The 72,089-nt window shown below is 40.4% G+C and overlaps 1 long non-coding RNA gene and 2 pseudogenes across 1 annotated transcript; all 3 read left to right on the forward strand.

Annotated features, from left to right (window-relative positions):
- Positions 1-15,387: 15,387 nt before the first annotated feature.
- LOC125352091 lies at positions 15,388-16,501 on the forward strand (annotated as a pseudogene).
- A 12,073-nt stretch (positions 16,502-28,574) lies between these two features.
- Positions 28,575-54,733, forward strand: LOC125340175. Its single transcript, XR_007208694.1, has 3 exons — positions 28,575-30,754; positions 53,201-53,344; positions 54,613-54,733. It is a non-coding gene; the product is annotated as an uncharacterized LOC125340175 (long non-coding RNA).
- LOC125340166 lies at positions 46,167-46,879 on the forward strand (annotated as a pseudogene).
- Positions 54,734-72,089: the final 17,356 nt, after the last annotated feature.

A 72,089-nucleotide genomic window follows, 5' to 3' on the forward strand; every position in this document is an offset into this window, starting at 1 on the left:
GCACTCAGGAAAACCACTGTCTACAACTTATCTTTAGCTGACCTTTTGTGCTTCCTGAGGAAGTTAAGCTAATATTCTGCTTGTGTGACTATAATACTGTGTGACAAATAAAGATCATGGCCACCTGGGTCATCAGCCTACTTGGTCCTTCCAAGCCCATCTTTTGTCTTTCTTTTCCTTCATTCCCCACCAGTCTCTTTCAGGTTCTGAAGTGGCATCTGGCATTTTTCTTCAGAATAGGGAGAGATCTTCTAAGAACATGGAGTGCTACCTCTCTCTTCTCACTGCTTTCCTAGTGTGGTGTTTCTAGTCATAGGAAAGCATCTTTAGCTTTGACGGGGCGAATGAGCAAGGCCCGGCAAATCTAAGTCAAGTTAACCCTGGACAAAAATGTTTCTCAAATGTTTGGCACATGAACATGCAAAGCTAATTAGGAGCTGATTAAAAGTTTAAGGTAACCCAGAGGCTGGACAGACATGATATGAACATAGAGATGACAAGTGTTTTCATTTATTCTACTGGGCATCAAGAGGCCAGAAAGGCAGTCTACTCCCTGCAAAGTAACCTGGGCAAGTATTACCATAACCCACATAGGAGAAATGTTATCTAGATTTGTTCTTGCTAACAGTTCCTCCCTGTATTCTGCCCACCTCATCCTTTTTTCCATTAATTTTTATTGTCAAGGTGATATACAGAGGGGTTATAGTTACATACATAAGGTAGTGAGTACATTTCTTGTCAAACTTGTTACCTCCTCCCTCATTTTTCTCCCACTCTCTGTCTTCCCCATTCCCCCACCCCCGAGTTGTACAATCAGTTTATTATTGTCTTGTTTGTAAGTATTGCTGTTGTACTGGTTTGCCTTTTACCCTTTGTCTCACCATTTTAATGTACCCCTTCTCCTCCCTACTTCAGACAAACATATATACAATACCCAGAGTACCAGAATAAAATAAAGTGACAACAAGGGCTAAACCATAGGGAAGATAAAAGAAACAATTTCACATAGTACATTAAAATAACAACAATGATAAACCACTTATTTCTATAAGTTGGATTTGTTTCATTTAGCATTATCTTATGTGATCATATTGTGAGCAATTGTGATCATCTGCTAGAACTATCCTAGACATATACTAATTATTACCAATGAGAGAAACCATAGAGTTTATATTTCTTTGGGTCTGGCTCATTTCGCTTAGAATGATTTTTTTCCTAAGTCTTTCCATTTTCATACAAATGGGGCAATGCCATTCTTTCTGATAGAAGCATAGAATTCCATTGTGTACATGTAGCACAATTTCTTTGTTTTTCCCCTTTGTTGTCAAAGTGAAGTACAGAGGGGTTACAGTTTCATATGTAAGGCAGTGAGTACTTTTCTTGTTCAACTTGTTACCTCCTCCCTCATTTTTCCCCTGCCTCCTCACTCCCCATTTCCCTCTTCTCCTCATTAGTTGTACAGTTGGTTTACACCAAATGGTTTTGTAAGTGTTGCTTTTGGAATCATTTGTCTTTTTATCCTTTGTCTCTCGATTTTGATATTCTCTTTTCCTTCCCTAGATCTAATACATGTATATATAGTATACAGGGTTCTAGGATGAGATACAGTGAGAGTAGGGGTAAAACCACAGGAAGGGAATATGAGAGAAAAAAAAGGGTACGGTTTCACATGGCATGTTGAAAATAATTACAACAATGATACAACACTTGTTTCCATAAGGTGGAATTCATTTCACTTAGCATCATCTTATGTGTTCATAAGGGCATAGCTATTGGGCTATTGTGATCTTTTGCTATGACTAGCCTAAACATGTACTAATTATTCCCTATGAGGGAAACCATAGAGTCTATGTTTCTTTGGGTCTGGATCACTTCAACTAGTATAATTTTTTCCAAATTCTTCTATTTCCTTATGAATGGGGCAATGTCATTCTTTCTCATAGAGGCATAGAATTCCATTGTGTATATGTATCACAATTTTCCTGATCCACTTGTCTACTGAGGGGCATCTGGATTGGTTCCATATTTTGGCAATGACAAATTGTGCTGTGATGAACATTGTTGTGCTGGTGGCTTTAGTGCGTAATTTTTTGGGTAGATGCCTCAAAGTGGGGCTATACCACAATTCTTGATCCATTCATCTACTGGGGGCATCTGGGTTGGTTCCATATTTTAGCTATGGTAAATAGTGCTGCAATGAACATGGTGTAGCTTTAGTATGGTCTTGTTTGTGGTCCTTTGGGTAAATGCCCAAAAGTAGGGTTGCTAGGTTGTAGGGGAGCTCTATGTTTAGCCTTTTGAGGAACCCACATACTGCTTTCCAGAGTGGTTGAACAAGTTTACACTCCCACCAACAGTGCAGTAGCATTTCCTTTTGGCCACATCCCTGCCAGCATCTGTTGTTATTAGTTTTCTTGATAATGGCCATTCTTACTGGGATGACCACCTCATGCTTTTGAACATGATTTCTTTCCTGGCAGCAGTATCTCCCTAACAGCCTGCTGTGACCACCTCAATGCACTCTACAGACTTTTACAGTAGTATCTTGAAATGTGCTCCAGATCATTGCATGCCGGCTTCAAACCCCTTCCTTACACTTCCCCACTGCATTCAGAATGGTATGCAGCACCTCACACTGGGATTTCAATTATCTCTTGCTCTATCACAAACAAGTTATATTACAATCAAGTGGATTAGAACAACTACCACCATTCCTTTGTACATCATTAACTAGAGTAAAGCTCAGAGCAGACAGTATGTCAGGTGAAGTAGATTGACCAAGAATTAGATGCTCAAGCTGGCTTTCTCCACAGATCTGCTCCTTAGTTGGTGTGTTCAAAATAGCTTTCTGAAGGGTGATTCTTTCTCTAAAGCAGGATAGGTAAATTTCTTCACATAGAGGCTCAGAGATGAAGTGAGGAGAGTTGAGTAGGTATGTACACACACACACACACACACACACACACACACACACACACACACCTACCTCAACACCAATGTTCAAAAAGGAGAAAATAAAAAACAGATAAAAACCACAAAGCAAAAGAAAATAAAAGCACCCAACACATGATGTTCAGAAAATCTATTTACTCAGTATGAGTTAGGTAATGAGGAAGAGTTAGGAGTGAGCTGGGTACCAGTGGCTCATACCTAAAACCCCGAAAGTGGCACTGTGGCTCAAGTACTAGAGAACTAGCCTTGAGCACAAAGAAGCTCAGGGACAGTGCCAAGGCCCTGAATTCAAGCCCCAAAACAGAAACAAAAAGAGTTAAGAGTGGTGAGCAAGGGGAGGAGAGGGTATGAATATCCACTTGCGGATATAAGGAGGGCATAAATGGGGAGGAATTTTGGGGAGGAAATGAGGCTGTGATTTTAAAGAGAATACTAAAAGACAAATGATGGGTTTCAGAAGTGAAATACAGGACTAGATGGGAGGGGTTAACAGATATATGTTAGAATGTAGACATTATAAGGTAAATTGCCTGTATCTGATTTACAGAAAAGATATAGCATTTTAGTTAAATAACCCAAAACAAGAAGACAAACATAACAATATAACAATATAACAAATATACATTTCTGATTGTTCTTGGTTTTTAGGGGATCACAGCTCTTTCTAGGATGGGACTTACCTCTGCTCTCTGGTTCAGCAGGAATACTCAATGCTGTCTCCTGGTACAGCCTGGTTGCAGCCAGGCTTCAAGTATCTTAAGTTTTCATGATCCTGAGCTCTCAAACAAATCCCACCAGCCTCACAGGAGCTAAACCTATGCTGTACCACTGAGCTATCCTGTAGGCAGATGTTAACTTTGTATAAGTGAGATCACGATGTATCTTCTTTATGGTAGGCTTCTTTCACTAAGGATAATGTTTGTCTATGTTTCTGCAAACACAGAATTTCCTGCTTGGTTATGGCCAAATAGTATTCCACTCTTTAAACACATCACTTTTTTCCTTATCTATTTGGTGGATACTTGTTGGTAAGAGTCTTGCAGACTGGGCTGGTTTCAAACAGCAATCCTCAGATCTCAGGCTTCCTGAATAGCTAGGATTAGAAGTGTGAGTCACTGGCATCTAGCTTATTTTCTAACTTCTTGAGACTGATGTTAAATAACTGATTTTCAGCATTTCTTCTTTTTGTCATATATACATTTAGGTTTACAATGCTCCTCTAAGAATACTTTTGAGTTATATCACATACATATTTTGGATTTCAAAAAGAAAAATAATGAATCTTAACCTCCTTTGCCATAAACAAAAGCTAGACTGTATGAAAGATCTAAACATGTAAGATAAAACAACAAACATTTGATAAGCTAACATAAGGAAACATGTTTTAACTCGTACTATTTGCTTTATTATTATTATATAGGTGATATACAGAGGCATTACAATTACATGAGCCAGGTAATGAGTACACTTCCTGTGGGAACCTGTAAGTGCAGAGCCATTAGGTCTGCCAAAGAGAATTGGAATGCCATTCTCTGACTCTCAGAAGGCTGAGAGTGGCCTGAGAAAGATCTATTGCTCTTAGCAGTACAGTGCTCAGGCCCTGAGTCCAAGCCCTAGGAGGGCCCTGGCAAAAAAAAAGTTGCAATGTACATAACAAGAGAATTCATATCAGAATATGTAAAAATGTCCTACTGCAAAGAAAAAAGAGCAACACAGTAGCAAAATAGGCATGTCACGTGTATAGTACACTTCATACAAGAAGATATCTAAGGAATCAATAAATATATGAAAATTGCTTTCCTTAGTAGCAAGTTGGAAAATCTAATACAGTGAAGTATCATTACTCTAGTAAGAAGGTCTAAAATTTAAAACAACAAAACAGTTCTTACATAAAAATGGAAATCCTTACACTCTGCTGATAGGACTAAACTGGTGCAATCACTTGGAAATATGCTTGGTGTTATTTACAAAGGCTCATTATACTTACACTGTAAACCCAGTGTCTTTACACACACACACACACACACACACACACACACACACACGAGAAATTTGAAATGAATATATATATATATATATATATATATATATGGCAGGTAGAGATATTCTATTTTCCCAAAGTTCCTTTATCACATGACTCCTGGTTAAGACATGAAACCTACTGATGTGTAGTACTGCTTTGGGGGGGGGTTGCACTAGCTTCCCAATATTATATATGGATAACAGTGATATTAGTGATTCATATTAGATGTAGTCCCAGGACTAGTTAGAGAGCAAATATATGCCTACTTGACCAATCAAGCAGAAAAAATCATGCTTGAGCCTTCATTTTGTGGTATATAGTTCTAAAGAATCATTTTTGATTCAAGAGAAAGAATATGTCCAGTATGGTCCTTTCAGAGTAAGGACAACTGGAAGCTGGTCTGGTTCCCCTGGATCTGTTGTACTTTTCTGGAATATATATTCTTCTGGGATATGCATTCTTATTTGATGCTTTGGCTGCACTGAGTGCTTCTCCTGCAGTGCACTGTAGACTCAAAGGGTGTACATTCTGGGCTCTTTGAGTTTTCTCTAGCAAACGAGTTTTGGTTAGCTGTACCAAATGCTTACTCACAGCAGAAAAAGATAAGCAAATCAGGTTGTAGTCATACTGTTGAATGCCACTTAGGGATGAAAACAAATAACTACTGCTACATGAAAAACATGATGACTCTGACAAACACAATGTTGAAAGAAGCCACATGCAAAAAGAACCCAGACTGTATGGCTACTTTTGTATAAAATAGTAAACAAAAGAAACAGGCAGAACTAGTCTGGTAAATACCTGTCATCTTTGGGGGAAGAGGCATGGAATAACAGGAGATGGTAAAAGAAGGGCCTCTGACAATGTTCTGTCTCATGACCTAGGTCATGATTCATTCATTGGTTGTACTTTAGGCTGTAATTTTCTGCAGGATATTATACCTTCTAAAAAGTTTATTAGAAAATAAACTGTTTCTGAAAAATCTGGATCCTTCCACAATGGTGGAAGGGGCCATAAGGCCTAAGAAAGAAGCAGACAGACCAGGGTAGCACAAAATGTAATTCATTAGGGACTAATGCATAATCATGTCTTGACTAGCAAGACAGAAGGATCTTGGCTCCCAAGGGAGGAAGAAGGGATGTATATGCTAAGCTAAACAAAGGAGGGCTTCAGACAAGTAGGATGTACTAGGCCAATCTAAAAAATGAATGGCACATCTAACATTAGGTAAGGATAGTATATTTTTCAAGAAGTGTTCATACAGTGTCCCTCCCATACAGTCTGGGATGTGTGCCAGTGGTCACCTGGTGGGCAATATGATAATTATAACTAAGATGGTTATAGTCATATCCAACAGGTCCCTACACAAAATGAACATTTATGAGTTCACTTAAAAAGAGACAGAAAAAATTTCTGTGGTCACAGTTGGAAGTAAGCAGAGTATCAACTCCGTAATTGGAAAACTGACAACTCATGGGGGAAATTAAATCAATGAATTTCACTAAAGACAGTGTTTCAGAACATTTAAATATCCCTGATCATGACAGAAAACTTTTTTATTGGTATTGGAGCTCGAATTCAAAGCTTTGCACATGCCAAGCTGGCACTGTACTGCAGGAGCCACATTTACAGCCCTTTCACTTTGGTTGTTTATGAGAGACTGTCTTGGTTTTTGTTTGGGCTGACTCTAAAGCACAATACTCCTAGCCATGGCCTTCACGTAGCTAGAAATACAGACTAAACTATTGGAACCCAGGTTGGAAAAGCTTTTCTTTATATCTGATTTCCAACAAGTACATGTGGAATTAATGACAGATTTCAAAAGTTACCAGATTAAAAAAAAACCTGGAAAAGACTGGTAGTGATTATCTAGTGCTGTGTAAAGGTCATCCCAAAATATAGCAGGTTAATAACCAACATCTGTTATCTGACAGCAGCTTTCCTATTAACCTGGTACCCCAGCTTAAGATCTCCATGCTCCAATCAAGAACCATCTAAGGCTTTTCTCATCTGGCGCTTGGCTGGGGACAGATTCACTTCCTGTCGGGAACCCTTTCACCCTTGCTCGTGTTCCGCCCTGTCCTGCCGGGCGGAAAGCTGGAGTGAGGCCCAATGTGCAAACCTTGGCGGTGTGTAGATGCGAGAACGCCCCCCCTCCTGCCCCTGAAATGAAGGACACAGGACACGCAGGCGTCTTGGGGTAAGCTTCTTGGGGTAAGCTTCTTGAACTTCTGTCCTTTTTTTCAGGGGAGGGGTTTATATGACAGTAATGGCAGCAGGAAGGGGAGGGACTAACTGGATACTAGTGATAGGCTGATGAGCTGCCCATCACAGTGATGTCAGGAAACCCTGTGCCCGGCGCCATTTTGAGACATGTGTTCTGAGAGGAGAGGCGGGGCTGGTTTGGGCCTCCTAGGGTTCCGACCTGGAAGGGGGTAGGAGTGGATAATAGCCACGCAGCCCCAGGGAGGGAGAAAGGGACAGTCTCTCAGGACCTGCAAAGCCCATGCCCCAACAATTTCCAGGGTCACTCATGGGGCTGTTGGAAGATCTCCCGTAGTTGATAACTATTGACCAGAGACAGCAATTAACTTGTTCCAAGGACCTTTCCCAGGGCACTTTCCAGGATAACAGCTCCTATGAGCTAGTAAGCAAGCAAGAGAATAAGAGGAATAGTCCTAGATGGAATCCAGTATTTTGTAACTAAATCTTGAAGTGGCATCCCCATTACCTCTGCTGTGTTCTAAGAAGGAATGTGTAAATCTAGCCTTTCGCTAGATATAGGTCAGTGGTGGAATATTTGCCTAGCAGATATGAGACCCTGGGTTCAGCCCCCAATGTAAAAAGAGATCCATCCTATATTCAAAGGAAAGTGAATTCCCCAAAGATAAAAACAGCAGAAGGAATTGTTCACTAGAGTCTACCTTAATTATCAGTGGATGGACGCCTTTAGATGAAAAGTTGGTGGGATAACAGAGGCATTAGCTGTTTCCAATTGAATGTCTGAAAAATCACTAGAAGTGGGACAACTAGATCTCATCTGCCTTCTGTTGTGAAACATTCAGCCAGCACAAGCTTCCTTTTGCTCATAAGTTTACATTCTGTTAGTACATCTCATCACACCCTGTGCCCTGTGTCTACATACTGTCCAATTAGTAGTGTCTCAAAATAGACATTTAGCAAAGGATGGCCGCAGATGGTATGCACATGAACCCAGTGTCAAAGCTATGTGTAGGGCTACATAAGTTAGCACATGCATCCATGACCCAAGGTTACAGAGATATATGCTAAACCAGCTGAGTCAAATTCTTTGGGAAGTACAGACCAAGGCACTCATATACTACACTGGGAAAAGCTTGACTTACTCCATTTCCCTTTCAATGTCATAAGTAATAACTGTAGTCTATAGACCTTCCTGGAATCCTGACTGAAACCAACCTACTCATAAAGGACAGGTCTGAGGCAATAAGGAGAGTTCAGAAACAAAGATGATGCCAAGGAACTACTGTCAATTTTTGTTGATAAGCAAATGGTTTGTGATTGTGGAAGGAAGTATCCATATTTTTCTGAGAAGTACAATAAAGTATGTAAGGATTATATTATTAGACATGAGGTCCAAAATTTATTATAAAGTATGTCAGCAAATATAGGAAACAACCAAAGAAATTGATGGAGCCACTGGGGTAAAGTCTTTATAACTGTTGAATTTAGATAATGTAGGTTCATTGCACAAAGCTACTTACTTCTATGAATGGTAAACATTTTTATAATAATAATAGCAAGAAATCTCAAGACTAATAGTTTTACAACTGAATTCTAGCTACAATTTTTTTCCTTCCTCCCTTCCTCCCTTCCTTCTTCCCTCCCTCCCTCCCCCCTCTTTCCTTCCTTCCCTCCCTCCCTCCCTCCCTCCCTCCCTCCCTCCCTTCCTTCCTTCCTTGCATCCTTTCTTCCCTCCTTCCCTCCCTCTCCCCTCCCCCCCCCCCCCCCCCCCGCCTCTCTCTCTGCCGGTCTTGGGACTTGCAAGGCCTGGGTGCTACCTGAGCTTTTTTGGTCAAGGCTAGATCTCTACCAGTTGAGTCATACTTCCACTACCATCTTGTTTTGGGCAGTTAACTGGAGATAAGAGTTTTGTGGACTTGCTTTGGCTGGGCTGGCTTCAAAACACAATCCTCAGATCTCAGCCTCTTGAGAAACTAGGAATATAAGCATAGGCCACTGGTGCCCAGCTTCTAGCTATAATTTATATTGTACATATTTCTAATATTATTTAAATAACCCAGAACATTCTGAACATGCCAGAAACTTCTTCTGGCTCATTTCTAGACAAGGTCTTCTGCTGAATATATTCACTGTACTGAACCAACATAACTTCCAATGCCAAAATCTGTTTTTGAAGAATAGTGCATATAAAACAAAACAAAAAAAATAGTCCAAAAATGGAAGTGAAAAATAAAGCCCAGAAATATATTTTAACATTTACACAATCAACAATATGTAATAAGGGCTGGGAATGTGGCTTAGCAGTAGAAACCTTAGTGGTAGAGTGCTTGCCTTGAGCATGCATGAAGCCCTGAGTTTGATTCCTTAGTACCACATAAACAGAAAAAGCTGGAAGTAGTGCTGTGGCTCAAGTAGTAGAGTTCTAGCCTTGAGCAAAAAGAAGCCAGGAACAGTGCCCAGGCCCTGAGTTCAAGCCCCAGGACTGGCAATACACACACACACACACACACACACACACACACACACACACACACACAATCTGTTCAACATTACTTCTGGGTTATTGCTAAAGCACATACTTTTCTAGAAGTATTCTATTTTACTAAGGGGTTATGGATAGTACATACCTTTTGCCTCCTTTTGTCTTTTAATAGTCCAGGCTAGCTTTGAACCTATGACTCTTCTGCTTAAACCTCCCAAATGCTAGATTACAGCAGTGTACCACACTGCCTGGCTCTTATATATTTTAAAACATATTTTACCCTTATCTTTAAAAGCAGTTTAGCTGGTTATGGAATTCCAGATGGATATTTAGTTTCCCTCTGCATGATAAGTACATGACACCATAACTTTCTGACATCAATTGTTAATGAAAGTTCTATTAGAAATTTGTAATTTCTTTATAACTCATTTCTTTTTGGGAGATTACAGTTTTCTTTAAATCTCAGTGTTCTGAAGTTTTGATACTGTGTAACTATGTAGATTTTATTTATTTATTTACTCATTCATTTTTTTCTGCCACTACTGAGGCTTAGAACTCAGCATGGGCACTGTTCTTTAGCTTTTTTGTTCAAGGCTGGTGCTCTACCACTTGAGTCATGGTTCCACTTTTGTTTTACTTTATTTGGTGGTTATTAGAGGTAAGTATGTCACAGACTTTTCTTCCCAGGCCAGTTTCCAATCATGACCTTCAGATCTCTGCCTCCTGAGTAGCTAGGATTACAGGTGTGTGAGCCACTGGCTAAGGTAGATTTATTTTTAATGCTAATTTTTCAGTGAGATTTTTCACTTCAGGATTTCTTTGTACCAGAAAAACAATCAGTCATGTTATTTTTAACTTATTTATTTATTATTTGCAATGGTGAGCATTGAACCCTAAGTTTCTTGCATACTAGGCAGTCATTTATTACTGAGCCAAATATCTGGTCTTAAACTGTTATACAACATATAGCTTCAGGTCTAATATTTCATTGAATGCCAGCTCTTTTTCAGTCTATTTTCTGTGATTTACATGGGTATGTTTCTGAACTTATTATTATACCCTGATCACTCACAAATTTCACAAAGGTTTCTTCAGAATTATCATGCTATGATAAAAGCTTTTCAAAATGCTGTTTTCAAAATCATCAAACATTTCTCTTCAAATATTGGCATGACACTAGAATAACTTATGTTTATTGCTTTATATATTTATATGTAAAGTACTCCTACTCAGACTTGAACTCACTTATCTTCTTTGCTCACAATTCTACCACTTGAGCCACATCTCCATTCCCAATTATTACCTTAATAATTTTATTTTTCACAGACCAGATTTCTAATTTGTTCTCTTCCAAATCTTGTCCTTGTTTCATGATACAACTTCCTTCCTTATGCTATTAATACGTTGGCATATTAAAATTCTCAGGTTGCTCGCTATACTTCAGGGGCTAATAAGTTGTACTTGTTGAACTTGTCAGTATTTTTTATGATGATAGACTTCCTTATACACTTAAATTGGGAAGTAGGTGCTGGGAATTGAACCTAAGACCACATACAGACCAAGGAAAGTATTTTAAAATTATTCCTGCTTGGGAGTTCTTTTTATGTCCTTTTTCTTTTTTCTTGTTCAATATGTGCTTCAGACCTGATTCAAACAGGTTTCACAGGTCTAAACCTAAGCCAGGCTTAGATCAACTCAGAGCTTTTTACTACATATTAATGTTTTAATTTGAGGCTTTCCAGAAGTATTATATAAATTCAGTGTAGATGTTATAGTGGATGCTTCTTTTGTTTAAATTCAATGCTCTCAAAAGCAAAACTTTCACATCCAATTTTAATAAACCATGCATCCCTCCAAAGACTGTAAGTTCCTTCTTCTTGATGATCAAAAGTAAGGATAATTCAACAAAGTGTCTTAAAGGAGAGGAGGGGAAGGAGGAGACATGTCCGTGTTCACTACATATCTCTTCTCGGTATCATGCTTTACATCAATGTATGAAGGTCTAGGAATCCGCTTCAACTTCACAAGACCCTTAAAATATCTCCATTCCAGGTCCTGCAGATCCAAGAATTGTTTTTCTGAAAAAAATCATATTTTCAAAGAATCACATGTTGATTTAACCTTTGGTTACTCAGAGCTGCTTCAAAAACATTATAAACCTTTAATGAACTAGAGCCTCTGTCCTGATGGAAGAAAGAAGTACCAAAAGATTTATAAACAAAGGGAGAACCCATAGTCTTCATCCCATTTAACATCTGTCCCTAAGAAAGAAAGAGGATGATTCTGGGTGACTGGGCTTGATTTAACTTACAGGGCCAGAGAAGGTAAAGGGAGTATATCTTTTGATGTCTGGATACCAGCAGAATGTGAAAATGGAGAGCCAAGCTGGGCACTGAGAACCACAGGGATGAGAACAATCATCCTAATGAGATGTAGAAATGAAGAGGAAGATTGATCAGATGTACATTCATTATTAGTGTAACTTTTTCTAAGATATCAAAAGGCAGAGGCTACATTAGAATTTATCTGTTTCTATAATGTTTCAGAACCTACTAGCTTGGAGAGTCTTCAGTCACTGCAATTTTTTCAAAGAGCCAATGAGCTAAGAAAAAACAAGTCAAGACATGCTTATCCCTCGACTCAGCAGTCATTTCTCCTTTCCTTTCCTTCCCTGAAATTCCTCTCCTGACTAAATGTGTTGAAAATCTCAAATGAAAAACAAACAACTGCAGCAAGAAGACTACAAGTCTATAGGTAAGAGTGTGGAAACATGGATGGAGAGACAAACAGTAAAAGGGGATACTAATGGAGAAAAGCAGGAGGACAGGTATACTAATCATGGATGAGTCTATTATCCTATCCATGTGATGATCTTTGAGCAGGCCACCTCCATAGGCCTTAAGGATTTTGAAGACATGGCCCCTACCTCATAAGTCCTCCAACCCTATACTGAGAAGGGCCAGGGTTTCTCAGATATGCCTAGAAAAATCTCTTCATGATTATTTTATACATAGAGAAAAACAAATGTTAGAGATTCTTCCTGAGTTCATACCTTTTGCACCGGGACAGATTTTAGAGTTGCTTTGTTATTCAACAATCTGTCCTCAAGGTCAAGTTTCAAGGAGTTGACAAGATCTTCATAGACTAGCATAGCAAGAAGTTTTAGAAGGAAAAAAATGGCAAGAGAAGGACCAAGTGGTGATGATTTTGTTCAAAAACCTTTATTTCATGATCTGTGCTAAACACACTAGATTGACTTCTTCCATATCCATTACAACCAGCTTCTGCCTCTCTCTTCTATAGAGGGTGGAAGCTAAGGACTATATTCATCAGCTTTCCTTGCAGGGAGATGCAACTACTAGATGTAGAAAAATGCCCTCTAAGGAAAGATATTGTGAGAAAACTTTGCTTTCTTATGAAAGGATACAGAAAGGGTTGTGAGTGTGACTCAGTGGTAGAACACTTGCTTAGCATGTGGCTCTGGGTTTGAGTCAACACTACATAACAAAGAAATAAAGAAGATACTTCCTTACCTAGAATGTGGTCATAGAGCCTGTAGTTAATAGAGCTATCATTTGGCCATAATGACAAAAGTCACCTATGGCAATGGCTGAACCTGAGTCCCATGAGACATCCAAAGGCATTGTTTGTCTGTTTTACAAAAAAAATAAAATAAAATACAGTCCCTATTTGTTTCCTTGTATTTTGGGCCAAATACATTCCATACCTAGGATTCTACAAGATTTAGCCTGCAGAAGAGGGGCTCACATGATAGAAGAAAACGAATAATACTCCCTTCTCCTCCTCAAGAGCTTAGTACTAGTAGGTCTCCATATCCACATAGTATTGTTTGACAAACCAAGAGACATGAAGTTCTTCTCAACCAAGCAGAAGAATAAATAGAAAGCTGCTGCAATAACATTTCAATCTAAAGAATTATGGGAGATCCATCAGAGGCATGCATATGGGGCTCTATGCATATTCCTCCTATTGACAGTACATGTCCCAGCAGTGTATCTGGGTCGTGAAGGCAAAGAATAAAACACATTAGAGAATGATTCCAGAAGTTAGGCACACAGAAGGCAAGAAACTACTAAGAATAAAGAACAACTATGATGAATAAAGAACACTATGGATGAGAAAGTCATAAAGGCTCAAGTCCCTTTCAGACATCAAAAGCTCTTCTTTAACCATTATCTCTGACTAGTTCTTCATAATGGCTCTTAATGCCTTCCAAACTTCCTCCTTTCTGCTTACCAATTTTACAAACTGCATACTTTTTTGATTATCTAGCTATTCCTACAATTGCCTATGCTCTAGTATGACTATCAAATTTGAGACATGCTTTGGGCTCTGTCAATATTTAGATGTAAGGAATAACAACACAGATTTTTTCAGGGCCCTGGAACAAACATGTTCACTTATCAATCTATTCTATTAAGTAGAATCAATTCTATTAAATGTAATTCTTCAATTCCAGCCACTCCTTTTAATATAATAATGGTTGTGACATAATACTGTAGTGCAAATGGTCTTATTGTAAAAGTACTTATGTTGCTAAGATCCACTTCTGAGCAGGACTTTGAGTACCATACTTCCATCCTAACATTCAAGAGGCTAAGGTAGGAGGGTCACACATTTTGACACCATCTTAGGCAACACAGTGAGACTAACCTGACCTATATTGGAAGATCCTATTTCAAAAACATCTAAAAGGGAAAAAGAAAAGACCCTACTTCAGAGTGGCTGAAATATTGATTTAATCTACTTTTAATAGCCACACAGATCAAATATTACCTTTTATATATATTCTTTTTCTATTGCAATGCTGGAAATCAAACCAAAGGCCTTTCCAAGCTAGGCCAGAGTTTTAACCATAAACTATGCTCCTAGCCCACCCACCTGTGAACAATATTAGGAAAATGGAAAACTAGGGAAATCCTTCTTATTAAAACATACCATCAGAAGTGGGGTTGTGGCTCAAAGTTGTAGAGAGCTAGCTAGCCTTGGGGGAAAAAGAGCTCAGGGATAGTGACCAGGCCTGGAGTTCAAGCTCTATGACTGACAAAAAAAGAAAAAAATTGGGTGGGTGCTGGTAGCTCACTTGTATTCCTAGATACTCAGGAGGCTGAGATCTAAGGATCACAGTTTGAAGCCAGCCCAGGCGAAAGTCCATAAGACTCTTATCTCCAACCACCAGAAAACTGGAAGTGGCATTGTGGCTCAAGTGGTAGAGCACTAGCTCTGAGCAAAAAAGTTCAGGGACAGAGCCCAGGCCCTAGGTTCAAGTCCCACAACTACCACCACCACCAAAAAACCTAGCATCCTATATTTTGTGTTCCTAACATTCACTTTGTGGCTTTAGGTCTTTTATGAGTACCTCTCTATTAAAGTATCAGAAATAAAGAGCTTCCTTCTGCTGTTTGTGCCCTGTGCTGAAAGCCCTGGTAAGAGACATAGCAATAAGGCTTATGAAAAAAATCCCTATATATAAATAAATAAATACATATCTCTCTAAATCTCAGTAAAGCCAAGATAAATAGAAAATAATATATCCTACTAACCTCAAGGAAAAAGAAGTAAATATCTGGCTGAACTTTTCAGAATGTTCGGAGAGAGGTTAGAAAAGTGGCAGCTGCCCTAACTGTGTACATTACATGTTCCTTCTTGTTCCCACATTGGCTCTGGCCCACTCACTGGCCAGAAAATGGTGAAAGTAACCATTCACCATGATATTTTGGGAGTCAAACTCACTGCCACCCAGGAAAAACTGAAAAAGGCTTACAGGAAATTAGCCTCAAAGTACCACCCTGATAGGAATCGAAATGGAGAAAAGTTTAAACAGCTTATAAGGATGCCAAGAAAAGGGAATTATATGACAAAGGAGGAGCACAGGCAATTGAGGAGGATGGAGCAGGTTGTGATTTTGGCTCCCCCCTGGACATCTTTGATATGTGTTTTTGGAGGAAGAGAAAGGATGCAGAGAGAAAGGTGAGGTTAAAAATGTTGTGCACCAGTTCTCAGTAACCATTGAAGATTTACACAATAGTGTAACAAGAAAATTGACTCTTCAAATGAGTGTGATCTGTAACAAATGTGAAGGCCATAATGGTTAAAAAGAAGGGAGGGTGGGAGGCAGTGGAGTGCTGTCCTAACCACTGAGGTACTGGTATGCAAATATGTTCTTCAGATGGGACCTGTAATGGTACAGCAAATTCAGGCTGTGTACATGGAGTGCCAGGGCCATAGAAGAAGGATCAGTCCTAAAGATAGATGTAAAAGCTGCAATGCAAGGAAGGTAGTTTGGGAGAAGATGATTCTATAAGTTCCAATTGAAAAAGGCATGAAAGATGGCCAGAAGATAGCATTCCATGGTAAAGGAGATGAAAAACCTTGATTGGAACCCAGAAATACCATCATTATATTAGCCCATACTGTTTTCACAGAATGAGAAGACCTTTTCATGTGTATGGACATACAACTGGTTGAAGCATTGTGTGGCTCCCAAAGCCAATCTCCACTCTTGACAACCAACCCATAACCATCACTTCTCATTAGGTCAGATTGTCAAGCATGGAGACATCATCTGTGTGCTAAATGAAGGCATGTCAATTTATTGGCAACCATATAAAAAGGGATGCCTAATTATTGAGTTTAAGGTACACTTTCCTGAAAATGGTTCCCTATCTCCTGATAAACTCTCTTTTCTGGAAAAACTCCTTCCTGCGAGGAAGGAAGCAGAAGAGGCTGATGAAATGAATCAGGTAGAGCTGGTGAATTTTGATCCAAATCAGGAAGGACGGTGCTATTATAATGGATGAACTTCACCCTAGAGTTGGTGATCAGTGTCAAACCTGTAATGGGACCAGTGAATAGCACCCACTACTGGCAATTTTATGCAGCAGTGAAGGAATGAAGGATTGTAATCATAATTAGTTCACTACTTATTGTTTTTTTGTCATAATATTCAACTATAGTAGTGTTTTAAAAGTTAAATGATGAATAAACACAAATATTAAAGCTCTGACTTTGCTGTGTATGTATGGTGACTACAGTTGTACAAGATGAAGTTTTTATAGCTATAAAAACTACTTTTGAAAAAGTTCCTCTAGCATCTGTTAAATCACATCTTGTAATTGATTCAGCTATGTACACTGACAAGCTTAAACTGAAATTATGTTCACTATGGTGTATGACTTTTAATCATTAATCTGTGGATCTAAAACTTTGTATTTGGCTAGTAATCTGAAAAAGAGAAGATAATTTATGAGAAGTGTTGTTTTGTCTAGTTATTTGTATTAAATGCACTCGTTGTGATGCCTCTGCATTTTATTGCAACTATTACTTGAAGAGTAGCATAATACGGAATTTAGCCTATGCTAACAGTGAGACAGAAATGATACCTTTTTAATGAAGAGGTTTATCATATACTACTTCTAAGGGCTTGCACTTCTATAATTGCATCCCCTCTGTGTCATCTTTTTAAATATATGTGCTCACATATAAATATGCATATATATATATATATATATATATATATATATATATATATATATATATATATATATATATAATGTTGACCCTCATGGTTACATTGTTTTTCCCTTTGGACCATGATAGAGTCCTTGAGCAGTGAATTTTTCAGAGTTGGGTAGCAAAAACAATTGAAGAGACTTATATATTGAGAAGTAATTTTGTATGAATAGCATAGGAAGATGTTCCTTAGATATGTTCCAGGCTTAGTTTAAACCATTTGCTCCAAGGTAACTGTAATTCAATGTTGGTAGTATACCAAAATATAATGAACAGCTTTAACTGTATGTTTAAAGTCGCATGCTTATAAGCTTAAATCTGGATATCAGAATTTAAGCAATTATTGAAATGCATGAATGTCTCCTAATTATATTGATTACAAAGTAAAAGAAAAAACATAAATAAGTACCTATGAGAAGCTATAGAGTCTGGATGTAATTTGGTATTTTATAAAGAAGAACTTAAGTGATTTATCAAAATTATACACTTTTCCAGGAATGAATCTAGGACTTGATTTATAATAAAGAAATTCTCTGTTCTACATTTCATTGCCACTGTAGGCAGAAAGCCGTGAACCTCAGAACAAGTATTATTTCCTCTGGGCAATAGTTGATCATTTCTGAACTAAAAAGGTACTTCAATTTGTAAAATGAATTCTATCCACTTTCTCCCATGTAGCATCACTCGTTTAAATTACCTGGGTCCACTAAGTAGTATTTGGAAATTGTATCTTCAGAGAGTAGCAGTGGGGAGTGGATGGGCAGGCCCAGCTTGTAGAATAGTTCCATTTTCTTGCTCTTTTCCCCAATGGAAACCCAAGCCTCAACACTAGGGTCCTCAATGATAACGTCAAAAGGAAAAGTGTGTACAGGAGGACTTATTCCACTTTGGGTCAGTCTCTTCCAGGACCTGGAGAGCTGTTCCACTGGAGTGATGGAGTCCACCATCAGGCTGTGTTGGAGGATTTCAACCAGAGACATTGGTGTCTCTTCTTTTATAGGCTCTTCTTTACCGATCACAGTACATTTGAAAACAGGCTGTGAATCTTCTTTTCTTGCCTCAGTTCTACTGATGGATGACATGGCATTTAAGTTTTTATTAAGTAGTTTTTGTGCTTCCTTAAGTGAAATGCCCTGATTTTTTAGGTGATTTGATTTCTTTCTTTCCTTACTAAAATTCTCAACTGATACATATAATTCAGGTAGCTGTGAGGTCAAAAAAAGGAGAGAAAGTCATGAAACCCAAGAAAATATAATAATTTGTCAGATCCCAAACCCCAAAACAAGATAAGACAACAAATAACAATAGAAATAGAAGCATCTGTCTTTGGAAGATATCGTTGCCTAAGTAAACCAAGACAATGATGGTATGTGGGTTAGAGAACATAAAGTTGAATCTCAAGACTATGTTTTTTATACACTCTGCTATAAATAAGCCAGATAATATTGGACTCCAAGGTCTCTTTGGCAATTCAGAGTAACCATCATGTAATGATGTATATATATACACACACACGTGACATATACATGTATACATATATACATATATGTGATCTTCCATATATATATGGAAGAAAGAAAGCCCGATCATTTTTATTTCAAACCATCATCTGGGTGTCTGAAGAGCTCCAAGTGTTTGGAAATGCAGTGCAAAGGAGGCTGCAATGGTTGTGATTCACTGGAAAATATTACCAAAGCCAGTGGTTGCATTTGTGCAGTGTATGGAGATAGTTGGCAGAAGAAAAATGATGAGTGATTCTTCAGTGTGCTTCCTCATATAATATGTTAACAGATAAAGAATAAAATCCTATTTTTGTAAGGTATCCTATCTATAAATTTTTCATTCCTAAAGGCTTCTTGGGGACTCAGCCTAAAAGACTGCAGTGTCAGGTTAGAACCCAAATTCAGGCCATTTGGTTGGAGATACAACTCAGTGGTAGAACACTCAGGTAACATACTCAAGGATCCTGGGTATGATTCCCAGGATCAACATTCTTTGGTACAATTTCCTTTCATTCCTATTGAGTCCTGATGCAAGAAAATAAAACAGAAAGTGAACTAATGTTAGCAACTGAGTATTTAATACTGATTATCATCACTAAGAAAACAAATTAGTAATACAAGCTACCTATCCTAGAAAGAGCCAGATTTTGCTGGGACAAAAAGATGTTAAGTCACCAAAATGAAATTTTATTTTATTTTTCTTCTTTTAAAAAAAATTGTTACTATAAAGATGATGTACAGAGGGGTTACAGTTACATAAACCAGGTAATGAGTACATTTCTTTCTAAACAATGTCATCCTTCCCTTGCTTTCTCCCAATCTTCCCCATCCCCACCCACTTATTTTCTTCATAAGCAGTTGTACAAATTTTTTAAGTCAATATATCAGCTTATGAGTATAGTGCATCTTGACCAATATCATCCCTTCCATTGTTCTCCCCCATTTTCCCAACCTCACCCACCTCTTCAAGTTATTAAGTTCCCCAGTATGTCAATGCATGTTCAATAGTTAAGAGTTTTTATCACAGTTGACTGTAAAGTTTCTGGTGTATACTATCATAGGATTTTAAATACATACCGAACATCTCTGATACACTGGTTCTTCACTATCTGTAGTTGGACTGGAACATCTTGAGAGAAACATTGTGCTGGGGCTTTATTCTGTATCTCCTAAAAATATATCAGTATAAGGATAGGCAAAAATTTAAAATAAAAGCCAGATAACACAAAGGGAAGTGAGTAACTCACAAAAATCTCCTGAAACTTGTGAAAGGGACACTTTATACTTTATGCCATATTAATTTTGGTTTTTTATAGGCTAGGTTTTAAAAATTAATCATGTTTTGCCAAGCACCTGTGGCTCATGTTTATAATCCTAGCTACTCAGGATCTGAGGATCATGGTTTGAAATCAGCTCAGGCAAGAAAGTCTGTGAGACTCTTATCTCCAATTAATCACCAAAAAAGTCAGAAGTAGAGCTTTGGCTCAAGTGGTAGAGTGCTAGCTCTGAGACTAGGACTGGGAGCAGAAAGAAAAAAATAATCATGTTTCATAATTAGATAAATGTAGAACATGAATCTTAACTAATGAACTACTTAGAAGAGCAGGGGGAAGAAGAAAGGGAAAAAGAAAGGATAAGTGAATAATTTTGGAATATATGAAAAATATATATACAAAACAGCATAAAACCTTCAATGAAAGCTGTTGATCAATATGGAGTTGGAATTTTGAAGGAAAAGAAACAGACTGTTGGGAAGGTAGGTAGTATTTGAAGGGAGTTAGGTTAACAGGAAGGTTAAAGGAGAATAAATATGGTGAAAGTAGGATGGTTTACATGTATGAAAATGGAACAATGGAAGTCATTTTAGGAACAGGAAAGAGAGAAAGGAAGAAGTGATAGAAGGTGTAAGATTGAAATACACTGTATACATGAGAGAAAGTGTAATAAAATTATTAATGTGAATCTATATGAAAATCAATTTTAAGTGTTCTCACCACAAAAGTAGGGAAATTTAAGTATCTGTACAAATAGTTAAGGATAATAAATATGTAGTTAAGAAAAAAAGAATCCTCACAATTTATCTCATCAATGAGTGGCAGTCATATCCACCCCCACATTTGACTCTGGCTGGCCCTATTCTTGGCTTTGACCACTAGCAAGTGGCACTGTGTGAATGAGGCTGTGTAAGAGCAGTCTATACCTTCAGAAGTGTCATGTCTTTCCTTCACATTCTTAGAAACCTAAGCCACCTGGAAAGAGGTCTGGCTACTCTTCTGGGGAAACTAGGGGAAGCCAGTAGCCAGCATCAACCTCTGGACATGTAACAACACCGAGTCAGTTCCTGAAGCCCACAGGCACCTGCAGATGACTACAGCTTCGTGGCTGACCCCAGCTGAGCCTCAACAGAGAACCATCACCTCCATTTAGACATGGCTAAGCTGGCCAACTTTACATGATGACGGCTATAATTGCTATTTCAAGCCATGAGGACTTGATTATCATATAGTCATATGTAATATATTATATAGTCATTAATTATAGTCATATGTGATTATTGTATAGTCATAAATATAGACATGCCATAAAATATTCCACATTCTTGATTTATTTCATTACAGTGCTGAAGAACTGGCAAAAATATTAAAAAAATTGAAATCCCAAACCCAAAATACAACCCCCAAATTTCTATATTATCATATTTTATGAAAAAATAAAATATGATTCATTTAAATTTGTTAACAGTAGTTCATCTAGGGTAGACTTGATTATGGATAATCTGTATTTTCTTCTTTATCATTCTTTGTGCTATTATGTATTTTACAATGATAATTTATTACTTTGCAATTACAAAACACAGTTTAAAATAGGAAGGAAGAAGGAAAGAAAGGAAAAAGAAGAAAATGACTATAGACAGCATCTTCAATAACTGCACATAGTGACAGATGGCTTACAATGTTATACTAAAGGCTTAAAAAAGGTAAATCCAAATTAGATTTCTGGCTAGACTGGGAAGGAATGGGTCAAACTTCAGCAAGCCATAGTACTTTCCTGGATCTGGAGTGAGAAGGATTTGGGGGGAGTGAAGAAAAGCTATAAAATTAGATGGTAGTATTAGCTGAGCTATATAATTACCAAAAATCACTGAATAGAACACTATAAAGAACATATTTTAAGCTGAGAATAGAGATAATGTGGCTATAATCCAGTTACTCAGGAGGCAGAGGTAGGAGGCTCAAGATCCGAGGGTAACCTAGGCAAAAGCACAAGATCCTATTTGAAAAGTGTCTAAAATTAAAAATGAAAACTCTTTAGAAGACCCTCCTGCTTGTTTTCATGAGACAAGTTCTCACTATGCAGCTCAGGCTGGGACGGAACTCATAAAACCCTTATTTCTGCCTCCTGAGTGCTGGCTTACACTCTGGGCCATCTCACTCAGCTATGACATTCTCATGTTGAAGGGATGACACAGATCAAGATGTACTATATACATAAACTGCTTTATTAAATGACAAAAACTTAAATTTAATACAGATCTTTAAACATTAAGTGAGGAAAGGACTGGGCTGGGAGGGGTGGGTGAGAATGTTGAAAAGGGTGACATTGATCAAAATGCACTGTATTCATAAACTGTTTTGTTGAATGGCAACTCCTTTGTACAACTACTTCAAGAGGATATAAATATTAAACAAAACAACCTGACTCAATGTGGTAGAGTGCTAGCCTTGAGCAAAAGGGTGCAGGGACAGAGCATAAGCTCTGAGTTCAAGCCCGATGGCTCAACCTTAGGAAGATTTCCAAATCATTTTTAATATTCTAGAACAGTTACAAATGTTTATAAAATCATTGCTTTGATCCAGGCACTGTGAGTTCCTTATGCAAAACAAAGATTTCTGGTCTTATAGTGGTTATATACTAATTAGGTAGTGGCATACAGAGAATCAGACAGTCTGAAAGTCCTAAGTGATAAAATAGATCAGAGCCAAGCAGTTTGCTAGGAGGGAAGAGTTACAACCTAAATAGGGTGACTGAGGCCACCCTCACTGAGGAGTGGCATGTGAGCTGAAGCTTAGAGGAGATTAGAATGAGCCTTGAGGAAAACCAGAAGAAGATCTGGTCAGATAAATAAGCCAGGACAAAGCCCTGTGCCTGGCTATCTGGAGGAAGAACAGGTTGCCAGAAACTGGAGCAGGAAAGGAGGGTTCAAGGGACAAAGGGAGAAGGTCTTGTCTCCTTATGGCCCAGGGGGATAGGTCAGGATCATGGTTGTCCTCAGAGAAACCTGGGGAGGCAGCAGACTCAAAGATAAGTTTCACTCCCATCCTCAAGGAGTGCTTTGGCTGCCATATGGAGAAATTTTCTGAGAAGATATACTGAATACATATTAGAGTCTACACATAAATACATACAGCCTTGCATTTTATTTAGGAGAAAATGCATATAGCCATGATGTAAAATGTGTTTAGTTGGGAATTCATAGCAAATCATCTGGAAGGACATGTATGAATGTACTAGTAGAGAGCAGGAAAGCATCAAAGAAGTAACAAAGGTCTGTGGGATCTCATTGCCCTGGCCTTTGTCCTTTCTGTCTTGCATTCTGATTCTTCACCTGGGAAATGGTGCTGTGCCTCAAGTGGTAGAGCACTGGCCTTGAGCTGAAGAGCTCAGGGATAGGCCCGGAGTTCAAGCCCCATGCTGACCAAAACAACAACAACAACAACAAAAAAAAACAAAACAAAAACAACAGGTCTGATTCTTCACCTGTACCCTTTATAAACCAGGATGCTCAAATGTGGGCAAAATGATTTGCCTGCTGGTGTTTTCTGAGCTGTCCCAGGACAATATTTCAGAGAAATACCCAATTCAAGGATAGAAGGATTGTGGGTGCCTTAAATGGTAGTAAGTAGTTCTAAAATACAAGTCAAAATCTGGGAACTGCCATTTCCTGTGTGAAGCAGGGTGGGAGACAATTTCATGGGACTGAGCCCTTAGCCTGGGGCATCTGTCAGCACTACCCTAAGAGGAGTTCCAAGGCACTCAGCTGCTGTCCTCTGAAGAATGCTAAAGTATTTGAAGCCATGCCCTCATCTGGTTGCAGAAGCATGTTATATGGAGTGTGAAAGTAGAAGGGAGGGACAAATGTGTTTTGTTTATTTTGTTTTATGGCAGTACTGGGGTTTGAACTCAGGGTCTTGTGTTTGCTGGACAGCCACTCTACCACTTGAGTCAGCCCTTCAGGCTTTTTGTGCACTGGTTATTTTTCTGATAGGGTATCATTTCCTGCCAGGCTGACTCCTAGAGAACATCCCCACATTTTAGTCTTCTTTTCATGCCTGGGATGACAGACACATGCTGCCATGTGTCTTGGGCTGGCCTCAAACTAGGATCCTCTTGTTCTCAGTTGCCCAAATGGCTAGAACTACAGGCATAAGCCATTAATGTCTGGCAACAAAGGATCTCTCTACTCTTTTACAAAACAACAACAACAATAACAAAACTCATTAGATTTTCCTGCTTCATTAAGAGTGACTAGTAGGTATCACCTCAGCCACTCTGAGGACGTGTTCCACATAACCAGATTCTATATTTCCTGTCTAGCTCATCAGGATTCCCTTTACCATGCTTGTAACTATACTTCTCCAGGCTCTGGCAGTCCAGCAGGGTCTAACAACTACCTTTAGCAAGTCACATCACCTGAATTAGCATTCAGAATCCAAGTCCATGTTCTTGCTGGCTCCCAGTACTGTGCTGCCCCTTCATCTTCATGATGCACAGTAATACAGAGCGGTCTTCACACCCCTGGCAGTTTTATTGCACCTCCCATCACCAATCAATTAGGATTTTAACACCTGTGAGAAGCAGGCCACATCTCTTACAATGGGCATCCCACAACCAATGTGGACTGTCAAGCCCACTTCTCATGCCCTGGGTTTGTGTGATGTTGAACATGGCTGCTCATGTGCCCATCATTCAGCTTAGACATACACATTGTGGGGAGTATGAGTTGAGATTAATTCCTGTTTGAGTGTTTGCTACATCTTTGTCATGCTAGCTGCTAGCCACACAGAGCTGTTGAGGATGTAAGGTGACTACATCAAATTGAGATGTACTGGGCTGGGGATGTGGCCTAGTGGCAAGAGTGCTTGCCTCATATACATGAGGCCCTGGGTTCAATTCCCCAGCACCACATATACAGAAAACGGCCAGAAGCGGCGCTGTGGCTCAAGTGGCAGAGTGCTAGCCTTGAGCAAAAAGAAGCCAGGGACAGTGCTCAGGCCCTGAGTCCAAGCCCCAGGACTGGCCAAAAAAAAAAAAAGGTAAAAAAAAATTGAGATGTACTGCAGTAAGTGAATGAAAATTTCAAATATCCCATTAAATATCTGCATGCTAAAAGTATATTTTATACATTGGATTATATAAAATATAATTTTAAAATTAACTTTGCCTTTTTCCTTTTTTTCTAACAGCTTTCTTCTGGAAAGCGTAAAATCACATAAATGGCTCACATTCTACCTCTACTGGACAACACTGTACTACAAAATAACGCTGGTCTCAGGTCGACACGGAATAGAGCAGTAGATACAATAAAAGTCAATGCCCACATTGGCACAAAATAGCTCTCATTGTCTGAAAGAACTTGTAGAATAAAAGCCTCAAAGATAACAAAGCATGTGGGAGTATAGATGTGAGCATTTTCTTTCTTGGTGAATGAAATATTATGAAGATTTATGTGCACAGACTTCAGACGAGAATTTTAAAAGAGAAGCCTTTGTATCCATCCTGGTTCCATCTCCCAACCTCCCCACTTTCAGAGATAACCATGCTCTTGAAGCTTATGTTAGTACTTTTCCTTCCTGTATTTTTCAGTTTTCTAGACTGTGTATGCATCCCTCAACAATTTATTGACATTTTTATGCATTTGAACTTTGTGCAAATAAAAGCACCTTATAGATTTCTCTTGCAGCTTAATTTCATTTTTATATTGAAGACAGGGTCATGCCATGTAGTCCAGGCTGGCCATGTACTGAGGATTCTTTTGCATCAGCCTCTCAAATGTACGAACATGCTTGGGTTTAATTTTGTCCTGGAGCCTTAACTAAGTCTGGACACTGTCCCTGAGCTTCTGCTGTGCAAAGCTAGTGCTCCTACCACTTAAGCTACAGCTCTACTTCTAGCTTTTTTTGGTAGGTGCTTAGATCTCAGCCTCCTGAGTAGTAGCTAGGATTACAGGCTTGAGCCACAGGTGCCAGCTCTTCCTTCCTTCCTTCCTTCTTTCCTTCCTTCCTTCCTTCCTTCCTTCCTTCCTTCCTTCCTTCCTTCCTTCCTTCCTTCCTTCCTTCTTTCCTTCTTTCCTCCCTCCTTCCCTCCCTCCCTCCCGTCTCTGTCTCTGTCTGTCTCTCTCTTCCTTTTTAAAAGCATCTTATTATGTAACCCACACTGACCTGGACCGGTGATACTCCTGTTACAGTCTTCCTAGTGTGTGCACAAACACATATCGTTTATATTGCTAATTAAATGAAGGAATCATTTTAAAAACAGTGAAGAGGTTTTGTGCTAGTTGCTCACTCCTGTAATCACTGCTACATAGGAGACTGAGATCTGAGGATCATGGTTTGAAACCAGCCTGGATGGGAAAGTCTGTGAAACTCTTATCTCCAATTAGCCAACAAAAAGGTGGAAGTGGAGCTGTGGCTCAAGTTGTAGATTGCTAGCCTTGAACAAAAAAAGAACAAGGACAGTGTCTAGGCCCTGAGTTCAAATCCTCAATCCCCAGGAGTGGGACAGAGAGAGAGAGAGAGAGAGAGAGAGAGAGAGAGAGAGAGAGAGAGAGAGAGAGAGAGAGAGAGAGAGAGAGGGATTTACTTTATTTTTAGAGTAGGTTTATGTTTATAGAAAAGTTAGTCAGAAAGTATATTGTCCCCAGATACCCATCTCCTACATCATACAATTTTTCCTATCATTTACTTTTTGTTCTTATGTGGTACATTTGTTAATGTTGTGACATGATTATTAACTAAATCCAATAGTTTTGATTAGAGCTCTCTTTTTTTTTTTTTTTCTTTTCCCAGTCCTGGGCCTTGGACTCAGGGCCTGAGCACTGTCCCTGGCTTCCTTTTGCTCAAGGCTAGCACTCTACCACTTGAGCCACAGCGCCACTTCTGGCTGTTTTCTATATATGTGGTGCTGAGGAATGGAACCCAGGGCTTCAGGTATATGAGGCAAGCACTCTTGCCACTAGGTCATATTCCCAGCCCTAGAGCTCATTCTTGATCTATATTCTGAGTTTTGACAGATGCACAATGGCATATATCTACTATGTGTCACCAATCTTGTGTCCCAGCTTTTGGCTTTCTATAAGCTACTCTGGGTTTCCCACAGAAGAATCCCAGTCAAGACTGACTCTTGCTCAAAATTAAAATGAAATCTGGACATTGGTGGCTCATGCTTGTAATCTTAGCTACTCAGAAAACAGTCCCAGAGAATCAAGGTTCAAAGCCAGGCCAGGCAGAAAAGTCCTCAAAATTATTTCCAATTAACCAGCAAAATACAAGACTGGAGGTATGTCTCAATAGGCCAGAGTGAAGGAGTCAGGTGAGAGCACATGGACCTGAATTTAGTCCCTGGTGCCAGTGCAACACAAATAAGTAAACGACAACAGCAAAAAGACACTCAAAGACTTCCTTGCCCACCAAGTGCATCCTCATTAGTGGACAACTGCACCATGTCATCCTAATGCCCTCTTAAATTCCCTGTCTCTCCCCAGCCAGTGATACCTCACACTGGCCGGTGGCCATTCCATTTCCATGCCTGTACTGTTCTTTCCATAGAGCCCTTCTGTGGCCTTCTCATGCTTCATAGTCCATCTTCAGAGTTGCCTCTGTGATGGTTTCCTTTCCCCTATGGCAGTCATCTCTCCCTTTCTTACCTTCCTAGCTCCTCCTACTATCTGGGTATCTCCTCAGAAGCTTTGATTTTCCGTCTTGTTTACTTGTACTTGCCTAGTTTTCTCTAGTTGAGCACACTGGGTAAGAGAATGTGCTTCTGGAATCAGAGCCCTTCTTGTTGGCCTTTGACCTCAGTAGTCAGCATATCCATTGCAAAATGGTGATGGAAAGGATGGTATCTACTACCCAGACCTATGTGAGAGTAAGCGGAGCTGCTACATACAGGACTGTCTGGCCTCTAGAAGCGTTCTCACAAATGTTAGTATTTAGCTGCCACCCTATAGGGTTTGTTCTTTCTGAAATTCATTCAACTTTGATTATAATTGTAGTGGTGCTAGGAGATGGGGCCTAAGTTGTGAAAAGTAGAGTGCCCTTTTTCAGTCATGAGTTAATTAGATGAATATGCCCTCAGCCCTTCAGCCTGAGGACCTTATTCATTCAACCTGAGAAATCTTTTGGTCTGGCTTGAAATTAAATAAAACTAGGAGCTTTTATCAGAGCAATATAAATTTCTATTAAGTGAATCGTAATAACAACATAAATCTTAAGAGTCATGCAAGGAACATCTAGCAAAAAGCTTCCTCACCCCAAAGCAAGGCCAGCTCCTCTTGTTCTCTTCTATAAGCCCCTGCTTATCCATCTGTTTCCCAGTGTAATTGGAAAAGCCATCAAAATATGCTTACAACTGTAGTTTTTTGCTCAACAACTCACTCTTTTTTTTTTGCCAGTCCTGGGGCTTGGACTCAGGGCCTGAGCACTGTCCCTGGCTTCTTTTTCTCAAGGCTAGAACTCTACCACTTGAGCCACAGTGCCACTTCTGGCTTTTTCCATTTATGTGGTGCTGAGGAATCAAACCTAGGGCTTCATGTATGCGAGGCAAGTACTCTACCCCTCAGTCGCATTCCCAGCCCCCAACTCACTCTCTTGACCAGCCTTTCAGGTATACAATTTTTAAAAAACAATTTTTTCTGTTTCTCTTTGTCTTACTTTTTCACCCATAAATTTAGGAATGTCTTTACAGCTTCGGGTAAGCCAACCAGGGTCTTCTTATCTTACAGGCCCACAGATCTACAGGGAAAGGGGCTCTAGAAGGTTGTAGGTCTTTTTTCTTTTTCCCCATAAGATAGTAGCTTACTTAGTCCTTATTTTGCTTGGCAACATGAATAAACTTTCACTTTCTTTTCTCCAGAAACTCTGCTCTCATTATTTGTGAGCTGGCATTGAGTTCAGGAGAACAAATTTCCCGTATTGCATCAGGTTATGATGCAGCATGAGTGCCTCACCAGATAAGGTTGCCAGGCCAGTTATTACCCCCGAGACTGAAAGCTCAGTAAGTAGCTCTTCTTTATGAAGAAATTCATCTCAGGTAATTTGTTATAGCTATACAAAACAGATAAAGGTGGGTGGTAACAGCTTAATTGAAAGAACAATTAAAGAGAAAAGAACTGGAACCCAATGCAATAGTTTGCTTTATGGAGGCAAAGGTCTACAGCATGGAATACTGAAATGAAGGACCCAGATCTCCAAAGATGGATAGAATACTGAGACAGTCTTCTGCTTAGCAACTTAAAAGATAGACAGATTCTACCTTGCCTATAACTCAAACTCTGCCCACCCATCTCTACAACTACAATTCTTTCAGCTCTCGTTCCTCTGACAGCATAGAAAAGCTATCCAGCTGCAGTGTGTATGGGGGGTAATCTGTCCATGTTTTCCTGCTTCTCCAGGGCACTGGCAAGTGTACTTACTGTACATTGACCAGGGCTCACTAGCTATAACCCAATAGTGTGGAGTATCTGTGTGTGCGTGCAGAAGCTGGAAATGTAAGGCAGCACATAAAAAAGGGAAGAAGGAAGAGAAGATGTGGGGTGCCTGGGGTAGGGTGAGAAAGGGTCAAGAGGTCTGACAGAATAAAAGTTGCATGAGCACAGAGGTGTGGCTCTATGGTGAAGCACCATACATGAGACAAGCTTCCTGGGCAGTCTCCAGGGAACTATACCTGCTTAGGGACCTTTTAGATGTACTGTGGCCTTAGTGCAGCCTGGAGCACTGACAGATCTGTGAGTAGAGGAAGAGGAAGTAATCCCTTGTAGCTTTAGATAGAATGCAGTTTGACCTGCTCATTTATTTCCAACGTTTAGTTTTGGTTCAAGATTGCCTGCCCTTGTGCCCTGTTTCTGGAAAGGACAAAGGAAGCTCTCTACCATAACTTCATTTCTTACCTTTCAGATCTTCAGATTTCCACAGTCTGTATGATCTCCAGGATAGACACTTGGAAAGGAGGAGAGAGGATGCCAGTAGAAAGACAGGTGTGGAGGGGTGGGGGAGGGTTGCAGAGAAATAGGTAGAAAAGTCTGGTCCAAGTGTCCACAAGAACACAGCTGGGTAAAGGATGTGTGGAAGGCTAGGGACCTCTGTACACCAGCTTTATAATCACAATAATGTTTTTAAAGGTTGGGGAGAGAGGTCTAAACTGTTAGTGGTGGTGGCCAGAAAAGACAATTTTTAAGGTTCAGCTAGCCTAGAGGAAGATAAAAGAGCCTTTCCATCTCATTGTTAGAAATGAGCCCAAATACTATCATCTCTAAGCTCTGATCATCTCATTTCCCTCCCCACAATGCCCTTCTCCCAGATCTTCCTTCCCAGGTCCACACCAGCTTCATTTCTACTTTTTCTGTGCTCCCATAATGCCTATCACTTTATCTGCAAGTGCACTTACCACTTATTTTATAATTATCTATATATGTGGCCGCATCTGTCATGAATCTGGGAGCCATAACCAAGTCTCATTCACTATGTAGTCCCCAGGTCTGTCCCTGACCTGGCACATGTTAGTGCCTAAGTTAGTGTAACTGTCCATTGTGACACTTGGACATCTTCAAATTCACACAAACAGCTATGTGACACTGAGGGCAAGGGATCATTTTGCTGCATGAGGGTAATGGGAGGTAGGGAGAGGAAGATAGAAAAATATTTTTTTAAAAAAGAATGAACATTAAACAGCTAAACTATGAATATAATTTCTGATGGATCAAAGTTTCCTACTGCAGAAATGGACAAAGTAGAGAGAAGAAACTGAAGCAGGTAAAGATAAAAGGTAGGCCTATGTTCCCTATGTCTGCCCAGAGTTGGGTAGAAGGATGGTGGTGCTAACATAGCCATGAGAATTCTCTACTGAGCCTTACATCTAAGCTCTGGACCTGGTCTCTACTCATGGGAGATTTTTACAATAATCACTGACAATCCTGCTGAAACAACATGCTGTGGTTCAACTGTGTCTTCCCTATGCTTTGGGAGGAAGCTGGGTTAGGTGAAGGTAGGACCCCAAGATACTATCAGTGACTTTATAAGAACAACTTGTGATGACCACTGTCATATCTTGAGGGTAAAAAGACCCTCACCAGATGTGACTCCTTAATCTTGGACTTAACACTTGTAAGATATTAATTTTTTTGCTTTATGAATTAGCAACAGACAATGGACTTAGCCACAGAAGGGAAAGGTACCTTAGGTAATTTATAACTCCTTAATTAAGAATTAAGACTTTCTAAAAATTGTAGGTTGACTCATATTTTGCTTAGTTGTTGATTTGTCAATAGATACTTGGTGTGTCTCAGTGTGCTTCTGCAAGTGTATTTTCTACAAGAAGTTAATAATTTAAACAGAGCTCAGTAAATACATAAAATATATTTTGATATTGATACAACATTTAATAGACTATGGTCTATAATAAATGTTATTTATCAGTCAAATATGGTCTCTTCTGAGAATGAATGTGACTACTGCTAAGTATTGTGATAAACAACAGGTATATACAAGAACTGTCTTAAGGTACACTACACATGAGCTCCTACCATGCTGTGATACAGCCAGAACCTGTGTCATGTTTTAGGGACTCCAAGCTTACAAAGCAGCTCACAACTGTGAGAAATTTGCCTCAGTTTCAGATGAGCCTTGGACATTTGAACTAGAGTTGGAATGAGGTTAGACTCTGAGACTATTTTTTATTTAAAAACGTGTTTGGTCCAGTAGTAGGGTTTGAACTCAGGACCTGGGTACTGTCCCTTAGTTTTTTCACTCAAAGCTGGCACTCTTACCACTTAAGCCACAGCCTGACTTTCAGCCTTCTGGTGGTTAATTAGAGTCTCGTGGACTTTCCAGTATGGGCTGGCTTCAAACTGCAATCCTTAAATCTCAGTTTCCTAAGTAGTTAAAAATACTTGTGTAAGCCACTGATGCCCAGCTGAGCAACCACTGGAAAAGATAGGCTTTCTTTCTTTTTTTTTTTTTTTTTTGGCCAGTCCTGGGCCTTGGACTCAGGGCCTGAGCACCCTCCCTGGCTTCTTCCCACTCAAGGCTAGCACTCTGCCACCTGAGCCACAGCACCCCTTCTGGCCATTTTCCATATATGTGGTGCTGGGGAATCGAACCGAGAGCTTCATGTGTAGGAGGCAAGCACTCTTGCCACTAGGCCATATTCCCAGCCCCCAGAAAGGCTTTCTTGTTCAAGCTTTCACTCATACAGATACAAGCTCATTGCATTTAGTTTCAAAGTAGGACTACCAGATGGAACATTGCACTTGAGTGGCTTTTGCAACTTGCAACAGATAGGAGAGGCAATGAACAAAGACAGACTGTCCTGGAATGACTTGGAAATGTATCCAAAGCATGGAGGGCTAGTTAGGGATGCCTGACCATAAAAAAACAAACAAACAAAAAACATCAGAGGAAGGCTCATAGATTGGAAGAAACCTGTGTCTTGGTTGTCAGTAATTTAAATTTGAAAGCATTTTCTGTCTTGCAGATCTGTGTCAAGAAATTGTTTTCAACCGGAGATATGACTGAAGAGGAAAAACAAAGAGAAATCCAGCTACTGTACTAGCAACTGTAGGGGCCCAGGAGCTTCTCCTGACCCGTGGAAGAAGGCAAGGGTGTGCCCCTGCGGGGTAGAAAACCGGGAAGGTGTGTAAACAGCGAAAGGGCCAACCCCAGCCCCCTTACGTTCAAAGCAGGACTCAGGACAGACAGGCGGATTCGGGGAGTTGTCATGCAAAACATCCAAAGTTTAATCTCATGGGTGGGGGTTTATATAGCAGTGATGATGAGCAGGAAGGGGAAGGACTTGGAGTGGCTAGCTAGACATGGCGATAGGCTGATCAGGCTGTCCTTCACAGGTGATGTCATGGGACTTCCCCTAGGGGCAGAGATCACGGCCCCCAGGACCACCTCTGGGTTCATCACTCACCGCCATCTTGGCACACACGTGGTCCAGGCGGGAGGCAGGGCTGGTTCCGGTTCCAGCCTGGAGAAGGCAGGCAGGGCTAGCAGCCACGTGGCCCCAGGGCTGGAGAAGAGGCAACCTAATAGGCCCGCCTCCTAAGGCTGCAAGCTAGTGCCCCACAGCAACCACCCTCCAGTAACTCATAAAATGGAATTCCAAAGAAAGACTAATTCTTACACAGGCAGGGTTGGGGAGATGTAGCTCATCCTGCCTGCTTATAATGCATACATGCATGTATCTTTTCTGAAACACATGATGGGTTTATCTAGTCTCCACCTGAAGTTACTAACAGGGTAGCTGCTGCCTTTGTGTCAGCCTTCTCCTTTTGCAAACTTCCACATGTTTTCCTCATATTTGGCAAATTGAACATTTTGTAAGCTCTAGAGGCACAGAGGTCTTATCAACTCTGGATTCACCTGACCTTTGGAAAATTCTAGAGTTGTAGTTATATATGGAGTAAGTTTTGGTTCATGGACGAAATGAATGACTAATGGATTGAATAGTGGAAAATAAAGAATAATAAAAGCTCTTTTTTTTTTTTTTTAAACCATAGCTCCACTTCCAGTTTTCTGGTGGTTAATTGGATATGAGTCTTAGAGACTTCCCTGCCTCTGCTGGTTTTGTGCAGCAATCCTTAGATCTCAACCTCTTAAGTAGCTAGGGTTACAGTATGAGCCACTTGCTTATGAAAAGGTCTTTGTATCACAGGAACACTTTCTTCTAATTTTCTGACCACAGTGGGGGATGTCTCACCATTTTACTTGTTTCATTATACTTCCAATATGTCTGCTCAGAATCCTTACGAAGTTCAGCTAGTGAGTATAATGTGCAACTTTTTTGAGCTTCTCAGAATTATTCCCCACATTGTCCAAAAATAGTCTTGATTGCTACATATATCAAAGAATAGAGAAAATGTTAAGGAACTACTGCTTGCCAGGTGCTTATGCCTGTAATCCTAGCTACTCAAGAGTCAGAGATCTGAGGGTCACAGTTCAAAGCCAGCTCAGGCAGGAAAGTTTGTGAGACTCTTATCTCCAATTAACCACCAGAAAACTGGAAGTGGTGCTGTGGCTCAAAGTGGTAGGAGCACTAGCCTTGAGCAAAAGAACTCAGGGACAGCATCCAGGCCCTGAGTTCAAGCCCTAGGACTGGCAAAGAAAAAAAAGAATCTTCTGCTTGTAAACAAGTCAAAACCATTTAGAATATTATCTCTCGAACAACCATACTATCTTCTGTAAGTACATATTACAAGAAAATGTTGTAATATTATATTTATATGAGGTATTTAGCATAGTAACAGTACAAAAACAGGAAGGAGAATTGTGGTTTCCTGATATCATGGGAGGGAGAAGAAGTTGTAAAATTTAATGGAACCAGAGGTTCAGTTTGGAAGAATGGGAAGTTCTGGAACTAGATGATAGTAATGTTTGAAAAACAACATTAATATACTCAAAGCCACAGAATTATATATTAAAAATGGGTAAAATGGGAAATTTTATGTTCTATAGTTTATCTTTTTTTGCAACCACAATTATAGAGAAACAGAGAGAGAGAGAGAGAGAGAGAGAGAACACAATGCATTTCTTTAGAGAGTACAGACCCTGTACTACCTGCCCAGAGTTCAAGCCTCAGTAGTACCTGCACACATGTTCGAGCACGCACGCGCGCACGCACGTGCACGTGTACACACAGACAGACAGACACACAGTCAGGCCCATAGAAGAATTTCCTTTCCTTTTGTGTCTTATCTTCTTGAAACATGAAACATGGCCTTTGTTTTTAGAACAAAAATGATTGTGAATCCTCCAGCTTGCCTGGCTCAGCTAGGGACCCCAGGTACCAAGGAAGCTATAAAATAGTAATATGACTGAGGGTCTCTGAGGTATTTTCAATATTCAATAACCAAAAGAATTAATGTAAAATTTGGCATTCCACTGCTGAGTGGTGTTGGCTCATGCCAGTAATATTATTAGCTACTCAGGTGTTTGAGATCTGAGGTTCACAATTCAAAGCCAGTCCAGGCAGGAAAGTCACTGAGACTCTATCTCCATTAAATCTCAAAAGTTTTAAGTGCAATTGGCTCAAGTGGTAGAGCACTAGCTGTGAGCAAAAAAGCTCAGGGAGAGTGCTCTGGCCCTGAGTTCATGGCCCAGGATCAGCACCAAAAAAAAAAAAGTTGACATTCCTAACTTAAAAGTATAAACTTCAAAATGCTCCAAAACTTGAATTTTTTGACGGTTGACATGATGCTACAAATGCAAAAGTCTGCACCTATTCCTATGAGCCCTGTGTGGTATACATGCCTATAATCCCAGCACTTGGGTGGCTGAGGCAGGAGGATCTTAATCTGGAGACCATTTTGGAATCTACAGTGAGGCTCTGTCTCAAAAATATAAAAACCAAAAGAATATAGGCTAGTTATGTGGTATGGTGGTACAGCTCTTTGCAACAAACGTACAAAGCCCTGGGCCCATCACTTCCCTCAGGCAATTATATTCATGTATAAGACATATATAAAACATGGGACTGGGGATCCAGTTCAGCAGGAAAACCCCTGCCTGGCAAGCTTGAAGCCTGAATTAAACCTTCAGTACCACAGAAAGAAGTATATAAAACATAAATGCATTTAGACTAGATTCCCATCACTGAAATAAGCTATATATGTGCAAATATTTCAAAGTACAAACTATCTGAAATGTCAAAACACTTCTGTTCCCCAGAATCTCTAATAACGGTTGTTTCACCTCTATAGCACTGACAAAGTTAAAACCATCAGGAAAACTGTCCTAGCCTTGGAACTATCTCATTTCTTCTCAGCAAAATAAATACCTTTTTTCTTTTCTAAACCTGGGGCTTGAACTCTGGGCCCTGGGCTCAGTCCCTGAGATCTCAGTCCCCTGAGTATAGGATTACAGGCTAGAGTCACCAGCACCCAGCTTTAAATGTTTATCTTATAATCATCAGAAACCCTGAACATCATAGTGTGGACTTAGTGGACATGATTCTCACTTAATACAATCTAGTTCTCTAGAGTGAACTATTTTGTTTTAAAGCTATTCAAAGGTGATTACAAAGCTATGGAGTAGACGTCACCTGGGACTTTGCTAGAAGTGCCAAAAGCCTGTTCCCGCCTTACACTTAGAAATCAGAATGTGTTTTGTAATAAGAGCCCCAGGATTCCTTTGCATCATCTAGACTGAGAAGACCTGCTCGAAGACATGGAATCTGCACTAAGGGTATAGTTCAGTTGCAGAGCATATATGCAGCATGCTCAGCACTAAGACAAACCATTTTCCATGGATCAGTGAATAAATGGGTGTTTTTCTGTGAAACAATTGGGGATTCCTAATGCTTCTTCATCTCTGTTACTAACATAGGGGAGAGAACTTGAAGGGAGGAATGATTTGTTGTAGTTCATGATTTCAGATGTTTTCAATCCATGATTGTCTTGCTTCACTACTTTGTGCCTGAGGCAAGGATGACATCCTGGTGACAGAAGCCTTTGAGGAGATGGCTGTTCTCTAGGCAAATGGGAAGCAGAGAAAGCTGAGGGACATAACACAAAGTACAGTTCCCAAGAATGAACTTCAGTGACCTAATTCTTAAGTTCCCAGAGCCTCTGAAATAGCACCACAACTAGGAACCAAAAGGCTTTATTTTACTATGTGAGCCTTTTAGGGGGATACTTCATATCTAAACTGTAATACCTAGGGAGTGGACAGAAAGATACCCACTTAAGCTTATCAATGAAGGAGGATAATATTCTCTTGAGGAAGAAGCACTTGTAGGTACAGAGTTCTTTCTCATCAAGCTAAGGACTAAGCTAAGTTCCATCACTGATAATAAGTATAGTTTTCACTGAAAATTGTGCAGGGGAATGAGGGAGGACCACTCACAGTGACTGAGGTGAACGGAATAGGGCCTGTGACCAGCACAGCTTCCACAGGCCTGCTATTTTTGACTCTTGGTTTATACTAACCCTCTTGGACTGACATGAGATCATCATCTCTAAAGAGGCTGAGGATGGGAAGAAGTCCCTTCCCTCCTCTCTTCATCTGGTGAGATCCATGAGGGCCCATGACATTCAGCCTCTAGAAGGGAGGGTTAGACTTCCAAAGCAGCTCCTAAAAAAGGCAAATTTCTCCATATATATAGATAAATAACTTGTGACTGTGGTAATTTGTTTGAAGGAAATATAGTAAATTCCGCGCCCCCCCCCCCCTTCAGAGTTCCTAGCTGTTGTGAACCTCTTCCTAAGCTTTGCCTAATAAACATGAACACATTATCCTACCTGACTTAGGGAAGTGGTAAAAGAGGGAAGTATGGTGTATTGAGTATTCACTCTTATTGGGATGTTGTTAATGTGTCTCTTCTTCAGAGGAAGCAATGGGTTTAGAGAATTTACCTAAACTATGCAGGGAATGTCACTTCAAAATAACAGAAACATCATAGGCTAGTGTTTCTTGATCTCTCAAGCATCAAAACATCTTTTTAAAAAGCTTGGTACCAGTGACTCATGGCTGTAATTCCAGCTACTTGGGAAGCTGAGAACAGGTAGATCCTGGTTTGAGGCAAGCCTGGTCCCTGGAGGCCAGAGACCTCCCTCTTCAAAGCACAGATTGGCATAGTGGGATGTACTGTCACCCTAAGACACATAGAAGTCTGAGATTAGTAGGATCAGGTTCCAGGCTAACTCAAGCAGAAAACTCCACCAAGATATCTCAACAAGGTAAATAAAAGAAAAATATTACATTTCTGGTTATAAGTATGGCTTTTTCTTCACCACTACCCACACTAAAGATTATTTGGGTTGTTCTTCATTTCTGGCATAAATATGACTCCAGAGCTATTGCTTTAAAAGTTGAAAAAGACCATTCCCAATATATTTCCCACAGTTGTATCAGAAAAAGGGCCAAATGATACAAAACACAATGCAACATGGAGGGCAGAAAAAGGAAATGCTGAAGAATAGAATTATGGCTTTTTTCCCCTAAGCTACAGAACATCAACATCAAAAGTTGTAGAAATAATGATACTTCTTTTTAGTAGAAGGAAATTGGTTTATTCAAAAATTAGAATATTTTGTTTTAAAAATGTTGTTTACCCTTCAAAATGACTGCTAAAACACAAATCTGTGTGCCTGAAAGCAGTTGTTATAGGAAGTAAAATATGTCTTAATTTCTCATGTCAAGTGAAAATCAAACAATGTGCTGGAGAAGTGTCACTAATGATGGATAACTCATTTGAGTACTCTACCAAGGGAAAAGTAGCAAGTAAAAAGAATACAATGTTGGGTACAGGTGGCTACTGCCAGTAATCCTACCAACTGCAGACACATAGATGGGAAGAATTAGATTCTAGGCCAGCCTGGGCAAAAAAAATTCAGAGCCCACTTTCAATAGAAAAAAAAAAATCTGATCTGATGGTGCTCCTATCATTCCAGCTGTGGAAGGAAGCCTAAATTGGAGGATCACAGTCTAGGTTAGCCAGGAGCCAGAAAGGAGATCCTACACGTAAAATAACCAAAACAAAAAGGGCTGGAGTCATGGCTCAAGCTATGCCTGGCTTTCAAGGGCAAAGACCAATCCCAGTGTCACCAAATCAACCAACAAATAATGAAAACAACAAAAATAAATTATCTCTCATCATTCATTTATAATAATTTCATAGGCATGCATCCCATGCAAGTGCCAAAGAATTTAATCATAAAGTTGCTGATGTTCACATCTATGGAAATGTACTCAAGTAACATTAAAAGTAACATTAAAACAGGAATTTGTGTACCTGGAAGCTGCTGTATCTTAACTATCTCCTGTCAGTTGAAAACCAAAGACAATGTGCTGGGAAAGTATTACTAATGATTAATATTACAGTGGTGGACAAAGAGGATGTTGATTTTTTTAAATTTTCCAAAAGATTGATATGGAGGCTTTGTGCTTTGGCAAAGCTTCAACTCAGAACCTTGTACTTACCAGACAAGCATTATAACAGTTAATCTTCCCTTTATCTCTTCTTCCTTTAGTTATTTTTCAGATAGGTTGTCCCTTTCTGCTCAGGCAGGCCTGACACCTACTTAGGCCCCATATGTAGCTAAAATTACAGACATCCAACACTATACCCCACTTTTTTGTTGTGACAGAGGAACAGATATCCATTGTCCTCACATGTTCTCTGCACATGTCCAGGGTATTCCACATTCAGGTAGTGGATTGTAGCCTTAGAATACCCAGGCAAGGATCCATCTCTGGTTTGCATGAAAGTTTCATAGGCACCTCCTTATCAGTCAAAAATGTTCTCTCCAGCTATCCACCAATCCTCTTCAAGACTAACATCAATCAAGGCACTTAATGGCCATAGTTTGGTACACAGTACCAAATAATGCTTTCATGTCATCAATTACTTATCCTGGTCTTTCTGATGGCCTCTAATAGATGGCTTCAAGTACATCTGTAGATGCTAGGATTAAATAATTGCTCACCCATTAACCCAGCTATGGTGGTAAATATTGTTCATGCACCTTTTCTACCTCCCTGGCAAATCACAGGGCAAAAGATTCCAGTTATTACCTAACATTAAGTAAGATGAATGCAGACAGTAGATCTTACAGTTGAGCTGTGCAACCTGCAGCAACTGTAAACCGATAACTGTAATAATATGAAGCAGAAGGGAGTAAATGTGGAAGGGGAGGATTAGGCCCCAAACAAGAAATATGTTATTTCTCATAAGGAATGACATGTATCCTAGAGAGTGGGAACTTGGTAATTCGTCTATTTCTCCTCAGGAAGCACATAGGTCTTGGTAATATTTGTTGTAGTAGTAGTAATGGACAAGAATTCAAGGACTCAGAAATGCTGAAGGAAATAGTAATAATGCCAACAACTATGAAGAAGATGAACAACCTGTCCCTGCACCCACTGACTTTCCCTGGATCCACAATTAAGAGTGGAAGCGCTATACTTAATTCTGTGTAATTTTTACTGAGACTGGAATGAGACACAATCTGAATTGTGTTCTTTAGTTCTCAACTTCTTGAATAATTCTAAATCCCATGATGTTTCTTCCAGATATAAAAACATGCTTGCTGGTGAGAGAAAAATAGAGATGTAGCTAGGATAATCTGAAGGGCCTAGATTTGATCTATTATAAAAAGAAATTCTCTCACAGAATCATAATTTTCTTCCATTTTGGGTCAACTAATTTTCTGGTAATAAGGGTTCTTGCCCTATTAGATAAACACTGTGGTTGAACTTAAATAATCTCATATTCCAGTTTCTTGGTGGGATGTTTGCAAAACAGCTTTTAAAGTGAAAGTGTGTGTATGAGGAGAATGATGAACTGATCCCGTTGAGCAAAATGTACTGATACTACACAGAGGTGATAATTGTGCAAGACTATATGAAACGTTGCTGAAGTGACCCTTTAAAAGGGTCATTCTGTGAAGAGGACTTACCCTCAACTAAGAGATGGCAGAGTCGGGAGAGGCTACGTATGCTCAGTGAATGCTTTGTGTCGGTTCTTTTTTCCCGTGACTTTTCCGTGTGTTTGCCCTGCCTCCCCAGCATGAAAAATCTCCATCTCCTCTTTGTAAGACCCTGGGACAGGAGTGGACACACAAGTATTTCTTTTTAAATCTTGGCCACGCAGGACACGTGGGGTTAACCCTGTGTGCTCCTCAGGGACAGCTTCCAGGGACCGGGGAGAGGGGGTTCCTGGAGGAGGTGCAGCTCTCACGGTGGTCCTCCGGGAGCCTCGCCCTCTCGACGCAGCCTCAGTGCAGGCCTGGGTGGGGGGTGGGGAAGGAGAGGTCGCCCTGACACTCCCTTCAGCACTGCAGATCCCCAAGCAGCAGGAGACACTAGGTGTCTGTGGGCCATGGTCGCTGTCCACGTGCTGACCAACCTCCCCTTCATCCACTCGCGCACGGCCTGCCGGGAAATGTAGTTCAGGGAGCCGGGACCCGCCCCGACCGTGACTTGATTAACGCCCTTATGCAGCTGGCAACTAAGAAGTGTCTTTGCTTGGCCAACCATTTATTTTCATTTCAACTGAATTTTATTTATTTATTTATTTTTTAACCAACCTATATCTTTTGAAATAGAACACCATCAAAAGCCAAGATTGAGGCTTTCTCCTGCGGTTTAAGAGTTGGGGTGACCTTTTATGCTCACTCTTCATCGTTGCTCAGGTAAACATAGACCTTAACCTTCTCTTCCCTCCAAACCTTGCTGTTTGTATGGTGCTGTGCCTTGGTCACTACAAAAGGTTCTGGCTTCAACTACCAGCTCTATAACTTCCTGGCTAAGGAGCTTGGGTTCAGTGTTTTAATGGAATCTGTAAGTGACAGGCTTTTTTTTCCCTATAAAATAGGGATACCTGATATTTGTATCAGAGAGGAGTTGTGAGGATTAAGTGAACGAATGTCAAGAATTTGAAGGAAGATTAGTGCATTCTCTTTGCCAAATTAATCCATGACCTCATGTGTTTCAAAATAATACTCTAATCCTTCCTCTAAACAAGGCGGCCCAAATCTATTTCACAACCTTTGAAAAACACTAAAAGTTCCCACCAGCCTCTAAGATGCCATTATATCTCACAGGACCTTCTGAGGATCTCACTCCACATTATGGTCTGCCAAAGAATGGTCTGTATCATAGTTGTGTTCTACAAGTCACTATTAGAAAAAAAGATTCCATGGGAAAAAGGTAAGAAATACTGTAACTTTTATTTGACACACACACACACACACATTAATTTGCTAGAGTTTCTGGAAGTCTCTCAGTAGACAAATACATTTAATCAAGCATTATGTGCACTTATTTGACAGTGCATTCCTTAAATGGAAAACAACCTTTATTATCTCAAGGGACTCATTGGTATATGCCCCCTGGTTCTAACCATCTCAGCTCCCTTCTATTTATCAATAGTTTATAATTTAGAAGTTTGTGGAAGAAGTACATTATCAGCTAATATGAAACAGACTGCTCCAACTTATGATGTGTACTGCATGCAAAAATGAATAAATCAGCTCTACAAACAGGTTATCAAAATAAGGCATAGTGATGCTGGGCACCAGTGACTCATGCCTGTAATCTTAGCTTGCTCAGGAGGTTGAGATCTGAGGGTCACAATTCAAAACAAGCCCAGCCAGGAGAGTATGAGAGACTCATCTCCAATTAATCGAAGAAAAAAAAAAAGCCAGAAGTGGAGCTGTGGCACAAATGGTAGAGGGCTAGTCTTGAGCAAAAAAGCTCAGAGACAGTGCCTAGACTATGATTTCAAGCCCCAGTACTGATACACACAGACACACACACACGACATTACTGGGTAGAGAGCTTCCCCTAAGCCTCTAAATGGAGCTATGAATGTCAATTTTATCGTCACAGAGGATATACTAAGAGGCAGCCAACAAATGTAGAAGGGTTCAACTCAGCCCCACATCACTTCCTGAACTGGGAAGACAAGACTCATGGTTCCTCAGGACCTGGTCAGGGTTGAGGGTTGCCTATTAAATCCCAAAGTCCCACTTTAGTACCCAGTAAACCAAGAGACTCAGAGGCTTAGGATAATCAGGCTAAAATAAAACTTTATTATTTGGAATATTGATATTATTACAATTCCTTCATTTATCTTTGAGTACATTTTGTTTTCATTTTTTTGAAAAGAAGGTTTAGCATGGCACTAGTGGCTCATACTTGAAATCCTACCTGTTCAGAAAGCTGAGCTGAGAGAATTGTAGTGGTTCAAAGTCAGCCTGGACAAGAAAGTCTATGAGACTCTTATTTCCAATTAACTACAAAAACAGGCCAATGGAGCTGTGGTTCAGGTGGAAGTGAACTTGCTTTAATAAAACAAAACAACAATGAAAGAAAATCATACCTCAAGGACAGGGCCCTAGCCCTGAGTTCAAGCCCCAGGAGCCAGAAAACTTTTTTTTTTTTAAGGTAGAGGTTTTTTTAATTATTGTTTTTTACTGTGTAGAGGAATATAGTGACATATCTTTTTAGTATTTTTCCTTCACATTGTACCATCAGGTTTGAATGCTTGGACGGCCTGACTACTGGCTGAGAAATGTGTTCCCCAGGGCACCTTAGGTTGGGAATGTGGGCCCTATAATGCCCACAAAACAATTCCGTGCACAAGGAAAAAGGCATATAATGTTTCTCCTTGGCTGCCTGCCTGTCTTTCTTATGTTAATAATATTTTAGGGCCCATAATGTTATAACTATCTCAATGGCCTTTGGAAGAAATAAAAGCTCTCTACCTTAGAATACAATTGCTCCTTAAGAGTGCCTTTCTTCTGAACCCCAACAGGGGGCCAAAAGCTGCTTCCATGGAAAGTCCTAGGCTGTAAGGATGTCCCTTGCAAGAGAGCACACAAGCTCTCTTCTCAGGACATGCTTCTACTAACCAGGTTCTAGGTGAAATTAAATTCTTGATCTACACCATGGGCTAACAGCAGCTCTGTGGAATGAGTAGAAAAGAAGGATCAGGATGCTTTCCAGGGGGGCACTCTCAAATAGCAACCACGCTTCCACAGCTTACTTTTTATTTTGATTGTCAGAATAAGTACTGAATTTCCACCTTCAAAGACAACATCCCCACCTTCACTTCCCACACCAAGAAGAGCTGGGGGAAAGAAACTGTGGGTCAGAATGGCTATTCTTTTTACTAGAGTTAGATGGCAGTAGAAGGAGAGTGTCACCCGAAAGAATCCAGCAGTCTGCATCCACACAAATAAATAGTCATGTTTAGACCACATTTTGGACCTTCAACTTGGAGATTTTGACTTAGAAGGCCTAGAGTGGAATCTAGGCCTAGAATATCATTAAAATAAAAGTACAACATACAAGTACCATTTGGATACAGCAAATCCAGTACTGTGAGAAAAATCCATAGCTATATGATGTGCCTAAAAAAATAGCAAAAAGCAGAGATACCTCCAGTAAATAAACTTGATGTACTTCAAGCTCCCATAAAAACAAGAGCAAGCCATATTACCAGATGAAAATTGGTGCATAGGTTGCTTGTCAATTAAGCAATGCTGTGCTGTGGTAGACTCTCCTCTGCATGTGTGTGGCCCTTGGCATGTGTAGGATTCTACAGTCTCATCATGAGCTCAGTGGAAGAGCCTATGAGTACAAATGTTTATGGATCCTAGGCTCAAGCAGTAAGTATTTGTAAAGTAAAACCTGACTGGGCTGCATGTCAAAGACAGAAGGACATTTGATCACAAGGCAGGGAAATTTCCAAATGATAATGGCTTGGAGCCTGTCTTACCCCAGCATAGGAAGTCAAGTAATGGTTCTGGGCCACAGCAACAAATGAAAGGCTTCAGAGCTTAAGAAATTGATGGTAAGTCAGGAGACAGGACAGCTCACATGGGGATAGGGTGTAGAAAAGAAGGTGCAAGAGAGGCATGGGTGTAGGATTTGGAGGTTATTTAAACCCAAGAAGTGCTTGGATAACACATAACAATGAGATTTTTGGACATGAGCATGGTGATAGTATACAACACAGCTCTCAATTTTTTAAACAAGAAACAAAAATATCAAAATTTTTGCAGTGGTATGCATTGTTTCCCCAAGATACATAGGAGGCTGAAATTCTAAGGATCATAGTTCCATGCCATTTCAGGCAGAAGTTAATGAGACATCAAATAGAGTGAAGCAAAAATGCCTTGGTACATACCTGTACTCTCAACAACAGGAAGCCTGAAATAGATGGGTTGACCCTCAGTCTGTGCCGGGGTAAGATTACCTTATCCTAAAAATAGCTAGTGAAAAACAGGACTGGAGGCCCTGAGTTAAAACCCTTCTCATCCTCTTCCATCATTACTCTCTTTGCCCAACTCCCACCCTGGCCAAGTGCAGGTTCACTGTCCATGTGTTGACTGGGATATCAGGAGAGCAATGACAGAACTCTTTCACTTCATTTTTGGATGCTTTCGCATTCTGCCATTTCATCTCACGTGAATGAGGCACAGCTATCCCTGTGGCAGTGACCTGACTCCTCCCACACCTTCTGCAGATCTCCCATATCACTGGAGTAGTAGAGATTGGGATACTCAATACTGCCACTAGCTATCTCAAGGAAAACAACCTGGGGCCTGTAGTTTCAAGAGCAGGGGTCTCAATGGGCTGTACTCATTCTGGAAGGGAGGGGCTAGACATAGCCAAGGAGACTTTCAAGGTGGTGGAACCAGGCCATTATTCTTCCCTAGGCCCTTTTCCACAGCACCACAGGTTACAGTTTTATAACTAAATCTGAAAGTGACATCCCCAATCACCTCTGCTGGTTCTAGCCTTAGAAATAATTAGTGACTTTAGCCTATCTCTGGGCATAGGTCAGTGGTATTATACTTGCCTAGCAGGTGTAAGGCCCTGGGTTCAACCCCCAACTTAAAAAAAAAAGTCTAGCCTAGGTTCTAAGGGGAGGGAACTCCCTAAGGATATAAAACAGCAGGAGGCAAAAATCATTAGGAGTCTACCACAATACTCGATTTTAGATGGAAAGTTGATGGGGAACTATAAAATAGAGGCACCAGCTGTCTCCATTTGAATCCTCAATGTAGTCTGAAAATCACTGAGGGTCAACCAGACATCATCTGCCTTTTGTTGTGAAGCAGTGCCAAGCACAATATACTACCTAATGAAGCCTTATTTCCAAGAATACGTGAGCCTGATCTAAACAATTTAATTCATGAGAAATAAGCTGGTGAATTTATTCTTTTATAAACCTTTGGGATAGAAAAAAACGTCATATGATTTGTACATTATGTCAAGGATGTAAGTCTAGAAGGGGGACCTCCACTAGAACAGGGGATCTATTTCCTCAGGAAGGGAATTATCATAGATAAGAAGTTACTTAAGACATTTAACAACTAAATGCCATCTTTAGACCTTACTTGGACTCTGATTCAAACCAGCATACCCCTAAAAGACAGGTTGGAGACAATATGAGGGAGGAGGTAACAAACAGTACAAGAAATGTACCCAAGACCTAACGTATGAAACTGTAACTTCTCTGTACATCACTTTGACAATAAGTATTAGGCCGGGTCTGCCCCTACCCCTGCCCGGATCCCACCCCCGGAGTGGTCCTCTCTGGCTTTTCCCCTGCTGGGCACGCTTTGGCTTCCGGAGCAGCTCATGCTCCTGAGGGCCGCGCGCCCCGCCCGCTGGCACCTATGAGACGGAGCTCCGGGCCCCCATGGAGGAGCGGAGGATCAATGCGGTTCCAGCATCGCTCCCAGCGTTTCATGAACCATCCGGCCCCAGCCAATGGCCGCTACAAACCAACTTGTTATGAACGTGCCGCTAACTGTTACACACATGCATTCCTCATTGTTCTGGCCATTGTGGGCAGTGCCCTCCTGCATCGGCTGTCTGATGATTGCTGGGAGAAGATAACGGCATGGATTTATGGAATGGGCCTCTGTGCCCTCTTCATCGTTTCCACTGTATTCCACATTGTATCATGGAAAAAGAGCCACTTAAGGACAGTGGAGCACTGTTTTCACATGTGTGACAGGATGGTTATCTATTTCTTCACTGCTGCTTCTTACACTCCATGGTTAAATCTCCGTGAACTCGGACCCCTGGCATCTCATATGCATTGGTTTTTCTGGCTCATGGCAGCTGGAGGAACCATTTATGTATTTCTCTACCATGAAAAGTATAAAGTAGTTGAGCTCTTTTTCTCACTATGGGGTTTTCTCCAGCCTTGGTGGTTACATCAATGAACAACACGGATGGTCTTCATGAACTGGCATGTGGAGGCCTCATTTATTGCCTAGGAGTTGTGTTCTTCAAGAGCGATGGCATCATTCCATTTGCCCATGCCATCTGGCACCTGTTTGTGGCCACAGCGGCTGCAGTAAATTACTACGCCATCTGGAAATACCTTTACCGAAGTCCCACGGACTTCAGGCAGCATCTATGACCATTCTGCTAGGTCTCCAAAGCAGTATTATCTTGGTTGTGCACTTAGGAGTGGGGTAAGAGCTTGGGAGATTGCACTGAGGGGGAAAGAGAAAGAAGAAACTGCACTGACTTCATTTATATTTTTTTAATATAATTACTGTGAAAGTATATATAAAGCTGTGTTCTGGAATTTTTTCCCTCACAGCAAACACATAAGGTAATGAATTAACTATTCATTCCATTCCACTATCATGAAGGATTCTGGGTAGACTTGGCCAACCGATGTTTACAAATCAGGATTTTGTATTTTAATTTTCCAGATTTTACTAGATGATTTTTTCCTAAATGACCAGGTCAGGTTGTAAACGTCAGTGCAATAAACAAAACTTCCTTTTTAAGAGAAATTTTAAAAAGATTATCACTTTCTCGCTCATTGTGTAAAAGAATCACGGTCAGAACCTCACTACTTATTACCATGTTTCATCTTGGCATAACATGGTTATTTTTTAAATAGAAACTTTAGGTTTTTGTAAATTTTAAAAACAGTTGTCATTGAAGCGCATCTCTGCGGTTGCCTTATCCATCCTGTGACTTCTTGTGACAAGCAATTCAGCATTCCACAAATGAACAAACGTGATACCTCTTCTGATAGTTTTATTAAGTGTGGACAAATTGCCAATTTTTAAAAATTGAAGTTTTCCAAACTTTTCTGCCAACCTCTTGACTCCAAATTCAGTGCTGCTTTGGCCCGTCTAGTTGACCTAGCTTGGTTCATCAGAGATGGAGAGATATTTTGATACCATTAACTTTTGCAAAAGATTCAATTTTTTCTTTAGGCCTTCATGGTCTCTTTCAGCACTGGGTGAGTGTCCTCTCTATATTACAATAGTGTTTGGCTATCCATGGAAAGCTCCTTAAGAGTATTATGGAATAGTAGTGAGTAGTTGAATTGCCTGGTTTGGTGCCCAGAGCTTAATGCCCAATGTGATTAAGTCACTGCCATTTAGCTTTATAGTATCAATTTGCTATTTGTTTCAAATTGTGAAACTAGATGCATTCATTCACATTTCTGCCTTTTCTTCTGTATCCCAGTATACTCTTATTTTTCTTTCTTAGAAAAATATTGACAGGTAAAAACTCATGTGTCTGGAGTCCATGGGTTATATCATGGCTCAGTGGAGTATATATATATATATATATATATATATATATATATAAAAATTTTCACTGTTAGTTTTCCCTCAATGTCATATATATATATATATATATATATATATATATATATTTATTTATTTATTTTTTGGCCAGTCCTGGGCCTTGGATTCAGGGCCTGAGCACTGTCCCTGGCTTCTTTTTGCTCAAGGCTAGCACTCTGCCACTTGAGCCACAGCGCCACTTCTGGCCATTTTCTGTATATGTGGTGCTGGGGAATCGAACACAGGGCTTAATGTATATGAGGCAGGCACTCTTGCCACTAGGCCATATCCCCAGCCCCTCAATGTCTTATATTAAGATTGATGTATTATTGCTTCATTTGGTTAATCTCTTTTTTTTTTCTTTTTTTTTTGGCCAGTCCTAGGGCTTGGACTCAGGGCCTGAGCACTGTCCCTGGCTTCTTCTTGCTAAAGGCTAGCACTCTGCCACTTGAGCCACAGCGCCACTTCTGGCCATTTTCTGTATATGTGGTGCTGGGGAATCAAACGCAGGGCCTCATGTATACGAGGCAAGCACTCTTGCCACTAGGCCATATCCCCAGCCCTGGTTAATCTCTTGTTGGTGGTTTACGGACTAAAATAACCTTGCCTTTAGACCTGGTGCCCATGTTGCCTGTTTCATACTAATGGGCTTGCTCAGTGGAAAGCAAAGCCTGATGGAAAGCAAAGCTTATGTAACATAAAAGGAAAGTTTACTTTGTGTGCATTTGTAGGCTGATCTTGGAGAACTGTGGGGGAATGAGGAACGAAAGAACTGATACTGCTGGTACCAGTAAATCAACTGGTACTGCAAGGTACCAGTAAATCACACCAATCAGACCACCTCCTTGTGCATGCTTCAGACCACCTGGATGCTGATTGTTTTGTTGTGTATATTTTGTTCACAATGTATTAACTCTTGTGGATTTATTTAAAGTCTGCTCAAAAGTCATACTGTTAAAGCCACTAAAATGTATATAAAAATGTGTGTGCTGTAGACTAGAATAAAATGGTTACTTGGAAAAAATAATAAAAAAAAGTATTTAAAAAAAAGAAATTTGAAGGCTGGGTACTAATGGCTTGTGCCAATAATCTTAGCTACTCAGGAGGCTGATATGTAAGGATGGCCTTTTAAAGCTAGCCCAGACAGAAAAGTCCACAACTCTCAATCTCCAATTATCTAGCAAAAAGTCAGAAGAGGAAGTGTGACTCAAGTGGTAGAGTGAGTCCAGCAAAATAAGCCAAGTAAGAGTGTGAAGCCCTGAGTTCAAGCTCCACTACTGGCAGGAGTGGGGAGGGGGGCAGTTACAAAGATGATGATGCCAAGGAATTACCATCAGTTTTTGTTGATAAGCAAATGGTTTGTTATAAAGAAAATTAGATATGTTCAATGAAGTATGTAAGGATTCCTTTTAAACACAAGGTCCACAATTTACTATAAAATGTTACTAGACACAGCAAACACAATAAAATAGATGAAATCAGTGGGAAAAATATCGTAGTAACCACTAAATTTAGATGTAAGTTCATTACAAATCCTTTTTTTTTCTATGACTTTTTGAAGATTTCCATAATAAGAGGTGTTAAGGATGATGGTTTTACAGATGACTTCTAACTAGATTTTAAGCAGTACTTAATTCTATTGTTATTCAAATATTCATGGCCTTATAAAAAGATGAAGAGCTCTCAAACTCATTTTATGAAGTTACAATAATTGCAATTTTTTGAAGATAGTACACTAAGCATGGAGTTCATCTCTAATCCTAGCATATAGATGTTGGAGCAGAATATCAAGTCTAATCTGCATAATATAGTTACCCCATCTCAAAAAATTTTTAGAAACTTTAAAAAAGTATAACATGCATGAAGAAAAGTTTACAGTTGTAATAGTATAGCTTGAGCCATGTGCTAGTAGCTCACAGCTAGTAGCTAGTACAGCTAGTAGCCTGTAATCCTAGTTACTCAAGAGGCTGAGATCTGAAGATCATGACTCAAAGCCAGCCTGAGCAGGAAAGTCCATGAGATGCTTATCTCCAGTGAACCACTAGAAAACTGGAAGTGGTGCTGTGGCTCAAATGGTAGAGCACTGGCCTTGAGCTGAAGAGCTCAGGGGCAGCACCCAAGGCCAGAGTTTAAGCCCCATGAGTGACAAAAAGAAAAGCGTATAGCTTAAGAAAAAAATATAACTTGTGAAAATACATGTGCACATAGGTTAAAAAAACTAGAACATGGGGTTGGAGGTGTGGCTCAGTTGGTAGGGTACCAGCCAATAAGCAAACATTAGGTACCAAGTTCCAGTCCCAATCTCACAACAACAACAACAACAACAACAACCTAGAATATTGTGAACATGCCAGAAATTTTCCTTTGGCCCATTTCTAGACAATGTCTTCTGCTGAAGATAGTAGCTGTGTTGAACATAACATAAAATTTAATGCCAAATCTGTTTTTAAGTGGTAGTGCATATGAAAAATAAAATAGCAATGGTTCAAAAATGGAAAGTGAAAAATAATTTCATTTATATAGAAAACAATTGTAAGCAAAATGTTAGGGAATTAAACCCAGAAATATATTCCAATAATATACCATAAAATATGTAATATTAATATACCTATTCCATGTTTTCTTTCCTTTATTCTGGGCTCATGCTAAAGCATATACTTTACAACAAGTATTTTATTTTATTAAGGGCTTGTGAATAGTTCTTTGCTGATATTTAGCTAGGGTCTGGCTATGAAGCCCAGGCTAGCCTTGAACCAATGATCTGTCTCAGCCGCTCAAATGCTGGGATTGCAGCTATGCAACACTTTGCCTCCTCTTTGCCCTCCTCTTTAAAGACAGGTTAACTGGTTATAGAATTTCAGATGGATATATTTTCCCTTTGCATGATGAATATATGATACCCTAGGATTATCATCAATTGTTAATTGAAGTTGCATTGTCAATGTTATCTCTTTGATTGTAACACATTTCCCTTTGGTAAATTTTATTTCCCTATAATTCTTAATTCTATGCAGTTTTGTTATTCCTTGTATAGGTAGGTAGGTAGGTAGGTGTGTGTGTGTGTGTGTGTGTGTGTGTGTGTGTGAGAGAGCGAGAGAGAGAGAGAGAGAGAGAGAGAGAGAGAGAGAGAGAGAGAGTCCCGGGTCTTGAACTCAGGGCCTGAGCACTGTCCCTGAGCTCTTATGCTCAAAGTTAGTGCTCTTTCACTTGAGCCACAGCTCCACTTCCAGCTTTTTGCTCATTAATCAGAGATAGTCTCATGGACTTTCCTGCTCAGCTGGCTTGATCCACAATCCTCAGATCTCAGCCTTCTGATTTTTACTCAGTGAGATTTTTCAACTTAAGGCTATTTTATCACTTCTAAAAAATGATTAGTCCCTTTATTTTTAAAACTTACTTTTAAATTATTTGCAATGGTGATCATTGAAGACAGGGTCTCTTGCATGCTAAGCAAATATTCTATCACTGAGCCACATTCCCAATTGTGAACTATTATACAACATACATCTTCACATTTAATGCTAAATATTATCTTTGTTCTCAAACATATCAATCACTCTCAAATTTTATATTATTTCCTTCTGTCTTACAATCTAGAAGCTTTTCAGTGCTATATTCCTAATCAGCAAACTTTTCAAATTCCAATGTATCATTTGGATAATTTATTATCCTAGTGGATTTATTTTTCAATATAAAGATTTCCAAGTTGTTCCCTTTCAAGTCTTCCTATTATTATCCCAAGGAGATATTATTATCCCAAGGAGATGAACCTTCCTTATACTTTTAAGTAGTTGACATAAAAATTCTCAGACCTCTATATCTAGAGGGATGAGTGAGTACTTTAACTAGCCAAATACTTCAACTAGTTGAATTTATTAATTTTTTTTAGATGATGGACTTTCTTCTGTGCTTAAATTGGGAAGTGGGTGCTAGAAATTGAACATAGGACCCTATCTAGACCAAGTAATGTTTTAGGAGATATACTTATTTATAAATTATTCTTGTTTAGACTTTTTTGCTTGGACTTTTTTTCTTGCTTGCACAATTTTTTCCTCATACTAAATATGTGATAGAGCCCTGATTCAAATGGGTTTTGTAAATGGAAACCAGGCTTATTTAGCCCATAAACTCATACTAATGTTTTAATTTGAGGCTTTCTAGAGGTATTGTACAGACTCAGTCCTGATGTATATTGGATACCTGTTCTGTATAAATTCAATATTCTCAAGCAAAACTCCATATCCAACATATTTTAATAAACTAGACTTTCCAGTTAAAAATCATGTGTTTCTTCTTTTTGATTATAAACTTGAGGCTAAAAAATAAAATCCTTATGAAGTAGAGGAGGGAAAACAGGAGACATGCCCTGGCTCTTTACAAATCTCTTCTCAGTGTCATACTTCACTTCCATGAATGAAGCTCTAGAAATCCTCTTCAACTTCATAACCCCAGTAAAATATTTGTATTCCAGATCGGGCAGATCAAAGAACTGTTTATCTAAAAAGAATCATATTTTCAAAAAGATCACATGGTGATTTAACTTTTAGTCTGAGCTGTTTTAATGATTCGGGACTTCCTGCTGGGAGAAAGCAGTTCCAGAAGGTCTATAAATGAAGAGAGAGGCTACGGTATTTATCTCATCTACATTCCCCTAAGTAAGAAAGGATAATTCTGGCATGCTGGATTTGAGTGGATCCTGCAGGTCCAGAGAAGGAAGGGAGTGTCTCCTTGGGTGCTTATGCATTAGCAAAAGGTACACATGGAGACATAGGGGCACTGACAACAACAGGGATGGGGGATTGTTAGTCTCATTTCTTCCAAGATGCTGATGTAAACCTTGAATATAAAAGAGCCATGGCATCACTTTTCAGCCTTTGGCTAAGATTAAGTATAAAAGAATAGTGGCTTAGCTAGAATCTGGTTTATACCTTAGCTAGAATCCTTCCCTATACCTTTGAGCAACTAACATAAAAACTGTCAGATCTCTATATCTAGAGGGATGAATACTTCCTATGATGTTTCAGAACCTACCAGCTTGAGCGTCATTATTCATTACATTCAAGGAGCCAACAAGCCAAAGGAAACCAAGTCATGACATAGGCTTATCCCTCTACTCAGCAGTCATTTCCCACTTTCATCCCTAGAATTCTTTTCCTGCTGAATACCTGAAACCCCAAACATACAACAACAAGAAAACCAAGAATGAAGGTAAGGCATTGAGTGTAAAACCACAAACAGAGAGACAAGAAGACATTACCAAAGATAATAATGCAGAAAAGCATAGGCAGGTATATTCTTTTGGGTGGCTTTACCGTTCTCTCCACATGATGAACTTTGAGCAGTTCACTATAGCTCCTGAATTGAGAAGATATGGCCCCTACTCCATTAAGCTCCAGCTCTGTACTGGGAGGGGCTAAGGTTTCCCAAGTATGCTTGGGAGAATCTCTTGATGTATATGCTGTACATCCAGAAAATCCATGTTAAGGATTCTCCCTTGGGTTCATTCCTTTCCCACTAGGATAGATTATACAGCTACCTTGATCTCAACAATTTGTTCCCAGGGCCAAGTTACCAAGTTTCAGGGAGCTGAGATGATCTTCATAGACCTAGCATCGCAACAAGTTTTAGGAGAAGAAAGGAAAGAAATATTTGGCAAGAGAAGGACCTAATGGTGATGATTTTGATCAAAGACCTTTATGATATGATTTGTGATAGACACACTAGATTGAATTCTTTCATGCCCATTACAACTATATTCACCAGCCTTCCTTGCAGGGAGGGATGATTACTGGATATAAAAAGAAGCTCTCTGAGGAATAATGTTCTGAGAAAACATTGTTTTCCTAGAAAATAGAACATAACATAGCAGTAGAACACATGCATAATATGTGTCAGGCTTTTGGTGTGATTCAACACAATACAACAAATAAAGAACAGAAGATACCTCCTAGCCTAGAATACGGCCATAAAGCCTAGAAGCAAAGGAAGTATCTTTTGGCTAGAAAGACAAAAGCCATTCTGTGTGATCTTTGGTCTTTTATAAGTACCTCTCTATTAAATAATCAGAAATGAAGAGCATTATTGTTTATGGTCTCTGTTGAAAGCACTGGTAGAAATGTAACAAGTTTTCTGAATAAAAAAATATCCAGCTAGGCATCAGTGGGCCATGCCTATAATCCCAACAACTCAGGAAGCTGAGAACTGAGGATCATGATTCAAACCCATCCTAGGTAGGAAAATCCAAGAGACTCTTGCCTTCAGTTTACCCCCAGAAAGCCAGAAGTGGAGCTATGGTTCATTTGGTAAAGTGCTTGTCATAAGGTGGAAGGAAAAAAAAAGCTCAGGGAGAGTGCACACACAAAACTCTAAAAATCTCTAAATCTCAGTAGGAAAAAGTACCTATGTAGAGCTGTAGTGTCTGGGAATAGCTGGCTATGTTACAAAAGAGAATTTAAGAGTTCTATCTAAATACTGTACCTTTTAGGAATGAATCTGGGACATGACGCTGACATTTTTTAAAGTTCTTTTTTCTACATTTCATTGTCACTGTAGGCAGCAAGAGCGACCCTACCCTAGAATGAGCAATATTTCCCTGGATCAATATTTGATTGTTTCCATTTTGGAAAGCCATCTTAATTTTAAATAAGATTTCCACTTTCTTCCTAACATGTGGCCTCATCTGTTTAAATTACCTGGATCTGCTAAGACGTGTCTTGGAGGTTTACTTTGAAAGCTCATCTCTGGGGAGCCAGTAGAGTGGCCCAAACCCTTGAGTGCTTTGGCACGCTCTCTAATTTCTGGAATGGTATACTCAGGCCCAGCACATGTCTCATCAATAAAAATTTCATAAGGAAAAGTGTGCACAGGAGGATGGATTTTGTCCTTGACTAGTCTCTTCCAGGACCTGGAGAGCTTCTCCACGGGGGCCATGGACTTAATTAGCAGGCTGTGGTAAAGGACTTCAGTCATAGACTTTGGGGTCCCTTCTTTCTTAGTTTCTCCTTCTGCTGTAAACACAGCACATGAGAAAACTGGCTGGGAATCTTCTTTTCTTGCCCCAGCTTCATGAATGAGTGAAATGGCAGTCAGGTTTTTAGTAAGTAGTTTCTGTGCTTCCTTAAGTGAAATGCTCTGAGTTTTTAGGAGATTTGATTTCTTACTTTCCTTATTAAAATTCTCAACAGATATATATAACTCTGGCAGCTGTAGTGGAAAAACAAGAAAAAAGTCATGAAATCCATGTAAATATAATCATCTGACAGATCCCAAGGCCTGGGACAATTAAGACAACCAATAATTATATAAGCAGAAGCATTTCTCTTCCAAAAGATACCTTTGCATAGGAAAACCAAATCAATGCTAAAATGTGGAATTTTAGATATCATTATTTTTATTTATTTATTTATTTTTTTTAGATATCATTATTTATATATATCACTTAAATTCTTTTCTATAAAATAAGCCAGCTCTCAGATCTTTCTATCTCTACAATTCTGAGTGACTACCATGAAAGATAGCTCAGTGGGGCTGACTTTACTTCTTTTGAATAAGGATATATATATATATATATAATTTATTGTTATTAGTAAAGTGTTTGTTGTACAGAGGGATATCATTTCATAATTCAGATAATGAGTACAGTTGTTTTTGGACAATGTCACCCTTTCCTTTTCCCCAGTTCCGCCCTCCTATCCCTGCTCACAAGTTACACAGTTCATTTTCTGCATAATGTATATTGAATATCATATCTGCATTTGTTTACCCTCTTCCCTCCATTTCTGTGACCCTTTTTGCCTTAAAAGACAATAAAAAAGCCCCAAAACAAAGAACAGACACTACTCCCACCTAAAAACAAGCAAAAAAAAAAAACCCACCATGTTTCCATTTCCTGGAATTCATTTCAATAAATAGCTTTTCAAATGTTCAAAAGAGTTATAACTTTGGGTTCCTCACCTAAGAGTACCCTCCTTTAGTCTGTCTGTTTGTGTATGAATGCCTAGAGTCCTGTATAAGTTATCATGCCCAGATGTAATAATCTGAGTTTTTATGAATCTTAAATGTAAAGTTTCTGGTATATAATATCATAACATTTTTAAATACATACCGAACATCTCTGATATTCTAGTACCTCACTGACTGTAGTCAGACTTTCACATCTTACCAGGGACATTGTGCTGGGAGTTTATTTTATGACTCCTAAAAAATCAATAGAAGGTAAAAATTAATGATAAAAATCAGATGAAATGCAAAGAGAAGTGGGTAACATAAAAAACTGAATTTTATGAAAGGGACACTATATTTCACATTACATTTTTATTTTGTTTCCTCTAAGTTTAAGTTTTACCAATTAATTATGTTTTACTATTAGATAAACATAGAATACGAGTCTAACTAAAAGACTTCTCAGAAATATGGAAGAAAAAGGGAAATAGAATGTAAATACTTTTGAAATACATCACAAAGATAAATGAAAACAGCATAAGAAGCCTAAATGAAAAAAAGAACATAAAAAGAGAAAACTGTTGATCAGAAAAAAGAAACAGGCTCTGTTGGGGAGGTAGGTAGTATCAGAAGGAGGTTAGGTAAACAAAGAAAGTAAATGTGGTCAAAGTAGAAAGTTTGTATGTATGGAAATAAAATCTACTAAATAAAACCTACTAAAATTCTTTCAGGATATAGGGAAGAGGGAAAGAAAAAGTAATAGAAAGTATGAGATTGAAACACTGTATATATGAGGAAATGTCAAAATAAAATCGATCCTATAAAACTAATATACTATTAAAATTAATGTACATATAAAAATATGAAAATAGATTTTGTGTTCTTACCACAAAAAGTTGTTAAGGTCCTGTGTAACTCCTACCTTGATTTGACAGTTCTACAATGTACAATATTTTTCAAAATATCATGTTTTTAAACCATAAATAATAGAATTTTTATTTATCAACTAAAAGTAATAAAGACAAGGGGTGGGGGGGAGCAGGGACTCTCTAATCATAAGCCAGGCACCAGTAGCTCATACCAGTAATCCTAGCTACTCAAAAGGCTGAGATCTGAGAATCACAGTTTAAAGCCAGCCAGGGCAGAAAAGTTCATAGGATTTATCTCCTATTAAGCACAAAAAAAAGCCAGAAGTGGGGCTGTGGCTCAAGTGGTAGAGTACTAGGCTTGAGCAAAAGATCTCAAGGACAAGGCCCTCACTCACTATGAGTTCAAAAGATCTCAAGGACAAGGCCTACGCTATGAGTTCAAACCCCAGGAAATGCATACACACACACACACACACACACACACACACACACACACACACACACACTAAAAATAAAACCAAACCCAAACAACTAATTATACTTCAACTAAGTGTTTTTCTATGAAGCACCCTGACATTTTTAAGTGTATGTTCATGTTTAATACAAATTCAAGTAATCTGATATGGACTGTCTGTTTATTTTGGTCTAACATTTTGAACACCTTTTCTTTCATCTAAATAAAAGCTCATTTTTTTTTTGTATTTCAGAAAACAAAACTCAAGAAAATATTCTTCACCAAGGAGACAAAAGCTAATAATGATCAGGACAATAACATGATGAACATTTTGAGGTCATTTGCTTTGTGCCAGTTAAACACAGGACTGGGATTAAAAGTGACCGAAAGGATTAAAAGTGACTGAAAGGCCTGTACAATTGTAATTTGTCTCATCAATGAGTGGCAGTTCAATCTACTGCATTTTACTCTGGCTGGCCCTATTCTTGGCTTTGACCACTAGCAAGTGGCACTGTGTGAATGAGGCTGTGTAAGTGCAGTCTATACCTTCAGAAGCTTCATGGCTTTCCTTCACATTCTTAGAGACCAGGGGCAGTCAGTGGCCAGCATCAACCTCTGGACATGTAATAAAGTCATATCAGTTCATGAAGCCCCCGGCACCTGCAGATGATGACTCAGCTGAGCCTCAACAGAGAACCATCACCTCCATTTAGAAATGGCTAAGCTCGCCAACTTTATATGATGACAGCTATAACTGGGTTTAGAGGATGAGGATAGTCTTGGGGCTTGAATTCAGAGCCTAGCCACTGTCCTTTAGCTTTTTTGTTCAAGGCTAGCATTCCACCCCAGGCATGAAAAACCGGCATTTGGCCATTATTGTTATTTTAAGCCATGTGTCTTGGATGGATTGTTATGTAGTTACCAATACAGATATACCACAACATTTCAAATCCTTGGTTGAATTTATTTCAGCAAACCCTGTGTTGTAAATAAAGGACTGCCAATGACTGATGTAATTCTAAAAAAAATTCTATATTCTAAAAAATTAAATTAAAAACAATTAGGGATTCTTCAAAAAATGTCTACAGCCAGGTGCTAGAGTTCATGTCTGTAATCCTAGGTAATCAGGAGGTTGAGAACTGGAGGTCTGAGTTTCAAAGAGTCTAAGAGAGTGCATCTACAATAACCAGCAAAAAGCAATGTTGGAGGCATAGCTCAACTCTTAGAGCACCAGCCATGAATTATCAAGTAGAATAAGTGTTAGGCCTCGAGTTTAAGACCCAGTACTAGGAAAAAAGGGGACTATAATATGACCCTATTTTATGAAAAAAGAATATTTGGTTCATTTAAGTATGTTCATAGTAGTCTCATCTAGGACAGGACCAACTATGGGTAGTTTGTATTTTCTTCTTTAGTAATATTTGTGCTCTTGAGTATTTTACAATGATAATTTGCTACTTTGTGATTAGAAAACACATTTTAAAACTGGAAAGGAAGGGAAAGTGGTAAGGAGGGAGGGAAGGAAGGAAAGGAGAAGGAAGGAAGGAAAAGGAAAGAAGGAAAGAGGAGAGAAATAACTATAGGAAGCTATGCAATAACTTCATATTATGAGAAATAGCCTATTACTCGGGGCTTAGGAAAGGTAAATTCAGATTAGATATCTTTTGGGGTTTCATAAGCCTGCCTAGCTAACCTAGGGGTCAAACCCACAAGCAAGCCAAAGTGATTTTCTGGGGCTAGAGTGAGGATGGAGGGGATTTAAATAGCATCAAGTTTCTTTTGGGATTTCTGAAACCACTCTAAAAATTAGATGATAGTATTGGTTGAACAATTACATAATTTCTCATAGTTCTGAATAGAACACTAAAAAGAATGAATTTTAAATTAGGCATAGTGGTGCATTCCTATAATCCCAGCTACTCAGAAATCAGAGGTATGAAGATCAAGATCCAAGTCAAGCCTGGGTAAAGGCACAAGACCTTATCTGAAAAATATCCAAAGTCAAAAAGTAACATTCAACAGAAAAGTCTTTATAACACACAAACATCTCTACTCCCATCTTCTTGAAGGTCTGACTATGTAACCAGGCTGGGCTGGAATTTAGGAAAACCTTGTTTCATCTTCCTGAGATGCTGGATTATAGGCCTGGGCTATTGCACCCAGCTTTAATATACTCTTTTTTTTTTTTTTTTTTTTTTGGCCAGTCCTGGGCCTTGGACTCAGGGCCTGAGCACTGTCCCTGGCTTCTTCCCGCTCAAGGCTAGCACTCTGCCACTTGAGCCACAGCGCCGCTTCTGGCCGTTTTCTGTATATGTGGTGCTGGGGAATCGAACCTAGGGCCTCGTGTATCCGAGGCAGGCACTCTTGCCACTAGGCTATATCCCCAGCCCCTAATATACTCTTTTTAAGATATGGTTTTAACAGAATCACAGTTAAATCTGTTCTTTGCTCAGGATCCAGAATCTACTCTTTGGCCACAAGGTGGCGCTGGCTGTAAGTTTGTCTTGACTACAGGTGACTTCTTTTTTTTTTTTTTTTTTCAAATTTTTACAGGTGACTTCTTATTTAACCATTCTCCATTTTTATCTCTGAATGTTTGAATTTGATTTACAGAGGAATTATTAATTTGGCAAATAGTAATTATAATATGACAATTCTTGGGCTAAGCCTTAGTAATTCAAAGACAAACGGATTGTGTTTGAAAATAAGGAAATACTTTCGAATAATTTATAATGTTCTAAGACATTCACAAAGGTTTATAAAATTATTTATTTGATTCAGGCTCTGTGAGCTGCAGTTGGAAGTTAGCCCAGGAAGAAAAGTCCATGAGGTTCTTAACTTCAATTAACCACTCAAAAACAGGAAGTGGTGCTGTGGCTCAAGTGGTAGAGCACCTGCCTTGAGCACAAGGAGGCTCATAGACAGCACCCAAGTGTGGAGTTCAAGCCCCAAAACTGACCAAAATAATTATCATGTCTCCCAGATCTATATATCCTCTAAGCTAGACTTATGTCGAAGAAGAGAAAGAATACTACAATATGTGGGATGATGGGGGTAAAAAAAAAATCTCGTCCATGTCTCTATTAGAATATTCCTGAGAATATGGCCTAGTGGTAAAGGGCCCACCTCATATACATGAAGCCCTGGGTTTGATTCCTCACACCACATATATAGAAAAAGCCGGAAGTGGCACTGTGGCTCAAGTGTTAGAGTGCTAGCCTTGAGCAAAAAGAAGCCAGGGACAGTGCTCAGGCCCTGAGTTCAAGCCTCAGGACTGGAAAAAACAAAACAAACCAAAGAATATTCCCTGGGAAGGAATGAGGCACAGGCAGCTAGAGAAGTCAGAGCTGTAAGCGATGGTGGTAAGGAAGATTTCACAGGCTCCTATAAGGAGCCTTGAAAAAAGGAGAAACAGCCTTCCTACCCACATTGGCAGAAGTGAACCCAAATATTATCTCTCATCTCTAATTTTCCCCCTGTCCCCCTCACCTCCTAGTTAGGCCCAGATTGACTTCATTTCCCTGTTTTCTATGTCCTCATAATGCTCTATGACAATACTTGCAATTGGACTTACCACCTATTTTATAATTATCTAGTTTATATGGCCATCTCTGTCACAAATCCTTGCATTCCAAGTGCCATAGCCAAGTCTCATTCACTGTGCAGCCTCCAGGACTAGCCCTGAACCTAGCACATGGTAGTGCTTAGTGAGTGGTAGGTGAGTGAGTAACTGTCCATTGTGACACTTGAACATCCTCAAGCTCACACAAACAGCTTTGTGACAGTGAGGGACACAGGATTATCTTGCTGTGAGGGTAATGGGAGGCAGAGAATAGACAGTGGGAATGTGGCTTAGTGGTAGAGTGCTTGCCTAGAATGCATAGTGGTGCTATGACTCAAGTGGTAGAGTGCTAGCCTTGTGCAAAAAGGAACTCAGGAACAGTACCTAGGCCCTGAGTTCAAGCCCCAAGACTTGAAAAAAAAGAGTTCAAGCCCCAGTACCAGCACAAAAAAATTAAGGTAAATTAAAAAAGTAAAATAAACACTCAACAGCTAAACTTGGTATCAATCAAGGCTTCCTATTGTAGATATGGACAAAGTAGAGAGAAGAAACTGAAGCAGGTAAAAAGGTAGGCCTTGCTGGTCACTTATGGCTCATACCTGTAATCCTAGCTACTGGGAAGGCTGAGTTCTGAGGATCTCAGTTCAAAGGAAGTCAGGGCAGGAATGTCCATGAGACTCTTATCTTCAATTAACCACCAGAAAAAAAGTGACACTGTGGCCCAAAGTGATAGAGTGCTAGCCTTAAGCAAAAGAGCTCAAGGACTGCATCCTGGCCCAAGTCCAAGCCTCAGGACTGACCCAGAAAAAAGACCTAAGTTTCATATACCTGTCCAGAGTTGGGGAGAAGATGGGAATACATGGCCAAGAGAATTCTCCACTGAGCCATGCAGCTATGCTAAGAGCCTGGTCTCCATCCATGGGACATTCTCATATAATCACTGACAGTTTTGCTGAAGCAATTTTTTTATGGTTCTCCCCAATTCTCTGGGAGTAAGCTGAGTTAGGGTAGGGTTCAATGATGCTCTCAATGACTTTATAAGAATCACAAACTACTTCTTGGGGTGCCTTCTGTCATTTTGAGAGCAAAAGGACTTTCTCTAGATGTAGCCCCTCAACTTTGGACTTCCTCTTGTAAGAAATTATTAAAATAAATTACCCAATGTTAGGAATTCTGTTGTAGCAACAAAAAAATGGACTAAGCCACCATCACTTTCACAGAAGGGAATTTGCTTGGTAATTAATTTGTCTCATTCATTGAGTGGTACCAACTTTTAAAACCGTATACTGGGCAAAGTGGCTTGTGCCTGTAATCACACCAAATCCGCAGGCGGAGATCAGCAGCATCACAATTCCAGGTCACCTTGAGAAAGAGGTAGCAAGATCCCATCTTAACTAATAAGCTAGGAATGGTGGTGGGTGCCTGTTGTCTCTGTTATGTAACATGCATGGGAAAGGCACAAGAGCTCAGGCTGGCAGGCAAGAAGGATGAAACCATATCTGAAAAAAGGAGCAGAGAAAGAAAGGGCTGGGGGTGTGGTATAAATGGTAAATCATCTGCCTTATAAATGCAAGAACCTGAGTATAAACACCAGGATCATCAAAAATAAGTAAATAAATAAAATAAATGAATCACATTGAGTATATGCACTATGTTGTGCAATGAGCACCACCATCCCACTTCAGATCTCTTTTCATCTTACAAACAGGAAACTCAGTAGCCATTATATCTTTTAATTCAGCACCTTAACCTCTACTGCTCTTGCTGTGCTTAGGTACCTCACATGGTTTACAATGTAGGCTCACGCAGTATATGTCTTTATCTGACTGGTTTATTACACTAGCATAATGTCCTCAACTTTCATCCATGTCACAGTTTGTGTTAGAATTCCAGTCCTTCTTTTAAGCCTCAGTAAAGAGTCTACTGACAAAGGTTTCACATCTTGCTTATCAGTTGATTTATCAATGGACACTTAGTTGTTTCTACCTTGTAGCTATCAAGAATCATGCTTCTAAGAACATAAAAACTTAACAGAGTTCAATATATACAGAAAATATGGCTTGATCTTGATGTCATTCACTAGGCCATATAATTTGTCAGTTAAATATAGTCATTTCTGAGAATGTGACTAATGCTAATAATTCTTCTAAAAACAAGTATATACAAGAACTATCTGGAGCAAACCACGTTACTGGCTCATGTTCCTCTTTAGGGATATATTTGGGAGGCAATCTCATGGTATTAATATGAACTTGGACACAGCTCCCACCCTGCTGTGATATGGCCAGAACCTATACCATGTTGTTTGGACTCCGAGCCTCTCAAGTAGCTCACAACTGCAAGAAATTCGCCTCAGTCTCAGATAAAGCTTAGACATTTGAATTAGCTCTGTAATAAGGTTAGGTTCTTGCTACTTTGAGATGAAGTGACTTCTTTGTTTTGGCTTTCACTCACCCAGATGCAAATCCAATGCAGTCAATTACAAAGTTGGATGACCAGATGGGATATAGCACTTGAGTGGCTTTTGCAACTTTCAATAGACAGGAGAGGCAATGAACAAAAACAGCCTATCCTGGAACAACTTGAAAAATGTGTCCCAAGAACAAAAGGTTAGGGATTCCTGACCATAAAAAACCTTAGAGGTGGTCAGAGGTTGGAAGCCACCTGTGTCCTCATTGTCAGTAATTTAAATTAAAAGTGTTCTCTATGCTGCAGATCTGCACTAAGAAATTAAGGTTTTCAATGGGAAATGTGACTACAAAGGAAAAAGAGAAAACCACCCTCTAGTACTCCGCAGGAAACCCAGAGGAAGGTGTTATGCCAGATCTCTGGTCCCCAAAGACCACCAAGGAGCCGATACTGATGCAAACGCATGAGAGTCTTTATTGCAAGCTCGAGCCTGGGCTCCCAACCGTCACCGACACAGCGGATCTGAATTGAGAGCCCCAACCCTCAGATAGGCAGGGTTTTTATTGTGATTACAACAGGGGCAGGGTATTTCCAACTTGGCAGATGACATTTAGCAAGCAAGTCTTGTCCTATTTCCATTGGCTATCTACCCTTTCAGTTACCTATTTTGGCTTTGATATCGGGAACTGGCCTCGATATCAGAAATTGACAACATCACGTAGCAGAAATTGACAACATCACGTAGCACTGATGGGGGTAGAGCAAGTCACAAATGGGCTAAGCAAGCCTTTTACAGAAACAGAATATTGCGGTCAGGCTGACCTAGTACTAACTTTATTTGAACAATTGCGACCATGTTTTCCCATTACCACTAAGCAAGCTTGAGCGGGCTAAAACAATCCAGTACTCAATCATAAGTAAACCAACCCAACAGTTACCATGACATTTCTACTACTATTATGGTTATTTCTATAGTCTATGCCTATGATCATTTTTTACTGTCCATTACCATGGTTGCTACCCAGGTATAGAGGTGAACAAGTGCTCCCTACATTTTTTTTTTTTTTTTGGCCAGTCCTGGGCCTTGGACTCAGGGCCTGAGCACTGTCCCTGGCTTCTTCCCGCTCAAGGCTAGCACTCTGCCACTTGAGCCCACAGCGCCGCTTCTGGCCGTTTTCTGTATATGTGGTGCTGGGGAATCGAACCTAGGGCCTCGTGTATCCGAGGCAGGTACTCTTGCCACTAGGCTATATCCCCAGCCCCGCTCCCTACATTTTTAAATGTCAAACTACAAGAAACTAGTCTCATGGGTGGGGGTGCAGCCCTCTATTATGGAATCATCACCAGAGTTTAGAAGCTGTTATAATTTTAACACTACTCCAGTTTTCAGGTCAGCCCTTACAGAAGGAAGAAGTCATTTTGAGTCTCCGGTGTTCTAAAGACTAAAGATAATCGATGGCTGATAAGCAGCCATACCTCACTGTTATCAGGCTCTAGTAGTAGATGTCTCTATCTCCTTCCCCAGTGGTAAGATCGTCTGAAGAGCCATAGCAGATAAAAGATCTTAAATCAGAGCATTTAGACCCTGCACAATCCACATATAGGACAAAGGAGAACAAATCTGCAATTCAAAAGTAATCCACAAGTCTTTTGGTGTTGGTGGTCCTTGGGCTTGAACTCAAGGCCTGGGTGCTGCCCTAGAGCTCTTTTGCTCAAGGCTAGTGCTCTACCACTTTGAGTCACAACCGCACTTCTGGTTTTCTGGTACTTAATTGGAGATAAGAGTTTCTCAGACTTTCCTGCCCTGACAGGGTTCAAACCCGAAGAATGCAGGACTTGCTCCGACACTCCAAAGTGAAAATTAGACAAGGAGACCAACTTATTGAAGATATTGTTAAAAATTGCAAGGCCTGTCAGCTTACCAATGCTTCCAATCAGCAAGTTACTAAAGGAGCTCGCCTCCGTGGGGATAGGCCAGGCGTGTATTGGGAAGTAGATTTCACAGAAATTAAACCTGGAAAATTTGGATACAAATATTTGCTAGTTTTTGTAGACACCTTTTCAGGATGGGTTGAAGCCTATCCAACAAAGCATGAGACTGCGAATGTAGTGGCTAAGAAGATCCTGGAAGAAATCCTACCCAGGTATGCCTTTCCATCCACCATTGGGTCAGACAACAGACCGGCCTTCATCTCAAAAGTAAGTCAGCTGCACTGGGGACGGATTGGAAATTGCATTGTGTGCTTATAGACCCCAGAGTTCAGGACAGGTAGAGAGAATGAATCAGACGCTAAAAGAGACCTTAACTAAATTGGCCTTAGAGACTGGCGCAGACTGGGTGTCACTCCTTCCTTTTGCTCTGCTTAGAGTAAGAAATTCTCCCTATCAGCTTGGCTTTACTCCTTTTGAAATAATGTACAGGTACCCCCCGCCCATTATCCCTAGCCTTCAGACTGAATTGCTTGCTGATTTGGATGATGCTGAATTTTTGTGTAAACTCGATTATTTGCAGCTCGTGCACAAGAATATGTGACCCCAACTTAAGGCATTATATGATTCTTCTTCTGTCCCTACCCCCCATTTATTCAGACCAGGGGACTGGGTGTTCGTCCGAAGGCATAATCCCAAATCCTTAGAACCATGGTGGAAGGGACCCTAGATGGCATCGCCACTTGGGTTCATTGCTTCCACACCAGGCCAGCTGACCCCTTTGTCCTGGACGACGACTACCATGATGGAACATGGGAGGTCTCCAAGCACCCGACTCAGCCGCTTCGCCTTCACCTCAAAAAAAGAAAGTTAGACTGAATATTGTTATAATTTTCTTTTTGCCTTCTTTCCTTGCTACCCTGGCTAAAGTTGACGTTAACCCTCACCAGCCTTTCCAATTATTTTGGCAGCTCACTCCAAAGTGGGGTGACCCCCTTATTTTAGCAACTAAGGAAGCCCCCTTAGGAACCTGGTGGCCAGACTTAGTAGTAGACTTATGTGATCTGGCCACAGGCAACTGGCATGTGCCAGATCACTTGGACCCGAACCTGAATAAGCGACTTCCCGAGTGTGATGAGCAGGAGTCCTGTCCAGTTTGATGTGTGCAGTCCCTTGGTAAAGTAGACTAAGGTTATAGGTTCCTGGCTAGGTAAGGTCAACGCCCCTGAGTCAGCCTGAAGAAGTTACAGAAGATGGATGATCTTCACCCATCAGCCCCCCCTTTAAAACCAAGGGACCAGAGTTGTTTTTGGGAAGATGAGGCAGGATAAACTAGAGGCATGCAAAACAGAGGTACAGAGACTGTACTTGTGAGAAATGGTGACAGGCCCTTTGGTTACAACATTGGGCCCTATTGGCCCATGCCTTATCTCTATATCATCCCCTAGATATGCAAGCTATTGAAATGGACAGAATGGAGCCATGATTGGCTCCCAAGGTACCAAAGAGAAAAGGGGGAAATGAAGTGCCAGACTTTGAAGTCAGGCTCCACTTTACCACATGAACCCCACTTTACCACGTGAACCTGAGATAAGCAGGGCAAGCTTATTAGGGCCCAGCCAGTCAAGAACTCTAACCGTTGGGAATGCTTAACTCTAACCACCCCTAGAATGCCTCGAGCCCTATCAGATTTGTACCTATGTCCTAATCTTGCTTGCTTGAACACCTGATTGCTGTAACTTTGTTTTTGTCTTTATAAGCCCTGTGTAACCGCAGCTCAGGGCTCCCTCCTAACCTCTGCTGTGTCGGTGGGGAGGACGAGGCCCGAGTTGCAGCTCGCTTGAATAAAGCCTTGCCTTGCTTTTGCATTTCGGAACGTCTGAGTCTCGGTGGCCTTCTTGGTGGTTGTCTCGCGACCTGGCACAACAGGTGCTTGTTGCTGGGATGGCTTACCCGAGTTGGCATTCACAGGGGTTTGAACTCAGTGCCTGGGCACTGTCCTTGAGCACTTCTGCTCAAGGATAGCACTCTACCACTTGAGCCACAGTGCCACTTCCAGCATTTGGCTGGTTAGAGATGAGTCTCTTGAGCCATGCTTTCAGCCTGTCTCTTTGCTGGTTAGTTGAAAGATAGAGTGTTAGAGAGATTATTCTGCCCAGCCTGGCTTCAAACTGCAATCCAAGGAGTTTTTGCCACAAAGCCCCTTTTTATTCCCAATCAAAGCAACAAGGAAACCAAGAGGACTAGATCTTACTTGCACTGTGTCAAGAATTGACCAACAAATACTTGCCAGAATTCTGCAATGACAAAACTTAGTAGATGTGATGAGAGTTTTAGCAGATATCACAGGTAACAATTATACACAAATTTAACAAGCTTTGTCTTGCACCAATTTAAGACATACCCATACCATCTTCTCCCTACACTGTTTCATCAATTCCCTTTTCCAAGACTTCACTAATAATACGTTTACAACAGACACATGTGGAACACACATACACACTGCTCATAGGTTTTACAGTGTGCAAAAATGAATTTCAGCCGTAGACTCTTGGAATTCCAGCAGCAAATGACATTTTGCCCAATATTTTAGAACCATGTGATCAGAAAAACAAAAACTTTGCTAGCAAACAAAAATTTTCGAATTATCAAATGGAGAAACTAGGGCTGGGAATATGGCCTAGTGTCAAGAGTGCTTGCCTCCTACACATGAAGCTCTCGGTTCGATTCCCCAGCACCACATACATGGAAAACGGCCAGAAGGGGCGCTGTGGCTCAGGTGGCAGAGTGCTAGCCTTGAGCAGGAAGAAGCCAGGGATGGTGCTCAGGCCCTGAGTCCAAGGCCCAGGACTGACCAAAAAACAACAACAACAACAACAACAACAACAAAAAAAACAAATGGAGAAACTATATTTTGACAAACTGATTCAGCTCAAGTGGGATGACATGGTGACTGGAGGAGGGCCAGGAGAGAGGACACTAACAGAGAACAGGTGGTATGGCATAATAGCGCCTGAGCTGGTATCATGATGGTGCCTGTTAAACCTAGTATCCACAACATGGTCAATGCCAGAGAAAATGGACAACTTTTAAATACCTTTGCTGACAAAGCACCTTGGTGGTCGAGCCTCAGTTTCGAAGGCCTGTGAAAGGAGGAAGCTTTGTTATCAGGATGGTATGACTTAAGAGTTTTATAAAGTAAGCAAGCAACCAGGCAGACAAGAGAGGGAGCAAAAGGAAGAGGAAGAGATTTTAAAAGGAAGAGGGAAAGAGAGAGAGAGAGCAAAGAGAGCCTGAATATAGGTGACTTCTGACCACTGCAGCGTCAGAAACTATATCTGTGCAAGTATTTTGGGCAGGCCTCATTGCACTGTCAAGAGGTGTGCCAGCAGTGTCCCAGCTCTGGTGTGACTGTGACCACAGGGACCCTTTAAAAGCACGGGAGGGAGTTGGCCTGGTGAGTGAATGAGAGCTTACCTGGCAGAAGCAGAGTCCTGACTTCCCCCAGTGCCCCCTGGAGAGAGAGAAGGCCAAGCTCCCAAAGCCTAGCGTCTTCCGCCCCGGAGGTGACCAGGCCCTGGGCCTGGGAAGTTGTCTGGCATGGTACCAAGCGACAGAGAACCTGAGCAGCAGCTTCACTCACTAGAGTAGAGAAGTAGTGTGGATATGGTTGTGGAGGCCAGCAATGATATTGGTTTAAAGTCCCACGTGGCATCTTGCAGCAGTTCAGTTCGTGGAAAAAGGGCCATCAGGATTGGGGATACTCCCAGAAAAAAGGAGAAAAACACAAGGGAATTCCACCTGTCCTGACTCTTAAGCCCTTCCCAGGTCACAAGGCACCATATATGTTAGGTTTTTAAAATAGGAACGCCATGCGGTATTCAGGCAGGGGAGAAAAGTTTATTGCCGAACTGCTGGCCTGTGGCTGAGATGATGCATGGGCAGAGAGAAGGGGTGACTCCAGCCCCGCCCTGCCTTATCTAGGGCAGGGGCTCGGGGATGTGGCCCTGTGGATTCGCATGAGACCTCAGGGAAGGGGAGGTAACTGTCTCCAGGTATGCCAGTTACCCAGGTAACTGAGTGGAGACTTAACCAGGTGGGGGACATTGGCATGGAGCCCTCTCGGGATGGACCTTTCATTTCCCTTGTTAATTACTTGACAGCACTAAGCAACTACTTTGGAAATAACAACTTTGTGTAGAAGAGTTTTAAAATAAAGTAAAACTAGTTTTCTTCCCGTAGGGGTTATTTTTCTCACTAGGTAGTCTATGCTAGCCTACAACTCTTAATGCTCTCATGATTCAACCTCCAAAGTGCTGAGATTATAGGCATATTCCACCATGTCAGGCTACTTTTGTTTTAAAACTATTATGGGGTTCGAGGGAGGAGATTCCACGTACCTCCAAGAGTCCACTACTCAGAGACAGTCTTAAGCAAAAAGATGGATTTACTGCCCAAAATGCTCCCTTGCCATAGGTTCTGGTTGGTTTTGTTTGTTGTTTCATGTTTTTCTTAGGAAGCCTTGGATGAGCGAAGCAAAAAGGGAACTGACCAGACAGGGATGCAGGACAGACTCGGGAGCTGAACTGTGACTGATAACAGTTCTTGAGCTGGGTTTATAAGGGTAAAAGCATAGGACAGATGTAGGAGGTTGACACAGGGGGTAGAGCAAGCAAAAAACAAGTTAAGCAAGCCATTTACAGAAGCAGAATTTTAGGGTCAGATTGACTTAATAAGATGGAGTCAGCTCTACTTCCTAAAACAAAACACAAAAAGAAAACTATCTGATGATGGAGATATTTTCCTTAACTTTTGGACTTCCTTAGAAACATGCTTGTTATATTCACATTCTATGAGATGTTCTCTGAAAGTTTACATATCGCAGGGTTCACCTGTTGTGCCAAGTCGCGAGACGACCACCAAGAAGGCCGCCGAGACTCAGACGTTCCGAAATGCAAAAGCTAGGCAAGGCTTTATTCAAGCGAGCTGCAACATGGGCCTCGTCCTACCCACCAACACAGCGGAGGTTAGGAGGGAGCCCCGAACTGTGATTACACAGGGCTTATAAAGGCAAAAAACAAAGTTACAACAATCAGGTGTTCAAGCAAGCAAGATTAGGACACAGGTACAAATCTGATTGGCTCAGGGCTCAAGGCACTCTGGGGGCAGTCAGAGTTAAGCATTCCCAACAGTTAGAGTTCTAGACTGACTGGGCCCTAATGGGCATGTCCTGGGTTTGCTCACAGGGCCTGCTTATCTCAGGTTCGCGTGGTAAAGTGGGGCTCGCATGATAAAGTGGGGCCTGACTTCAAAATCTGGCACTTCACACCAACGTTCATAGGCCTTCACTTGACAATCACAATATCTGTAAAAGGAAAGAGTCTAAATACAGGGAAGATCTGTAATAAAAAAAAATGAGAAAGAGAGGATGAAAAGAATATAGATAATAGGATATATAAAGTTTCAGGAATGCGATTAGAAGTGAGATTCAGTGGTCATAGACAATATGATTCAAGTTCTGGGTTAAATTCCCAGAAACACCATAAGAAAGAAACAAAAAGAAAACAAAACAAAGTTGTTGGGGATTCATGCTACCCTTCCCCCAGCCCTGGGGCAGCATAAAGCTAGCCACTCCCATCTTCCGGCTTCAACCGGAAGAGAAGTCCCCGCCCCTGGGAGGCGAGCACATGCGTGCCATCATGGTGGCAGAGCCCCCAGAGACCCAGCTCATGGAGGGCTGTGGTCTCTGCCCATACAGGAAGTTACATGACATCATCTGATAGGCAGCCCAGCTCAGCCAATCAGCTAGTCAACCCAAGTCCCTCCTCTTCGTTCCCGCCATTACCGTTATGTAAACCCCCTCCCTGAGTAAAGATTTTTTGAGACTGGTGCAACACCCAGACCGGCTCCCCGAGGCTTTTTACCTGTGTTGGCTTGGGACATGTGAGGGGGGACGGGGGTGAGTCCTCGGCATTTCTCCTCAGCTTAACGAAGTCCACAAAGATACGCTTTACTCCTTCTGCCGGAGGGAGGGGTAGGGCAAAGTTTCTTTCATAGTTTGGGATTTGGGCATCTCCTCGGGAGAGCAGGGAGAGGGGTCTTGAACCCAAACACAAGTGACAAACAAACATTGAAAAACCAAAGTTATACACTCATGCAATTTTCTAGTTATAAGAGCAAAGACACCCATCAAAGGCATCCTAAGAAAAACATAGAACAACAAACAAAAACAACTGGAACCAATGGCAAGGGAGCATTTTGGGGAGAAAACACTTTACTCCTGTCTCTCAGGCTCTCCTTGTCTCTATCTCTCACACACACTATCTCTGCTTACCCTTTTGGTGGTATAGATGTTGGACTTTGTTTTTGGAAGAGAAACAGCAAAATATTGAATGACCTTATTGCTCAAGTATCATTGAGGCTCAAGGGAAGAACTTAGGATACCATGCTAAGTGCACAACTTAGTGGAAGGGCAAATGGTCAGAATAGTGACTGGCCAGGAGGGAAGGGGCCCAGGTAAGGAGGGGGAAAAGGAGTAGGAGGAGGAGGAGGAGAGGACTTAAGAGACCAGAATGACCCCTTGTAGAGGGTCCCTAGGGAGACACTAGATGGACAGCAGGTGGTGTGTCCTACATACAGCATGGGCTGTCTGGTGGAAAGGAAGTCACATGCACCACCAACCCCATGAAACCAACAGGGAATGTGTGCTAATATAGGCCAAGGGCCCTAAGGTTCAAGCTGTCAGAGGCCATGGGCCCATGAGTGTGGAAGCACACAGGGCCTGGAAAGCTCTGGGAGGTGGGGAGGGGTGTGGGGGGAGGGTCCGAGACGTCGTGTGACCTCACTTCCTCGGTGACCAACAGCCACAG

This window comes from Perognathus longimembris, chromosome 1 (assembly GCF_023159225.1).
Source record: "Perognathus longimembris pacificus isolate PPM17 chromosome 1, ASM2315922v1, whole genome shotgun sequence".
Classification (NCBI taxonomy): domain Eukaryota; kingdom Metazoa; phylum Chordata; class Mammalia; order Rodentia; family Heteromyidae; genus Perognathus; species Perognathus longimembris.